Here is a 71,577-nt window from a genome sequence, read left to right on the forward strand (position 1 = left end):
TCAGAAATTAAAAAAGATCCCTAAAAATGTTGGGATCTAAAGTGCCATTTGGTTTGAGGTCCGGGGTGAGGTGGAGGGACTCTTAACTAAGAGGCAACCCAGGGGATCTGGGTGGGGACTGAGAGCGAGCTGCCCATTGTGAGAGGGGAATTGGTGAATGTAGAGGCGAGGCCTCCCTCGGCCCCCAGGGAATCACCCGAGCAAAGGACAAGTTATCCAGAGAGTCGTCGCTACCACTAGATAAGCCCATTTCTGCTACTGGAAATGGCATTTCCGCTGTCTCTGCTTTGCCAGCCACTGGTAAACAGCATCTCTAGGACACCTTCCCTAAATCTTATTTTGTTTTTAATGCCCACTTTTTGCTCCCACGTGGCATCTTTTGTAAGCCCAGAAGTGATTAAAGCTCAGACATAGCGATTATCTTTTGTCTTTCTCGTTCTTTGAATTTCAAGTACCTTGAAGGCAACCTTGGTGCCTGAAGTGTGAAAGGTCCTGGTATATTACGCCCCCCACCCCCCACTGGGGATTGAACTCAGCTTAACTATGAGCCACATCCCAGTCTCTTTTTTAGATAGTGTCTCAAAATTGCGGAGGCTGACCTTCAACTTGCAATCCTCCTGCCTCAGCCTCCCTAGCCGCTGGGATTATAAACACGCACCACCACATCTGGCATTTTTTTTTTTTTTGAGTGAATGAAAATTAGCATTTAAAGGGTACAATTCACTTCAAAATACACAGACCTTTAGTTTTCCAAATTTGTCATGCCAAAAATATAATAGCCTAGGGCAAACAAACTACATCTGTGTAGATCAATCCGTAGTCCGTGCTTTCTTCCTCTTTTCTGTAGGTGACTAATTCTGCAGTCACTGAACTCAGTGCAGAACCCCCAAGCATTGCTGGCTCCAGTGTGTCTAAGGGAGGGCTGCTCTCGCATGTTGGGCCTGGAGGGGGAGACCTTGGTTAGAGACCCATGGACCCCTCGGTGTTGTTTCACCTTAGTTCCTCTAACCGCTCTCAATGCCAAATCTGTCATTGTTATTGTTTCATTGTAACAAATGTAAGCGCGGGAAGCAGACCTCGAAGATTCAGAGCCTTTATTCCTTGGCGGACTCAGACGCTGTTGGGGCCCATTTTCCGGATGGGGAAAATGGCTGTCAGTTGCAGAGGGGGTTTTGGTTTTATAGGGTATAATGATGTAATCATTGGGAGCTGTCTTGATCGTCAGGGGTTAAATGAACAGGTTAAAACTCTAATTTAGGACGGTAGTTGTAAAAGGTTGAAACTCATTGTCGTTTGGGGAGATGAGAGTCCAGATCCCAGGGATGAGCACTCAAGTCTTGCCCACTGTATTTGCTGTGTTTCGGTTTAGGACTAATTAGCCATAGAGGTCAGGATTTAGGGCCCAGCATTCAGTATCCGTCCCTTTCCCCTGGGTCCCGTTGTTCCTTGGCTAGTTTCCCCTCCTCCTCCAGAGAGGCACCTCTCTCCATTTTTCTTTGGAGAGCTGCCTTTTAGGAATATTATTTTCCATAACCCTTCAACAACGACAGATTTTTCTTAAGTTTAGCTAATACATCAGCTAAACCTAAGATGGTATCTCATAGGTGTTTCAAAGGCAATAACTTTTTTTTTCTTTGTATCGGGGATTAACCCAGGGGCGCCTAACCACTGGGTCACATCCCCAGCCCTTTTAAAATTTTTCTATTTTTGAAGCAGGGTCTAGCTAAGTTGCTTAGAGACTCACTAATTTGCTGAGGCTGGTCTCAAACTTGAGATCCTCTTGTCTCAGCCTCCCAAGTCACTGGGATTATAGGTGTGCTCTATTGCGCCTGGCTTCAAATGCAGTAAATTTTATTTCAAATTGAAACTACACTTAAAACTATTTAATCAAGCAGACTTTGTTTATGATATTATTTTAAATTTACTATGTCTAAAATGACAGTCTTGTGGAAAACATATAACTTACTGTTTTATTTTAAAACTAAGACAGTTAACCAGGTATGGTGGCACATGCCTGTAATCTCAGCAACATGGGAGCCTGAGGCAGGAGGATTGCAAGTTCAAGGTCAGCCTGGGCAATTTAGGTAGACCCTCATCAATTTAGCAAGACCCTGCCTCAAAGTTTAAAAAGTGAAAAGGTCTGCAAATGTAGCTCAGTGGTACAGTGCCCCTGGGTTCAATCCCCAGTAGAAAACAAAATAAAACAAACCAAAACCCCCTGGTCTTGTAAGGATTCTGGGATTGGACGGCAGTGTGGTTTTGAAGGAGACTCCTTATATTGCTTCTACCAGGAGTTGTGTGATCTTGGACAAGTTACTCAACCTCTGTGGTCTGTTCCCTAATGTGAAAAATAATACTTTGCACATGGGAGTGTGAGGATTCAGTGAATAAGTTGAGCAATTATCTTATTGTGTTCATGTTATTATTGTTGTACTGGCACGAGATGCCCAAGTCTTCAGGGACAAAAGAATGGGTCATTGCAATGGTCATTTCTCTTGTCACTTTCTGTCATTTCTCTTTAGTTTTCATGTCTCACTTTTTCCTTCATGTTCCTGATAACCTTCCCTTTATCTTGCTTCCTGTGTCTGTGTGGTTTCCTACATATTCGCCCATTTTTCAGTCTTCTTCCTCTTCGTGCAGTGAGCCATGTGTGAAGGTATGGGAAGTTGGTCCAGACACATAGACTTGTGGGGACCATGTGTTTGAATCTGATGAGGATGAACAGCTCCGCATGGACTTGGACAAGAAGGAGACCATCTGGCATCTGCTGGAATTTATTCATGCCGTTGACTTTGATGCTTGGAGGGGTATTGCTGACATCATCACAGGAAGGAAGAACTTGAAAACCATGATTCAAAGATCCCAATATACACAGGCCACAAGTGCTACTGCCTACCCGTGCCTCTTCCTCTGCAGCCCATGGGAGAGGTGGGAGGGCCTCTCTGCCATATAGGCAACGGGGGACCCAGATGCTCATTCAAGAATAATCCCCTTCCCCATGAGCAAGCAGTATTTGGTCCAAATACTGATGGTCAAAGAGGAGGCCTTTTCTTATTCAAGAGAATAGCCCTGCCTAATGGTGCCAGGTCAGCAGCATGAGAAGCAGCAGGAGACCCTGACCTGGGGGCCCTGGTGGAGCAGAAGGATGGGCATCAGAGAGGTGGCCCTGAATCTTAAAAGTATAGGGTTTGGAGGGTGAAACCTCTAAGATTCAACCACAGGCAGTGGACTCACCAGGTCTTGTCTCCTCCCAGACCCTCCTGAGGTGACTGTGTTTCCCAAGGAGCCATGGAGTTGAGCCAGCCCAACATCCTTGTCTGCCACAGGGACAAGTTCTTCCCCTCAGTGCTCTATGTCACCTGGCTGCAGATGCAGGAGAGGTGCAGGAATCTGTCCAAGGTCACATGGGTTCAGGGTGCAGAGCTTGGATTTGAAGCAGGCACTGGGGCTCCTGAGATTGCAGTCTCAGCAGCATGTGGGTTATGTCACCTGCAGCCATTCTGTGTCCCCACAGTCTTGCAGCCTTGATTTTGTTCTGTTCTCACAGGGAGGTCCAGAGTCTGCACCTGTGTTGAACATCTGCAGTAATAAAGGGTCTCCTATCCTTTGGTGATCTCTAGGGGATGTGTCTACTTTTTTCACCTGTCAGACACGTGTGTTTGTTTATGATCTTAATCAAGGGATGAAAAAACAATCACATTGTATTTATACATTGAGTTGAATTCAGCTGAAATGAATATGATTTTCTTCTTTGGTCCACTGATAGGCTAATCACATTATGGATTTTCTGACCCTGAATCATCACTGTATTTTTAGAATAAACCTTATTTGATCAAAACAATTGTTTTTGTAATAACCGTTGGATTTGGTGACATGGATAAAATTAGTCCATCATTTTCATCCTTTTTTGGGGGAGAGGGGTACCAGGGATTGAACTCAGGGGCACTTGACCATTGAGCCACATCCCCAGCTCTATTTTGCATTTTATTTAGAGATAGGATCTCAATGAGTTGCTTAGCACTTCGCTTTTGCGGAGGCTGACTTTGAACTGGCGATCCTCCTGCCTCAGCCTCCTGAGCTGCTGGGATTACAGGTGTGGGCCACCATGCCTGGCCATCATTCTCATCTCTTGTACTTCCCTTAGCTGGTCCTGGAAATAAGAGTGCACACACTTCCTAAGATGATCTGAAAAGCTTCAATCTTCTCTGTGTTCCAGGCTGCATGTGTAGGAGAGGCATGATCTCTTCTTCAAGTGTGGTAGGACCTACCCAACTGCCGTGTTATCAGGACAGGCACCTCAGACCAGGGGTGAAACCGAAATGTTTCTTTGATGTTAATTATTCTACTCCAGTTTTCCATTTCTTCCTCTTGTTTTCATCTTTATATCTTTCTAAAAATGCATCACTCTTAATTTTCACATTGATAGGCATAAAGTTGATCACAAATTTTTTTCTTTTAAAATATCTGTATGGATAATCATTTCTCTTTTTGTTTTGAATCTTCCATCTTTTCCCTAGCAATCTTTCTTGAAATCTGGTGACCTCAATAAACTTTGAAATGACTCAGAATTGGATTTTGTTTATCTTCTCTATTTTTCCTTTTCATTGTATTTTGCTGTCCCCTTTATTACTTGCATAGTAGACAGGGGGAACTTTTTAAACCTTTTCAAACACTTAGCTCATTTGTTTTAACTTTTCTTTTTCCCTGATAAATTTGTTTAAAAACATCTATTTGTCATTCCGTGTACTATTTTCAACCAAATTATTTTATTTATTTATTTATTTATTTATTTATGCCGGGGTTGAACCCAGGGGTGTTTAAGCACTGAGCCACATCCCCAGCCCTCTTTTATGTTTTACTTGGAGACTGAGTCTTACTAAGTTGCTGAGGGCCTCACTAAATGGCTAAGGCTGGCCTCAGACTTCTGATCCTCCTACCTCAGTCTCTTGAACTGCTGAGATTACAGGCATGTACCACTGCACCCAGGTTGCTCATCTTTCCTTAAAGCTTAGAAATTCATTATTTTTTTTCCTGTGATTACCTCTCCTCCTACATTTCTTTACTTTCTGGGTATTTATTTACCCAGGTGTCTTTGTTTTTATACTTCATGTCTCTTAGCTTTTATATTTTCTATTATTTACTCTTTCATGCTGCCCTAGGGTGAGTTCCTCAGTCTGACTTTTTAATTTATTAGTTATTTTTAAAATTTTTAATTGGTTTTAATTAGTTATACATGACAGTAGAATGCACTTTGATACATCATATATAATGGCGTAGAATTTCTCATTCTTCTGGTTATGCATGATGTAGAATCCCACTGGTCATATAATTATACATGTACATAGGGTAGTAATGTCTGATTCATTATTAGTTATTCTTCATTTGCAAAAGTCCCACTTATTATATCATTTATTATGTTATGTTTTCCAACTATTATTAAAACCCAGTTTTTCTGCTAGATTCATTGGCTTTTGTTTTTGCTTCAAATTATCAATATCTTGCTTTGCTTCTTTCTAAACCCTTTTATTGAGAACTGGAGCACATTTTCAAGAAATACATAAAACAAAGTAAAGTACAGCCAATGATGATCAAGACAAACACCCATGTAACTAGTACCTGTGCCAGGAAATAGAGTATTGTCAGCATCCCTAAGCCCCTGAGGGCAGCAGGTAGTTTACAAACTTCTAGGAACCTAAGTTCCCCTTACCCAGGATGCCCAGCATAGCTCCTAGTACATGTACAGGTAGGTCCTCATGTATATTATTTATTTAATATGCAATTGTGAGTAAATGCTACTTTCAAGGATACCAAACTCATCTGCAGTTGGATGCCGTCATGTGATGGGGAACCCAAGAGGGAGAAATGACATCTCCTCAGGGTATCCCTTACTCTGTGACCATCACCTGGGGCAGCAACATCTGTCAGGTTGAGAAGACTACCTTCTCCTCAGAAGTGACAGAAAATTAGGAATGGAGGATATGACACTAAACCTGGAGTCCTAACCTGGTTGTTTGTCCTATTGTAGGTGGCAACTTTTCTGTGACAGAAGAGGACATGGGCAAGTCACCAGCTTCAAGTCTGTTTTAAAACTCCAGTCCCTGCTTTCCCTTGAATCTCTGTGCCCCTCAACACAGTCATTGGACTGATGTCCCCAAGGCCTGTCCTATTCCTGCCTCTTTTTGATCCTACTCAGGCTTAGCACCTAGTAAAGGGCCTAAAACACAAAATATCCAATAAGTGTTGTTGGAATTTGAAGTAAGGTAACAGGTGGCCCCCACACTGGGCGGTCTTCACACCTTTCTCCTTTGGGACTTCTCCCTACACTCATCCTTCCAGAAAAAAATTCCAGAGAGCAATAAATACCTGGTTATGTGAGAGCTGGGCATGCCCAATGCCTGTTTTCTGCAGCTGCGGGCCTTTCCCCATTTCCTTCACCCCAGTCCCCTGGAGGCACGTATCTTGGACCCATAATGTGCATGCAGAAACCACGGCTTCTGATCTTCCCAGGAGGTGGGTCCAGAGAATGCCTCTTCCACCCTGGTACTGCCCTAGCCTGTGGCATGTGGTGCAGTGGGTGAGGGTGGCTGGGGAAGATTCCACTGGGATATGTTTTGTAATATTCAGTGCCTGAAGACTCTGGGGAGGAATTTATGTATTCTGTGTCTAGGGATTTAATAGTGAGCTTGATTTGAAGACTTTAGAATGCTGTCTTTGAATGGCAGGTTTTAATCATATTTTTCTGCTGCATAGACTTCTCACGTGTTGGCTCTGAATCTAGAAAGGCAAACGAGAGAAAGGGTCCTCACTTTTCTGCTGTACACTCTCTCATCCCCTCATTAGTGACAGTGGAAATTACTACACAACACAAGGCAGCACTTGCTCCTGTATCAGTGATGCCCTAGTCTCCACCTTAAGCCCCAACCTCTCTTGGAAATGAAGGAGTCTGGTTCCCAGATTCAGGGCACAATCTGAGAGGAGACTGTGAGAGAAGAGTACTGTAGCTTATAGGAACTGACCAGAGACGGGTGTCCAGCGTAATCGCAAAAGGACAGGAAGCAGACCTCACTGGATTCAGAGAAGCCTTTATTCCTTCTCCGACTCTGGCAGCGTTGGGGTTCACTTTCTGGCTGGGTAAATGGCCATCAGTTATGGAGGGGATTTTGGTTTTACAGGGCACAATGAGGATGATGTAAACATTGGAAACCCTGCACATGCAGTTTTTTTTTTTTTTTGTAGTTGTGGGTGGACAACATGCCTTTATTTAGTTATTTTTTTATGTGGTGCTAAGGATTGAACCCAGTGCCTCACACATGCTAGGCAAGTGCTCTGCCACTGAGCTAAAGCCCCAGCCCCTGCACGTGCAGTTTTGACCGTCAGGGGCTAGTTGTACAGGTTAAAATCAGACCCCGAGGGATGAGTACTCAAATCTTGCCCATCATCATTTAGGACTAATTCGGCATGGGGGAAGGTCAAGGTTTAGGGTCTAGCATTCAGTATCCGCCCCTTTCTCCCAGGAAAGAATGCTCTGGGAGAGGTTTAATGTTTGGTCAATTTCCCCTCCCTCCTCCTGAGCCGCACCATCCTCCATTCTTCTTGGGGAGCTGTCTTATAGGAATATTATTTTCCATAACCCTTCATCCAGGAGTACATGGATCCAGAAACTGCTTCTGTGAAGCCAGGGAAAGGGAGGTGACCAACTTTGTGTGTCCAGTGCTGTAGAGCACTCAGTATGGGCACCTCCACAAAAAAAGTGCTAACCAGACCTGGTGGCTCACTCTTATAATCCCAGCAGCTTGGTAGGGTGATTCCAAGTTTGAGGCCAGCCTCAGCAACTTAGCGAGGCCCTAAGCAACTTAGTGAGACCCTGTCTCTAAATAAAAAATAAAAAGGGCTGGGATGTAGCTCAGTGGTAAAGTGACCCTGGGTTGAATCCTTAGTACCTTCCCCACAAAAGAAAAAGAAATGTTTAGTCCAAACATGTTCTCTATCTAGACTTAAAGATAACTTATTATGAAATATGAAACTCAGAATAATTTTCTGGATTGTTAAAAAAAAAGACCCATGTTTGAAAAAGTACTACACGTACTGCTTTGTCTTTCAATAATTGGGATGCATCTCCCACTGCCAATGATTAGGAGAAGAGGTCTGGGTAGGCTGAGGAATACAGATTTTGCAGATAAGTCTGTATCTTCTACTTGATACACTCAAAAGGTTAAGCCATATTGGGTTAAGCAGTATTTATTATGTATGCAATGAAAATGTTTAAAGTTTATTAGATCGTATTTATAACCCTTAATTCTTATTTTTATTTTATTTCTTAACCAATAATGGTAAAACATGCTCTTAATAAGCGTAATGGTTAATTTGAATTGTCAACTTGATTGGATTAATAGATGCTGATGATCAAGAGCTTCTGGGTGTGTCCGTGCATGAGGGCGTGTCTAGGAAAGACTGGAATGTGGGATAGTGAACTGAAGTGAAGCCCCTCCCTAGGCATGGTTAGCACTACCCAACAGGATAGAATAAAGCTGGAAGAACAAGGAAGCAGATGCAGTTGCAAGCTCGGCTCTTCTTGAATGAGTTCTTAATTGCTGCTTCCATCATCTGAGGATATTGGACTCTTGCTTCTTCACTCTTCCAAAATCGACTCTAGATCCAAGATGGCGGACTAGAGGGAGGCTGTGTTCTGTGTTGCTCCATAACTCCGGTTTCAAGCAGAGGATATCTGTTTCTTGGTGAGGCAGTTTTTGCTGCTTATCGATCCCCTGCTGTTTACCCCATTTGTCTGCTGTGACCACCTGCAGTCAGCCAGCATATCGACGCCCTTTTTTGAGTGCAGATTGCTCACTGTCACCTATCATCCGCCATTTGCCTGCCTCTCGCCTGTTCATCGCCTGCCTTACACCTATCCATCACCCAACACACGAGGTTCACCTCCCGATTGTCCGACAGCAGTCAGCAAACTGATTGCCAACTGCCAGTGGAGCTCCAAATGCCTGCTGTTGCCTGGAAGTTCACTGTTACAGTACCTGCAGGTTTGATCACACGTGACTGCCGCCATTTTGAGACAACAGCCAGGCCCCGTAGGACCCCTGGCCGGACTGACTGAGCCCTGTCTCCAGGATCCCTCAGTCCGACCGATCACTCCCTGCCTCTGGGGTCCTCACATCGACTGACTGCTCCCTGCCGCCAGGACCCCCAGACCAACTGACTGTGCCCTATCACCAGGACCCCAGACCCACTGATTGCAACGGCCTCCAGGATCCCACAACCACACCAAACACACCCGACCTCCAAGACCCCTGCCTGACCAACTGCACCCCGCCTCCAGGACCTCCAGCTGACCATGGCCACACCCTGAGCTGCAGCTCCCCATTTGCCAACACATTTGGAAGCCAGAGCGGCCATCTTGGGTTATCCTGGAAGCCGGAGCTCCGATCTTTAGGTGGGGCAAATCCCATCCTGAGACGCCTGCTGGAGACTAGAAGCTCAATGTCAGGTACCTCTCATGCATCAGACTACTAAAGACTGGGAGGTTTTATTACTTAATGACTGTTATACTGTAGATTTTCTTTTTTCTCCTTATTGTAAAATTTTAAGTTTTTATTTCTTTACTTTTCTTGCTCTCTTTTCCTTTTGTTTACCAAAATCGACTCTGCCAGTGATGCTTCAGGTAGTTTCCAGAAGCCCTGGTCTCGGACTAGGCTAGCACTGTTGATCTTTCTTGTCATGGGGCTTCTGCATCTAGGACTGTGCAGCTGCTGGTTCTGCCAGCTCTCCAGACAGCCACTGTGGACTATCCAGCTTCTGGCTGTGTAAGCCAATCTAATAAATCCCCTTTTTATAATCACACTTCTTGTCGATTCCATTCCTCTAGAGAACCCTGACTCATACAATAAGACGTGTTGAATTGGTGAATACAAGTCATATAACCATATTCATATGCAGAGTCGCTGCTCACCAATGAATAACTGAGAATCATGGTCCCAGACCTACACAGATGAACCGGGCAAACATGATTATGAGACAGCCCACAATATAAATATAGTAAGTGCAGAATTCCATGTCCAGTTGGCTACCTTATGCAACAGTTAGGATATCCCCATTTTCATGTTTTTCTTGCCTACTTGTAAAGGACAATGACCTTGTCCATTATCTCTGACTGTTTACAAAAACCCTCAGGCAAAAGCAATGGCAGAGATGACTCATTGCATATTCTTAAAAGAAAACAGACAACCATGTTGGATTTTGATTATTTATGGAGTTTAGGAGGAGGGAACTTGGTTGAAAGTCTCAAGAAACTGGGCACTGAGTCAAAGAGCAGAACTATAGATGCTGGTTTCAAAGCAATAACTTGGCAGCAATATCCTCTTGGGAAGTCAGGGGTCTGCCCACCCAAGAATCAGGTCAGGGACTTAAGAAATGCAGAAAAATTCTTGTTCCAAGGCACAGAGTCTTCTGATAAGATCAGGATCCCTGTGGGGGTGGAGAAAAGGTCATCCTAGGTGGTGAGCCCTCTTCCTCTGAGCCCCAGGACAAAAATTATGGTCTTATCTGACTGAGTCTTAGCCTGATAAAAGGCAGTTTATGTGAGCTTCCATCAGAGGAGTATTACCTGTTTATCAAGGTCCTCGTTGAGCTGGAATGAAAGGAGAAAGGGAATGCATTTAGCCATTACAGCCACCTTAGAAGGAGAGAAACTCTTACCCCACCTTCCAGTGCCCATCACAACGTGGACCCTGCGTGAACCCAAGCACCTGGAGACCTTGTCATCTGAGAATTCCTCACTCCCTACAGGTCATCTTTGCTTTTTTTTTTTTTTGGGTGCTGGGGATCGAACCCAGGGCCTTGTGCTTACAAGGCAAGCACTCTACCAACTGAGCTATCTCCCCAGCCCCTCATCTTTGCTTTGACAATCTTAATTTCATTGGCTTCCAGAACTCTCCAGCATGATTTTGCTGTCTCAATTCGTTATCATGCAGATGAGCAAGCCAGGAAAAGGCAAGAACCAGTCACCTCGCAGGCTTTCTTACCTTTCTTGCTTCTCATGTGCATGACGACGCCCACTGCAAGGAAGATGAGCCCCAGCACGAAGCCCCCTACCCCAGTCAGTGTCTTGTTCCGGGCAGAATCAGACTGTGCCTCTGGGAAGAACAGAACCCAGGATTAGTTTCATGGCCACCAGCTACATCCCTGCTTGGGTCTTGTCTGAGATCCTGGAGCTGGAGGTAGGATGTCAGCCCGAGGACAGTGAGAGGGATCCACTGAGGAGGAGTCAATTTAGAAAGGACCCCCTCTCGTTCTGGACTCAGGCTGGTGAATTCAACAAGAGGACAGATGCTGATTTTGCTGGCTGCTTTTCAAAATAACACAGACCAGTCTAAAAGGTTGAAGGAAAATGGTTCCCATGGGTGAGGGAAATTCAGGAAAATGTCTGATTGCCTAGATTTTCTAACAAGCAGGGAGATCTTGACCCCCAGGGACAGGCTAGTCTCCACTGCCTCGAGCTTATAACTACAAGTGGGTAGAGATGGTTCTGGTGTATACACACATAAGACAGGTGAGTGGACCCTGGAGCCAATGTGTTCCTGCTTCTCAGAATGTGGGGTCTAGAAGTGTCACTTGAAGGTAACTCACTCCACTCCACAGTGACAGGACTGTTTAGGCTGGTGTGCTCCACGTGGCAAGTGTAGACATCTCCCTGCTTGGGGATCATCTCCAGCATCACCAGGATCTGGAAGGTCCAGTCTCCATTTCGGATCAGGTTGGTGGAAACAACCCCAGTTATTTCCTCCTGTCCATTCAGGAACCATCGGACTTTAATGTTGCCTGGGTAGAAATCTGTCACGTGGCAGACAAGCAGGTTGTGGTGCTGCAGAGTCCCCTTCTTGAAGGGTGATACTTGTACTTTAGGCTGGACTAGGAGAAATAAATGGAATGATATTTGAGGTTATTATTTTTTAGGTGTTTTCATTAGGGAAGTACTTTTCATATGTTTAATATACAAATGTCATAATTGGGTTAGTGGAAGGATACCTGTCATACTGAAGAGATGCAGATAGACCTTCACAGGGAATATACATAGTTTTTAGTTATAAAATAAAGTTTGGGAAAATTAGGGGCAACACAAAAGCAGCACTTTGTGGCAATTTTAGTAGAAATTTTAACTATAAGCCATTGATTAAGTCTTTTGATAAATAATGCTTCTTCTGCTGTGAAACTACCTATCTTTTCAATCCTGTGTCTTAATTAAATAGATGCAAAATTGAGTTAGATAATTTCCTGAAGATACTATTGGCAATTACATTCTCTGGTTTCTAATTTAATAAGTCTATGTCACAAAAATTAAAAGTACATGAAACAAATTTGACAATGACTTATTTTTCAAATAGCCTATATATTTTATCCTCTCCCCTATCTATAAAACCCTCAGATCTTCATATTTACAGTATTATTTTGAAACCTAACATTCTGAGCCCCATCTGTTTGATTAGTAGGAATTTCAGTCTGTTCCCAAGTTTCTCCTCTGCAGTGTCTTTCTGGGTTACCTGATGCAGCCCTCAAATGTAAATGTTCTCTGTACCTCTGTATCTCTCTCATGTACCTTCCTTTCCTTGTTCCTCCCTCATCCATCTTTTCTGCCGCTCCTATGTCAATTTCCATCCTGCTGCCTACTTCCTGTCACCTCCTGACACCTCCTGATAGTTACTACTTCAGAAATCTAACACTTCAGAGGTTTTCCTGCTCTCCAGAGGCCAGAAAAGATCCATCTGCCTCTAGAGAAATCCTGTTCAGGGGAATTTCCCACATCAGAGCTTCTAGGTCCTTAGTTACTTAGTCCTTTCTTTTCTAATTTCTGTTTCCATGAGAAACAAATGTGCTGAGATGGAACAGGGTTAGGTAAAAGCATGTTCTTGAGCTATACCCAAACCTACTGTTTCCTTTAACAACTTACTTCCTGTTCAGACTGGTTCATACCACCAGCCTTCTTCCTCTTAAGGTGCTTTGTTTTCAGGGACACCTTTTATTTTGACCACTTTTATAAACTCAGTTCATTAGATGTTTGACTCCTATTTAAGTTGCAATTTGTGAATTAGGTTAAATCTCTCTCCCTTAAGACTCTTCTGGGCTGCGGTTGTAGCTTGGTGGTAGAGCACTTGCCTAGCATGTGTGAGGCACTGGGTGCGATTCTGAGACCACATAAAAATAAATAAAATAAAGGTCCATTGACAACTAAAAAAAAAAAAATTAAAAAAAAAAGACTCTTGGGCCTCATGCAAATCAGGGGCTATAACTGCATGACTCTTTTAAGGTCCAGAACATTCCATAAAGAACTTTGCCTGGAGTATACACCTGACATCGGGGGGCAATGGAGCTGGGTCTGTTGATAAATGGTCTAGTTTCTCTCCAGCTAAAAATATATTTCACAAAGGAAAAATGTTCCCATATATTCTAAGGTTGCCTTCTTCAATGCCCACAAAATACCTGCTCAGTTTCTTCTAAAACTTTGTTAGGCATCCACATTACAAATTCCACAGCCCTCATTCTCCCCTTCCTCTCTTTTCTTCCCCCTTATAATTTGTGCTCTATTACTGTCCCCTAGACAAAAACAACATTTTCTTATTCTATCTCTCTGATTCCCATCACTCCTCTTTCCAACCCATCTACCTCTCACTGAAAACAGAACTCTGACCTTGACATTTCCTACCTCAGAAACAAACCCAAACCCTTAGGGTCTGCAACACTTACCTAGTTACATGGGAATTACTGGGGAGCTAATGAAAAATATAGATTTCCTGACGTCATCACCTACTGCATGTGACTCTGAGCTGTGATTCTAGGGGAATCTGTGCTTTAAAGATCTCCAGGAGACTCTGCTGAGCGGAGCTAGGTAGGGACCTACTGACCAGGTGATTAACCCAGACTCCTCAGGCTGACAATAGGGCTCTCTGTGAACTGGTAATGAATTATGCCACATTAGTGTCCCTATCCACTAAAGGTCAGGCCCTATAATTATTGACAATCCAATTTTTGTCTTTGGATATTTTCTTACCCAATCACTTCAGCAACTTTTCTAAACTCACTTCACTCATAATTCTTACCATTGGTTCTCATCCTTACTCCTTACTCTTATCAGAAAACCTTGCTTTCTACTCTCAAAAAAAAAAAAAAAAAAAAAGGGATCAAAGGTGAGTGTTCCCACAGCCTCTCCCTTCTGCTATTCATCTTTTCCCTTTTCTATGTGACTAGTGTCCTTAAAAGCTCACCCTTCACCCCTCCATCCTATCCTACAAGCCACATGCTCTGGAAAAGTCCTGGAAAAGTCGTGGATCTAGACACAGTTCACCTCTCTTCTCCCCTGCACACTCAGGTTTTCTGAAGGAACAGCACACTCAGTGCAAACACTACTCAATAACAGCCCCAGGGAATCCTAGAGAAAATACCATCTTGAAGCTACTTCTCAGCAAAGGAAACAATCAGTAAGATGAAAAGAGAGACTACAGAGTGGGAGAAAATCTTTTCCACACACACTTCAGACAGAGCACTCATCTCCAAAATTTATAAAGAACTTAAAAAACTTTACATCAAATATACAAATAACCCAATGGGCTAAGGAACTGGGCAGCCACTTCACAGAAGAAGATATACAGGTGATCAACAAACATGAAAAAGTGCTCATCATCTTTAGTAATTAGAGAAATGCAAATTAAAACCACCCTAAGATTTCATCTAACTCCATTAGAATGGCTATTATCAAGAACACAAGCAATAATAAGTGTTGGTGTGGATGTGGGGAAAAAGGCACACTCATACATTGCTGGTGGAGTTGCAAATTTGGTGTAGCCACTCTGGAAAGCAGTATGGAGATTCCTCAGAAAACTTGGAATGGACCCACCATTTGACCCAGCTATCACACTCCTTGGCTTATACCCAAAGGACTTAAAATCAGCATACTACAGTGATGCAGCCACATCAATATTTATAGCATCTCAATTCACAATAGCTAGATTGTGGACCCAACCTAGATGTCCTTCAATTGACGAATGGATAAAGAAACTGTGGTATATATACATAATGGAATATTACTCAGCCCTAAAGAAGAATAAAATTATGGCATTTGCTGGTAAATGGATGGAGTTGGAAAATATGCTAAGTGAAGTAGGCCAAGCCCCCCAAAACAAAGACAGAATGTTTTCTCTAATAAGTGGATGAGGATACATATGGAGGGGGAGGGGAGGTGGAGGCGAGAGAAGAATGAAGGAACTGGATGGTGTAGAGGAAAATGGGGCAGGAGAGGGTGGGGGAAGGAAAGACAGTAGACTGAGACAGTGTTACCCTATGTACATGTATGATTACATGAATGGTGTGAATCTACATTGTGTACAACCACAGAAATGAAAAGTTGTACCCCATTTGTGTACAATGAATCAAAATGCAGTCTGTAAAAAAAAAAAAAAAAAAAAAAAGAAACACCATCTCCACCCCAGAGAGCTTATGCACCACTCTCAACCTCATCCCTGGCCTCTTACTTCTCAGTCACGTGGTTCAGTTCCAGCTCCCACGCTGTAATCTGCTCTCCCTGGTTTCCAAATCCACCTTTCAACCTCTCGTCTTCTGAAGTCGTTGGTGGCACTGCTGTCGCCCCCTACCTCAGCTTTTCTGACACTTCTCTGCCTTGGTTCTTCTAACCCCACTCCTGACTTCTTGTTCTGCTTCCCAGACTTTTGTCTCTGAGGCAGCATCTCAAATGCCCGCGTCCCTAGACTCAGCCCTTTTCTCTCTTCCCACGGGATTCCGCCTGCTAAATGATCCCGACGCTGCCCAGATCTCCCTTCCCGGAGGAAGTCGGGCGGGGGCAGGCGTCCCTCAAGCTCTGCACACCGACGTCTCCGCAGGGTGTTTCTTCTGGGCGCAGCATCTCGCTTTCCTTTTCCCACTACCCGCGCCCGGCTTCCTGTCGCCTCATTGCCCCTCACTCCCCGCGGGTGAGCGGCTCGGCCTAAGCTCGGGTCGGCTTCCTCCCGATGCCACCTCCCCTCGCTTCACGCCCGGCCCTTTGCGTCCTCGCCCTCGCCGCGCGCAAGCCCCGCCGAACCGGGCCGCGCCGTCCCGCTCCCGCCCCCGAGACGGCCCCGCGTCCCGACCCCGCCGCGGGCTCACCTCGGCGCTGCACCGTGAAGCGCTCGATGGTCTCGTAGTTGTGTCTGCAGGTGTCCACCTTGGCCCGCTCCTGCTCCAGGGCGTCCTCCTGGCTGTTCCAGTACTCGGCTTCCGGCCGCCCCAGCTCGGTCACCGCGCGGTACTCCCCCACGTCGCTGTCGAAGCGCACATACTCCTCCCGGTTGTAGACGTATCTCTCCACGAACCGATGCGTCCCGTTGACGAAGTAGCAGTCCTGCCGTGCCTGGTAGACGTAGTTCTCTGCGGGGAGCAGGGCGGCGCTCAGCCCCGCGCCCGACCCGCCCGCCACCCCGCGGCCCGCGCGACCCGCCTCTCTCGCCCCCTCGGAGCCGCGCACGGCCGCCGCCAGGTCCCGCGACCCCCGCCCGCTCGCCCCTCAGGTTGGGGTCGGTCCTGACGCCGCAGGGCCCAGTGCCGCCGAGCGGCCCCCGCGCTCCGTGGCCCCGGTGCGCACGGGACTGATGCTTCACCCACTCAGGGCTGGCTTTTACAATTCCACGTTTTCCCCCTAATAGCGAGTCCTGTGATCTCGGGTCACGGAAGCTACCTGGGCCTCCGTTTTCTCACCGTAACAGGAGAGGATCTACTGAGTGTACCGTGACCCACTGCTGAGGGGTGACTCAGGGACCTTTGGGAAGGTGAGGGCATCCTGAGAAGACGTCAGTTCTTCAGCAGCTGGAGGAGGGCGATATTTCACGTGTGGTCACAGGGAAGAACAGAGCCTCACTAGAGCAGGGAGTCCCCTAGGCAGAGAAACTGCAGGGACACGAGAGGATCTGGGAATGGAGAGTGGCGTTGCTCTCCCTAATCTGGATTTCCAGCCTGACGCTGCCACTGTAGACAGACTTGGCTCAAATGTCACCTCCTCCAGGAAGCCCTCCGTGCTTTCCTTCTCTCTTTCTCCGAGAAGTGTTCTCTCCTCTGTGCCAGTATCTTGACTATAACTCAATTTACTCTTGTTTTGCATGCTGGGACGGTAGAAAGAAATTTCCTAAAACTTTCTTAAAGCTCAGTATAAGGAAAGCCCGCATAGCCTGGAAGTTAAGATAGCTTTTCAAACATGACTATAGAAAGATTGTTCTCACAAGATGTGGAATGGATCTTAATGAAAACCACAACACCTGTGAGGGTGGTACTAGAGATTGAACCAGAGGCACTTAACCACTGAGCCACATTCCCCAGCCCCTCCTTTTTTTTTTTTTTTTTTTTTTTTTTTTTTTGAGTCAGGGACTTGCTAAATTGCTGAGGCTGGTTTCGAACTTGCAATGCTTCTACCTCAGCGTCTCAACCTGTTGGGATTAAGGCATGTGCCACCACAGACAGTTCGTTGATGCAATTTTTACCTAAAGAAACATGGTGGCCTTCCCTGGGGCTGGGCTTATGGCTCAATGGTAGAGCGCTGGCCTAGCACGTGTGAGGCACTGGTTCAATCCTCAGCAACACATAAAAATAAAGGAATTTAAATAAAGTTGTCCACCTACAACTAAAAAACAAACGAAAAGCAAAAAGCATGCTAGCCTTCCTCATGCTGGTCTTCAGTGTCTGGCAATCCTTTTGCTTCTGTCTCTTTGAACCTACTCTGTTCTTGTTACCATTGGGGAAATTAAGGTGGTGTGATGGTTTTGCATGTCTGATCCATCCTCTATAGATTAGCATTTCTTTTTATATATCCAACATCTAACCTAGCTCTCAATACACTTTTCCTTATCGGTGAATGAACCAACAGATAAAATGAATGTTATTCCTGGGCCACAAGAGGGAGCTCTAAGCCAGTGTATTAAGTATGTTTTCATAGGAGCAGCCTGTTACTTCATTAGAAAGGATATCAGAAGTTTAAATGCCAGATCTAATTGATCCCACAGCTTCTGAGACCACATTTAGTGTGCAAGCGTGGTGGGACTACAAAAACATGTTTAAACAGAATGCTCACCTGTTTTTCACCATGTCAGGGGGAGACTGAGAGGAACTAGGAGAGGGTAAAGTCAAAGACAAGAAACCCAAAGCCCTAGATGAAGCTGTGCTGCCTTCTTACTGGGGAGGCTTCCTGAGGGTAGAAGAAAATAGGCCTGGAGTTTCCAGGAGCAAGATGGGGTGATTGTGGGGGTGATGTGCTCATTCCTCCTGTCACACAGTGATGGCCAGAATAGCTTTGACTCTTCTAGTGAGTCCTGTCTTACCTCCAACTCAGAAGCTGCACAGTTAGGGGCAGAGAACAGAAAAGGGATGGGTGGGGCCAACCTCAAGGTCACCAACAAGCCATTAGTGGCTAAGGCAAGATCCCTGCTTGGCTTAGATATCCTGGCCTGCCCCTTTCCTGGTCTCTTTTGTCTCAGCTTCTGAGTTTCCTGATCCATTGCTCCTAATCCCCTCTGGTCCAGATTCTTTATCCCTCTTCTAACCACTTGCCTCTCCGTGTTCAAGATGCATTCTGAATGCGCATCTTGTAATTTTAATCTGTTAGTCCTTTTTCCCCCTCCTCATTTATCAATAATGGGTTCAGTCTAGAAAAATAATTTTAAAACTTTTCTCTGGCAAAATTTAATGTCTGTCTTCCTTCCTACCTTCCTTCCTTCCTTCCTTTACTGGGCATTGAACCCAGGGGCACTTCACCACTGAACTATATCCCCAGAGCTTTTTATTTTTTGAGACAGGGTCTCAGTGAGTTGCTTAGGGCCTTGCTAAGTTGTTGAGGCTGGCTTTCACCTGTGGTCCTTCTGCCTCAGCCTCCCCAGTTGCTGAGATTACAGGCATGTGCCACTGTACCCAGCTCAGGCATTTACCTTTTAAAAATAGAATTATAACCGTAAAGCAGACATAAGTCTTGTGAGGGTTTTAAAATGTAATTTGAAACCTTCATTTTTTTAAAATGAGAAGCCATACACGATAGGTAGAACTTTTGACAATTTAGTTACCCAGAGCACATTTTGAAAAGCACTGATGTAAGTGAATTAATGTCTCTTCCAGAACTACTAAAAAAATAATTGCGGGAGGATGTAATGGAGGCAATACAGTTGAAGAAAAAGAATACATTACAGGTATGAACAGATTTAAGTCCGTGTACTACAATGTATTACTGGGTGATCTTTGGCAAGAAACAGCCTCCTAAATCTTTGTTTCTTCATTTTTCTCTTTTCTTTTTCTTTCCGTTCTCTCTCCCTCCCTCCCTCTCTCTTTCTTTCTTTCTTTTCTTTTGTTTCTGTTCTTATTTTTGTTCACAGTGCTGGGGACCAAATTCAGAGCATTGCACATGCTAGGCAAGTGCTTTACCACTGAGCTACAGCCCCAGTGCTAAGTCTCCATTTCTTGAAATTTAAAATACACTCCTAACATCATTTACTGTGAAGAATTGCTGTGAGAATGAAGTAAGTCAACATATATAAACCATGTAGCTTTGTGTCTGGCATTGCTCAATACATGCTAGCTCCTTTCCCCTTTACTATGGTGTTCTGTTTTAATCTAGCGAAACATTAAAGGAACTCATAGGAAGGAGGAACCAATTCAGCTCACTGGCTCCTTGAAGATCTCCAGGAGAGCTGCCTTGTGGACCACACCTTCAAACATTTTTATTGGTTAGTTGCTGACTCTATTTTTTCCACCTCTCTTTTATCTTAGTGAGTTGTTTGTTTGTTTCTTTCTTTGTTTTGATACACCATCTTGCTCTGTTGCCCTGGCTGCTCTCAAACTCCTAAACTCAATTAATCCTCCCTCCTCAGCTTCTGGAGTAGCTGGGACTGCAGGTGTGTGTCACTGTGCCCAACTTATTGTACTGATTTTACTTGGGGGAAAAAGTGACATAAAAATAAGTTCAGAAAGACTCAGATCAGGGGCTGGGGATGTAACCCAGTGACAGAATGTTTTACTAGCACATGTGAGGTACTGGGTTTGATCCTTAGCACCACATAAAAGTAAACAAAAAAAATAAAGGCATGTTGTCCATCTACAACTACAAAATAAAAAAAAAAAATAGATTCAAATCATATTGACCTTCTGTGAAGGCCCAGTTTGTGGGACAGGGTCTTGGGAGTGTGGTCCTGAAACCCTGGGGTAGTGGGCAGGTGATGAGGGAGCTGGCTATGGAAAGCACATATTAAAAATCTGTCAGACAGCTGTCTGCTTCTACTGTTTCAGGGTTTGGCTCATACAGTCATCTCTCCAGTATCCTCAGGGGATTGGTTCCAGGACCTTCTGGGAGGGTAAAATCCACAAATGCTCAAGCCCCTTATATAACATAACATGGTGCTTGCATATAAACCATGCATATCTTCCTGTATACTTGAAACCTTTCCTATATTACTTACAATACCTAATACAATGTAAATGCTATGTAAATAGTTATTAGGCTGTGTTGCTCAGAGAATAAGGACTAGCAAAAATGTCTGTCCACGTTCAGCACAGATGCATTTTTTTCCCAAATATTTTCAATGAGTGATTTATTAAATCTATGGATAGAGAAAAAAAACAAAACAAAACAACAACAACAACAAAAAACAACCTGTCAGAGCCAAAAGCTTGTTGCTTCACAAGTCTGGTTTCTTGGAGCCCATCTGCTGCTCACCTCTTGCTCACTGAGGTGGTCTTGAGCAGCCTTTTTTTCTCCCACCCCACCTTGGCTTTGGCCTGTTCTCTCCTGCCTTTCTCTTCTGCCCTGCTTGCAGTTGGGGATCTGTGTGGAACTGGAAGAGCAGGAGGGGACCGTAGTCTGCCCTGCCCACTCTGCCTGCAGTCCCTCCAGGCTCTTGCAGCTTTTATCGATCATTTGCTTTGGGCAGGATACTCTGGTAACTAACCCTCAGTCTGTTCCGCACACTTACACAACCTCATCTCATTTCTTCTACAAATATCGGCTCACTTTTCACCCCCTCCCCCTCCTCCCACCATCACACTCACTTCCACCCACCTCTGTCATTCCCTTGGCGCCTCCCCACTGCCCGTTACCCCACGGAACAACTCTTCCTTTGGGATGCCGGCCCAGTCTCCCCTCGCCTCTGCCATCATTCAGTGTCATCCTGACACACCTCCAGGCTCCTTTCCCTGCAGCCACATCCCTCTCCAATTCTCAGGATTTCAAAGGCACAATTGCCACAGTTGAGCTGTCCTGCTAGTTGGTCTCAGCAACCCTCTGTGAGTCACAAGGGCACATTCTCCCTCCCTTGTCAGCAAGCAGCCCTGATGTGATAGGAGAGGGGCCCTGGAGCTTGAGGGACTGGACTCAGGAGACTCAAATCTGGTTACCCCAGGACAATGAGGAAGTAAAATGAGGACAATGTATTCTAGGACAGGGGTAAAGGGGTCTGAAAGAAGGTGGCTCCATGAAAGCAAGGTGGAAGTTAATAGAAAACTAAGACAGTTATTTTATAGCTCTTCCATTTGTGGTGTTGGGTATAAATTTGGGCCACAGAGTTAAGAAGCATTCTGAGAGATACAGTGGATCATAGAAGCCATAATGCACATTGGCCAGGGGAGGCAGCATGAGAAGTCTTAGTCTCTTCTTCCTTGGCTGCCTGGTGATCTACACTCAGCCCCTCTCCACACACCTATACATCCTCCTCTCATTCTTCCTACAAACCTCAATTCTCTCTAATACTCTGATGAAGTTCTGGGAAGATGAAAAGAGTAACTTCAACAAGAATGCTGCTGGGGTAGAACCATCACCTCCCCTACCTGCTTTCTTTCCATGGGGTCATCACCATCCAGGGGCTTGGGCTCCTGCCCCACTCTGGGAAGGGAAGTTACACTCCCTGAGCACTGAATCGTCAGGGTGACCTGAGTTCCCTCAAACTGCAATATAGATATGAGGATCGGGAGGTGGGCTTTGCTGACCTCTCTCTCTGGAAACATTGTCACCTAAAGTCATTCCAGACCTCTTGGCCCATTGTCTACAAGAAACAAGCATACCACCACCTTGGCACCTTTCTCCTGTTCACTGTGCCCATGTCCCTGGAAGAGAGAACAGGTTGGCTGGATAGTTACAAGGAAGTAACCTGACTCTCTAGCTGGGAAGGAAAGATATGGGGCTGTGGCAGGGCCCCTCCCTGCCGCCATGGTTTTTTCCAAGTCTGGCTCCCTAGGGTAAAGACCCACAGGAGTTGTTCCCTGAGCCAGCCCCTCCAGGAATAGCTGCTCTGCTCTTACCTGGAGTGGCCATACCCTGGACCACAGGGTTGAACAGTACCATCAGTAACACCATTAGAGCTGTTGTCCAGGAAGCCTCAGAGACCTGCAGGACCATCACGGAGCTAGAAAAGGCTGGTGAGATGAAGAAAGTAGCAGTCAGGGAAGGAAGGACTTGCTAAAGGGAGCTCCTGTGTGAAATATCAGAAACCATGAACCAAAGTAGTCTCCTATGACCCTGGGATTGGACAGACTCTGAGAAAAGGACCAATGAGCAAGTAGCTTTATGTGAGTCATCATTCACCGGGCAGATGGTTAGTGGGAGAGGTATGTAAGATGCACTTAAGATGATAGAGGGAGGACAGTAATACTCACTTTAACCAGGTGGATAAGTCTCGAGGTTTGGGGAGATTATGTGTTTTCTCTGAAGGCAAGCTCAGATATTCCATTGGCCCATCTATGGGGTTATCATTCCCCAACCCTGCCACCTCTTACACACTCACAGGATAGGAGATGGGATGAGTGCTATCTTAGTGTGTAAGTGATCATTCAGTGGTGTGATTTATGGAGAGATTAGAGTGCCTATCCCAGAACTCAAAATGAGTCCTGGAGTCCTTCTACATTATCTGTGCAATAGGATGTTTAAGATATTATATTTTCTTTCTCCTGTTAGTTCGGAGAGGTACAGGCGCTTCCACAGGAATGTCTTCAGGGTCAGCAGGGCTCAGTCTAAGGCCCATACCCCTGGGAGGATGTACAAGCTATTCTACCAAGCAAGTATGCAACTTGAAGGGCACTGGCTCTTTTGGACCTCAGTTCTTTGTCTTCTTTGAGGGGATGATATAACCTGCCTTTATAGCAATGCTTTTAGGTTCAAATGGTGTAAACAGAGCTGACATTGCTTTGGAAAGCTAATTCCATAGTGAATATAAACAGACTGGTAGCCAAAGAAGTAAATGAAAAAAATTCTTCACAGATCCTACCCACTCCAAAACATCTAATTCTCTTGTGTTTATTGCAAATATTTTTACAACCTTTCAAAGACCATTACTCTCTACTTTACAAACTTACAAATGTGATTCTGTTAGACCACAAATTCTAATAAAATGTCAAACTGGCATCATTTTTTAATACAAATATTAAAATATACATAAATGCTTGCATGTAAAATGCAAGAGAAGTAAATATTTATAATATTGTAAATAAATATTTATATAAAATTGTTATAAATAATCATAATTATGTCATGTTATTATTAAGGTGCCTATTAAGAAGGAGGATTCAGTATAGACTTGTGGAATAAAAGTTCTGATTCTTCAATGAAAGTGCCTTAGTTGACCCCTAAGTGTCATTTATCTGCTTAGATGATTAGACAAATACTTAAATTCTCAATAGTTTAGGTAATTTATTTTTAGAATGGACATAAATAATGCAGGTTTGATGTGAGGATTAAATGAGATAGTTGTAAAATACTAAAAATAGCATGTCCCTTTAATAATCTGTTAATAACTATTATTTATACAAGGCAAGGCTACCACAAAACAAGAAAAATATTGATAAAATATACTTCATTTTTACATTAAATATTATTTGCTTTGTAATTTTACCTAAAAATATCAAACAAATACTTTGAAATAAAAATCTCTAAAATAAGACCAGAAAAGCAATTCCTTAAATATGGTAAATAAAATATAAAAAAAAAAAAAAAGAACAATACCCATAATAGAAAAGCATTAGAGAAATCCCTCTTAAAAACAAGATCAGTCAGTGGTCCCAGATACTTGGAAGGCTGAGGGAGGAGGGTTGCTTGTGCCCAGGAGTTAAGGCCAGCTTGGGCAGCATGGCAGGCTTTTTCTGAAAGAAAAAAAGAAAAAAGAAAAAAAGCAAACAAGATAAAAATAAGGATGCCCATTGTTGCCATGTGTAATGCTGCATTGGATATTCTTATATGAAAAGGAAATAAAGTTAATAGTAATTTAAAGAAGAAAAAGCATTTCAGATTGTTTACACACCAGAAAAAACAAACAAACAAAAAAGAAACATGAATAAAAAGTGACAAAGGTAAGCAAGAATGGAAAATATTTAAAGATCAACTTTATTCAAGTTAAATATAAGTTAAAACTTATAAACTTATAACTACATAAAAATCAGAAGGAAAGCTATCTCAGACAGATGCTCTGAAAGATTATTTTTATTTGATAGTGTTATTTATCCCCAAAGGACGGCAGATCAAAAAAAAAAAAAAGAACTGCAGAACTTTTTTTGTAAACTTGATGAAATTGCTTTAAAAATCATTTAGGAAAAAAAAAGTGGACAACATATCAAAGATAATCTGAATGTTTGGGACGGGGTTTGGGTAGGAAAATGCAGAAGACTAATCTTATTATACAACAATATAATATAAAACATTTGTCACCCGAGGAATTTACTTCTTTTCTTTTCACATCTAACTCTGAAAATCAACTCTGACTTGGCGCTCCTTTGGCCTTGCTGGCTCCTGGAAATCCTCCATCTCCTCCTCAGCCCCTCGCAGCCTTCTCTTTACCTGGCAACAGGACTGTCAGCTCTGTTACTTCTCTGATTGGTTAAGCCCAGCCAGGCTGACTCCTCTCCACCCTTTTGGGCTGTTTTCAGTCTATAGAAGCCCACAGATTCAGAGCCCTTGTCTGTCCCTATTCTACCTCAGTTCCTCTTCACTGTTCCTGTGCTCAGGGCTGTCAGCTGTGGACCCCACAAGGTGTGCTCTGAAAAGAAAATGTTCCAGATCCAAACCATGCTCCTGAGAGCCCTCTCCCTGGCTTTCCTGCTGAGTCTTCAAGGAGCTGGGGCCATCGAGGGTGAGTGCTCAGGAAGACCCAAAAGGTTCTGGTGGGGACAGGCAGCTAGCTTGTGGCTTTAGGAATTAGAGATTTTAGGGACTTATTGTCTATTTTCCTCTATGTCCCTTTTCTCTCTTTTCCCCCCTCATGTGAATTTTGCTCTTGTTCCCTCTTGCTCCAATGATCATAATAGCGATCGCAGCCACAACTTAATAGGTGTTTTTTTTTTTTTTTCTCCATCTTTACATCTCACAGGAACCATTGATGGAGATATTATCATCTCCATTTTGGAGATGAAAAAAATGAAGCTCAAAAATATTAATACATTTTCCAAGGTTATATACACCAAGTCAAAGAGCCAAGGTTTACATCCAGACCCAATACTGGTGATTGTACTCTGCATTTCTAGACTTCTGCACAAAGTGACTTTCTAACTAAACCCTACTGGAACCCTGGATTCCTCTTATTTCTCCTGCATCCTCAATTTCTGCTTTGTGTATCTCAGAGTTATTTACTCTGTGTGTTGGAACTTCGGAGTAGTCTTGTATTCCTTACTCTTTCCCAAGATCCTAGGACTCTTCCAAGACCTTTGAGGGTAGTTCTGCCTTATTTCAAGATAATAGAGGTTCCTTTTTTATTATTAACCTTGTGATTCAGGTCCTGAGTGACCTGAGGACTGTTGCTACATTGAGAGGTCTAGATCTTGGATGGCTAGATGTTGGAGGACTCAGTCAGGGATAATAAATTAAGATGTTCTTCCTGCTGCTGACACCAGGGAGCATCAAGCCTATGCATAAAATTGTCATCCAAAAATGTAGTGATGTGGATTCAAATTCATAACTTAAAAGAGGTACCCCAGCCCTCAAACAGTTTAATTTTAGGACAAAGGGGTCCAGAGATAGATAGAAGTGAAGAGGTGAGACTGTGGAGAAACAGAAGTATCTGTTGCCCTGTTAATGGTCACTTGGGCTATTTTCAGTGTTGACTTATAGTAAGCACCAAGATGTCTTCACACAGACATGAAGACATTTTAGGATTCTCGATGGACACTACTATTTAACTTAGCGCTGTCTTTATTGCTTCCCTCCCACCGTTTCCTTCTCTCTCAACATGTAAACCTGTTCTTTACCTTAGAAACACAAATATGAACCAACAAATAATAAGCAACCTTGCTTTCACTCAGTACTCTACCTAGAGACACTGAGTCCTTACCTTCCTAGCTAAGCTTTTGACTTGTCTCTAATACATCCCAAAGATGCTCTCGACATGACTGTTAGTAACCTCTATATATGTCCAAATCCAGAGGACACTTTTCAGTGTCACTCTGACTTGAGTTCTTGGTAACATTTTCACTGTAATCCACTTCTTTTTGCTTTGTTACTGGAACTTTGCTTTAGATCCTCCTTTAGTGTACTCCCTCTTAATTGTTTTCCTGTATCTCTGGATCTTCCTTTTCCTCCTTGAAATAACTTCTTAACTATCATGTTACCAGATCTGTTTCCTCAGATCTCTGCAATTTTCATTTTATGCACTTTGCCTAAGAAAAATCTCATCTAACCCCTCAGTCCTCTGGCTCAAACCTGTTCCCTGCAGTCAGCCATCTTGTACGACTGCTCATGTGTCATTTCTACTCAGATGACTTTTAGATATTCTAAGTGCTCGTGCCCCACTCTGGACTCAAAGTCTTCTCCCATTTCAACTGTCTTCCTTTATTTTAAACTAGTGGAATCAAAATTGCACTGGGTATGGGAGATGTTGATCAAAGGATACAAAATTTTAGTTTGCGAGGACGAATAAGTCTAAGAGATCTACAGGATAGTAAGTGGAATTGATAACAATGCATTGTATTCTTTAAAATTGCTAAGAGAATGGATTTTAAGTGCTCTCACGCGTACACAAAAAGACAAATATATGACATAATGTTTATGCTAATTAGCTTGTCTGGCCATTCCACAATGTATATATGTTTCAAAACAACATATTGTACACAATATAGACAATTTTTATTTAATTAAAAATAATTTTTAAAACAATAAAAGAAAAACGGTTACATTGGTCAGCCTGAGAATAAGAGAGTCATCTGGGAATTTTCTACTTCCCATCTCACTCACCGATTCTTGTAGAATATAATCTCTTAGCAGCAATCACATTTATCAATTTAATGCTTTATCATCACATTGTTTTGTTTGTTTGTTTTTCCCTCCTGGGGATTGAACCCAGGGCCTCATACATACTGGGCAAACTATTATTGAGCTCCATACCCAGCCCCCAGTCCTTCTTCATCTTGAGGGTTTCGTTTCTTTTTGTTTTGCCCTCTTTTCTGAAGATGAGTCTTCTCAACTGAGAAGGAACCTAAAAATGCTTGTGAAAGAGTGTTCTTTGCTGTCACTGTCCAAGTACAGATGGGGTCTCCACTTGTTGGGATTGCAAACTCAGAGAAATTTGTGAGTTAGGAGGTTGGATCAGATAAGTCCTGAAGTCCTTTTCACTCTTGCTCTGTCATTTGAAGCTGGGAAACTCAGATATCCAGTGCTTTACTTATTGATGATAGTTTTTTGTTTTTTTTGCTATTTCTTAGAAACTAATAAAGACTAAGAAACAACAAAATATAAATCCCATTGTTCTATTAAACTCAGCAACAATTGAGGCCCATTGAAAACAAAATTAAAAACAAAAATTGAAAAAGTTTGAAACTCATGCCAGAATAACTACACTAAACCTTTGGATTTAATATGCCTAAAGTGAAAAATATTGTGAACAAATTGGAAAGACAGAATAATGACTTATATTATGAATGGGTTAAAATGGAGTTGGAAGGCAAAAAATATTTTGACTAAAGCTATACACGCTATTTATGAACACAAAACATGTTTGAACATGTTCAAAACAGAAACTCAAAGACTGTAAAGAGCACTAAAATGTGAGGGATAATTTATTTTCTGTCTCAATTTTCTGCTTTTTCTCTGTGTTCTGTAATAAGAAAAACAATATTTCTGCTCATCTACCTCCATGATTCTAAAAACACTTTAACATCTGTGGTCCTAGAAGGATCAAGAACTTATAGGGAAAGAAACATTTCTCTACTAGTTACACATGGCTGTGTGATCTGAAGTAAGTTGCTTAGCTTCTCTGCCTTTCCTTATTTTAAAAGTAGTACTTTGTGTATCTGATTCATAGGGTTATTGTGACATTTAAACAGTATAATACATATTTAGAACAATACCTGGCACACAGTAAGTGCTCATTAAATGTTACTTGTCACTGTTATTGATATTTCTGTAGGGCCTGGATGCTCAGACTTTCAATGACCAGGAAGCACCTAGACTTTTCATTGATCGTCTCCTAGTTTTGATCCTCCCTCAGATCCTTTTGTAACTGCTCTACATCATTGTCTTTTTGATATTACTCCTTCTTTTCCCATTATCTTTCCTCTGACCTCTTTCTTTCTGCCTTTTTGTATTAATAAATCTTTTTATTCTTGTGTGCCCACCACTCACATAATCGTTCTTATTTTTATAATGATTTTTCTCTATTTTCCTTATACAGTGGACCATGTGTCAACTTTTGCCATGTTTGCACAGACCAATGCACCAACGGGGGAGTTTATGTTTGAGTTTGATGAGGATGAGATGCTCTACGTGGATCGGGACAAGAAGGAGACAATCTGGCAACTGTCTGAGTTTGGCCGAGGACTTTCCTTTGATTTTCAGGGCGGGCTGACTAATATTGCTATAGTAAAGTCAAACTTGGATATCATGATAGAGCGCTCCAATCGCACCCAGGCCGCCAATGGTACTGCCTGTCTTTGTTCATTCACCCAGGGAAGGGATGGAAGGGCCCTCTGCTGCACACCAAATGGGAGACCCAGATGTCCACTGCTGAGTGACCCTTCCCTGAGTGTCCGTGGGCTCAGTCCAGTATAGTCGAGGGCTGCATCACCCCTTCCCTCTCCAGGGGAAGGTGGAGCTGAGTGAGGCTGGTCAGTGGAGTGAGATTCCTGGCTCTGATTCCAGAACCCAGGAAGATCAGAGCCTGAGGTTGATGACACCCCCAGAACAGGGCACTAACCAGGGTCTGTCTCCTCCCAGAACCTCCCGAGGTGGTTGTGTTTCCCAAGGAGCCGGTGGAGCTGGGCCAGCCCAACACCCTCATCTGCCACGTGGACAGATTCTTCCCTCCAGTGCTCCATGTCACATGGCTGCGCAACGGGCAGCCTGTCACAGAAGGTGTTTCCGAGAGCATCTTCCTGCCACGCACAGATTACACGTTCCACAAGTTCCACTACCTGACCTTCCTTCCTACGGCCGAGGACTTCTATGACTGCAAGGTGGAGCACTGGGGCCTGCAGGAGCCCAGCCTCAATCACTGGGGTACGGAGCCTTTCTTCCCCTCCAAACCCTCCAGGCACCCTGTACCCCCAGGACCTGGTGTTCTCTGCACCAGTTCCCCCAGTCTCCTACCCTAAGGCTCCATGGAATGGTCTGGAACCTTCTGTCTCCACACACAACCCAGGCCAGCCCCAACCTTCACCACACCTTCTGACTTATCTCTTCATTTTCTCCCAGAGGCCCAGGAGCCGGTCCAGGTGACAGAGGCGACGGAGACTGTGGTCTGTGCCCTGGGCCTGGTGGTGGGCCTGGTGGGCATCATCACGGGCACCCTGCTTATCACCAGGGCTCTGCGCTCCAGTCGTGACCCCCGGGCCAGGGGACCCCTGTGAGTTACTGTGTTGGTAGGGAATCTTAGGATACGTTCAGAAAAAAAGAGGAAGGACCCTGGTATTTGTTGTATATAAAGAAAGAAGGAACAATTCAGTATGCTGAAATGTACATTGAGCTCCTAAGGGGTTAAAAGCACAGAGCTCACAACGGTGACAACCGTGATTATTTATTGAGTACTTAACATGATCAGGCATGTTCTAAGCATTTATTTCTTAGCTCACTTTATCCTCATAAATATCCCATGAATTAGGCACTATTATTGTTACCATTTTACACATGAGAGATACTTATATCTTCTTATGTGCACAGGGGTGTTAAGCAACTTGACCAAGGTCACTCAGCTTGAATCTGACTTTCAAACCCAGGAAGTCTGGATCCAAAACTGTTGGCTTAATCACTGTCCTATACTCCCTATTTTATGAAGAAAGAGACCAATTCTCCACAAATTCATAGTCTAGTATTAGAACAAGATCAATTGAATTGCATAATCACAGAATCACAGTGCAGTGTGACAAGTTCCCAATAAACTATTTGCTTTCTGTTTGGACTCACCAAATGGCAAAGCTCACACAAAAATGCCCCTCTGGATTCCATGGTTTTCTATCATAACACTTGCTGTGTTTCATATATTGTGTTCTTGTAATTCTCTTCCCATTTGATAGTGATCTTTCCATGATAATGACCACATCCAACTCATCATTATTATCACTATTAGTATTATTCCTGCTGGACCTCAGGTATGAAGAGTTAAGTCAACCATACTACTCAGTTCATGCATACTATCATCATGGATAACTCCAAGTTTTGTCTCTTGGTTTATTTGTTCCCTTCTAACTTCAGTCCTTAGTCCCATATCTAATCTCTTAACTCCACCACATAGATCAATATTCTAATGAACTTCATGAGTTTTATTTTATTGCCTATATCCTGGTATATATTAACATTTAGTGTATATGCACTTTTGAGATTCCTTCCTTCCTTCCTTCCTTCCTTCCTTCCTTCCTTCCTTCCTTCCTTCCTTTCTTTTTCTTGTACTAGAGATTTCACCCAGGAGTGCTTAACCACTGAACCACACCCCCAGCCCTTTCTGTATTTTATTTTGAGATAGAGTCTCACTAAGACGCTTAGATCCTTGCTAAGTTGCTGAGGCTGGCCTTGAACTTGCAATCCTCCTGCCTCCCCAGTCACTGGGAATACAATTGTGCACCACCACACTCGGCTTGAAATGTGTATTCTTATTTTAATGAAATATCTTTAAAAATCAAAATTAGTGTAAAAATGCATGATTTACAAAATATCAAAAGACAAATATTTGAAGAAAATGGGAAAAAATAGGGGCAGAAGAATGAAGAAAAGGTTATCAATGAAGTAAAGAATTTCAGGAAGGAGGAAGTATAGAGTAGTTTCAGATATTCCACAGAGGTCATAAGGGCAAATATACTTTGATTTTGAAATTCTCACAAAGAGCAGTTTTACACAGTGTGAGCAATGATCCTACCTTCATTGCCCTTATTTCAGAGTTGAGTTTCTCTGGACTCAGTAATGTGGCTCTTCTCCTTCTTGGGATATTTTGGTGACTTGAAGCATGTGGGATGCCACCAGACTCAGCTGGGGCTTGGGATGAAATTCAGTTACCTGAGAGTACTCCTTGACTCCCAACTGCTGCTCACCTGGAGGACCAGGGCATGTGCAGGGACAACCACCTTCTCCCTGGGACCAGAACAGGGTAGAGAAATGGGGTGTGGGGATTAGGTGTAAAGGGAATGGGGAAGTTGGGTCTGAGCTTAGAGTCCTGAACCCAGGGATGTCAGTAACTGTGTGTGTCTTGCTGCAGGTGAAAAAATTCCTGAAAAGAAGACTTAGGAGAGATCTGAATTCCTGCTGCCCTATGGATGCTAGTCTCAGTTTTCCTTCTCAATTCCTGTGCTTTCTGCCCTCTGACCAACTTTCTTGCTGACGCTTCAAGTCCTTATTTGCAACCTTCAAGTCCTTAGCCCTTGGTAAATTTCCCAAAAAATGGAATGTAGTAAATAAATGTTGATATTTTTTGTGGCACTGGCATGGAGATAATCCCTTCAGTAGACTTCATGTCTTCTGGTCTCCTTTGGAAAACCCTTCACTGTCTGCTTCCTGAGAATATCCTGAGATCAATAAACTCTTCAATGTTTCAGTGATGGGATACTTTGAGTTCTTCTTACTGAAGTCCTTGGAGCAGGCTACATATGTCTAATATTTTGTGAAAGTGTGGTTTTGAGTTGGGTTATGGATGCAGTAGTTACAGAAGGTCTAACCTCACCTGGGTGGAAGGGTCTGAAAATACTGATTTAGCCCTAGGTAATTCCCTACTACAGGATAGGGTGTGGTGGAGAAAGTGTTTTGGGGGAAATTTTACTTGGATGAAGGTTTGTTTGGATACAGTTGAAAACTGTAGAATTGCCATCTCCAAGGGAAGAGATTTGGTCAGTCTGGATCAGGACTTCAGGCAGATCTGAATTGCACCCACACAACCCCTGAGCTTCTTTCCCATGACTAGGTTGTAACTATAGTGATGTCCCATGGAGAAAGTTTAGTATGATAAACTAAGAGAGAAGAAATAAAATGAGGAAGCACCCTTGTTCATTCCAATTCCCACCTACTATAGTCACTCCATGAGCGACAGCTTAGATTATAATGAGGAGAGTTTGCAAATAAAGATTTGAGAAGAATAGTGCTGATTATGAAGAAAAGTATCTGATGTGAGCAAGAATTTTGTTTTCTTAGAGAATGTTTTCTAAATTTCAATGTGGTAGAGAATGAAATGGTAAAAGCTCAGATAAATATAAAATGTGTTTTCTTTTTTCTTACCTTAAAAAATTTGAAAAAGCTTCTCCATTCTTCTCTCACCCCACACCCCACGACCCCCATTATATATCAGCATCCACTTATCAGGGAAAACATTCAGCCTTTGGTTTTTTGGGCTTGGCTTATTTCACTTAGCATGATAGTCTCCAATTCCATTCATTTATCTGCAAATGCCATAATATTATTCTTCTTTATGGTTGAATAATATTCCATTGTGTATATATACCACAGTTTCTTTATCCATTCTGTACCCCATTTGTGTACAATGAATCAAAATGCAGTCTGTACAAATAAAACAATCAAAAATAAAAAAAATTGAAAAAGTAAAACTTATAACAATGCATTTTGGGGTTTATAATATACATCGAAGTAAAATGTATGACAATAACAGCACAAAGAATAAGGGGGAAATGGAAGGACCGTGTTGTAAGGATATTGAATATGTGAAGTGGCACACCATTATTTGAAGGTAGAATGTATTAAGTTAAAAATGAATATTTTAATACCACAGAAACTACTAAAAAAAGAGGTATAACTAACCATCCAATGGAGAAAATAAAATGGAATAGTATTTAATCCAAAAAAAAAATAAGTAAAAGAGGGAAAACATGACAGAGAGAAAATGTAAGACAGTTCAGTTAAATATAACCATAGTCTTAATTGAATTAAATGTGCAAAATCTGAACACTATTTAAATGACAAAGATGGTCAGAATGCACACACACAAAAAAATAGGTCAACTATGTGCTGTCTACATGTCTACTTCAAATATGAAGACAGGTTAAAAAAGTACAGAATGTGAAAATAATGCTAACCATGAGAATGTTGGTGGCTATATTAATGTCAGAAATATAGAACTTCAGAATAGGGAATATCACATGGATAAAGAAGAACAATTCATGATGATAAAAGGGTAAATTCATCCAGAATGTATAATAATCCTAAATTTGTATATACCCAATATAAAAGCTTCAAAGCTCATGACACATAAATGATAAAATGAGAGCAGAAGTAAGAAAATCCACAGCTATATTTTAATGTTCTAACATTATTCTCTCAATAAATCATGGAAAAATTAAACAAAATTTGGAAGAATATGAAAGATTTTGTCTTTGGTACAGAGTTGCTTTACCAACTGAGCCACATCTGTAACCTCCCTGCCACCTGCCTCTTTTTAAAAAAATTTTTTTTTGGAGACAGGGTCTTGCTAAGGTGCTCAGCTAAGTTGCTGAGCTTGGCCTTGAACTTGCAGTTCTCCTGCCTCAGCCTCCTGAGTTGCTGCAATTACAGGTGTGCGCCACTGTACTTGGTAGGATATGGAAGATTTGAACACCATCAACCCACCAATGTGTTCTAATTGACATCTATAGATTATTCCACAAAAGAGCAGCAGAATACACATTATTTTCAAGTTACATAGGACATTCCATATTTTAGGCCATATACTGGATCATAAAAAAGTCAGTAAGTCTAAAATCCCAGCAACTCAGGGGGAGAGAGGCAGGAAGATCTCAAGTTTGAGGTCAGTCTGGGCAAAATAGAGAGAACTTTAGCAACTTAGCAAAATACTATCTCAAGATAAAAAAGATAAAAAGGACTGGGGGTATAGCTCAGTGGTAAAGAGCCCCTGGGTTCAATCCCCAGTACAAAAAAAAAGTCAATAAACAGAAATGTTGAAATCATAGAATATATTCTCTGACCACACAGAATTAAATTAGAAACCAATAACAGAAAAATATCTGGAAAATCCCAAAAGTTTGGAAATTTAGAAAGCACACTTTCAAATAGTGCCTGTGTTAAAGAAGAGTCAGGAGGAAAATGAGAAAATATTTTTAAACTGAGTGAATATGAAAATACACTATGTAATATAGTAATTAGAGGATAATTTGTAGCTTTATGCAATTAGAAAAGAGGATAATTCTAAACATCAAGGATCTAGGTTCCATTCTTAAGAAATTAGAAGAAGAGCAAATAAATCCCATGTATTTGTTTTCTGTGGCTATAACAAAATACCTGAGACTGGGTACTTTATAAAGAGATTTATTTAGCTTGCAATTTTGGAGGCTGAAAGTTCAAGGTTGTCAACTCATCTGTTCTTCCTCTAGTGAGGGCTCCCTTGGCCATATCAAAACATGGTGGAGAAATGGAAAGGGAACTGACTGTGTGCAAAGGGATGACATGATGAGACAAAGGAAGGGCTAGCCTTACTTTTTAAAATAACAATCCATCCTCACAAGAGCTTACTCCTTAAGACCAGCAACAATCTCTCCAGAAGGCAATGGTCTCAATGAACTCACCACTTCCTACTAGGTCCAAACTCTTTGAAGGTTACATCACCTTTTTTATTTTCTTTAATGACTTAAATTTAAATTTAATTTAATTTAACTGAATAAATAAAAAGTGTTAATAAATACAGAAAAGGGCATTTTCTCATTCATGATAAGAATAATTTATGAAACTGGAAAAAAATCCCAAGGATTGCAGAGAAAAAAAAAAAAGTTCCTTAAGAAACAACTAGGGGCAAATGTTGGAACATCTAGATGGATGAACTCAGCACACAACCTAAAGTGAAGTTGGAGTCTGTGGGCTAGAGAGTTTTCTGAGGCACAATGGTTGAGGTAGAGAATATGTGAGATCTGCAGGAGAAAAATGAGCAGAGGACTGATCGTTGTTCAACTCATATGTCTCCACTTAAAGATAGGAAAAAGAGAAGCACAAAAGAAGAATACATTTTTTCTGCCTTGGCATTTGGGAGTAAGTAGGGAAGAAAGAAAAGGAAATGGAGAGAAAATAACCTTATGAACTATGGGTTTGCCTATCAATTGGATAAGAGCCAGTAGTTGAAGTGCTTGCCTAAGAACATACTAATATAAGCAATAGATCTGCAATAAGGAAGGTGACAGATCTCCTCCCATACTCTGCTTGGTTCCTAGCTGAAGCCTTACATATTCAGACACAGATTTTTAAGAAAAATGCCATACCACCTGGATTGTGGTATAAAAGAAAATGGAAAACAACAGTAAAAGTAATTCAAATGCTTGTCATTTGGGAACCTTCTATAGTTTGGACCTTGAGCGTCCCTCAAAGGCCTGTGTGTTAAAAACTTGGTCCCCAGGGAGGTGCTGTTGAGAGGTCATGGAGCCTCTAGGAGGTACAGTCTTGTGGGAGGTCTTTAGGTCACTGGGGATGTGCCATTGAAGGGCATAGTGAACCTTGAGCCCCTTCCTATTCCTCTCTTTTGCTTCCAGGCCATGAGGTGAGTAGTTTTGCTCTGCAGTGTGCTCCCACCATGAGGTGCTGTCTCCCTACCAGTCCAGAACAACAGGGCCAATCACTCATGGATCAAAACTTCCAAAACTGAGAGCCAAAATAAAACTTTCCTCTTATTAAGTTGCCTATTATCTCAGGCATTTTGTTATAGTGATGGAGAGCTGACTAACAGAGACATTAAAGTATCTGGGCAAGTTTGGCCTGGAGAAAAGAAAAAGGGAGAACCAGGGTTGATTTCATGATCTCTGACTCCAAATATCTGTACCTCAATTTTGGAGGTCCTTAGAATATAGGCAGGGACATTTTGCTTTATTTATGAGAAAAGTGAACTTACATATCTTTAAATATATGATACATTATTGAATTTATGTTTTAAGTAGGATGATCTGGTATATAAAGTATAGATGGAGCACATGTAAGGCCTAATCACTTGTGTATGAGAGAGGAGAAGGTTCTTCATAAGGGTGAGAGAACTTCAGGCAAGAAGAGCATTCCAACCCGTCCCCATTTTGCTTGTCTTTCTGTGTTTCTGCTGTCATAAAAAACCTTTTAAGGTACTGCAGCTCAATAACTCTTATTAAGGGAAAATCAGAAGTGGCACATGAGCCCCATCACAATCGTCTGCTTCTTTTCTTCACTTCCTCTCTGGAAATGCAGCACTGCGCCCTTCCCCGGCCCCCTTTCCTGTATTTTTTTTCTCTCTCTCACCAAGGGCTCCATTGCTTGGGTTATCATACATGGTCAACTGAAAAATCTGTCCCAAGAGAGGGTCTGCTGGACACCAAACTGTCTGGTAATTGTTGAAGCAGGACTCAGAGTGAGAGGGAAAGACTGATGGAAAGGGTCTGGGGAAAATTGGATGATAAGGATGTTGTTATTTCTGTGCAGTGACTTTACCTCCAGCCAATGAGAAGGGGCATGAGGCACTGTCATTTGATTCCAGCTAACAGAGGTGCTGTGATTGCTCTGAGCTGAGTTGTGGAGAAGGAAGAGGTGTTTTAACAGAGACACTCTGAATTCTGAAAAGAGAAGTGGCATGGTGTCATGAGAGTTCCATTTGGAAATGGAATCAGAGGTGTGTGGACAGAAGGGTGAGAGAACTGAGGAGCTAAGTAGGTTCTTGGGGAAGATGTGTTGAGATCAAAGTGGCTGCCAAGAGGGTTAGAACTGCTGCCTTAGAGGGGGAGAAGTCAGTACAGCCACAGTTACAGCTGGGGTTCTTTCAGTTTTGAAGGACTGAGAAACAGGTTTCCATCAGAGGTGAGAAAAATCATGGAAGGGAAAACTAAGGAGGAAAGATGGAAATAGTTCATGGAAAAGCAGCCAGTAAAGAAGAAAGCAGCTTATGCAAAGCCTGATGATGTTCCTTCTAAAGTCATTTCATTCTGACTAAAATGGGCAAGTAAGATTGTCCTTACCCTGTCTTCTAGAGTCCAGTCTCCCAAATCAAATCCATCCCAAATACTGGTAGCCCGTTACTTTTATTAAATTGTTGATCCGTGGCACTTCTTTGCTCATAAACTTTGAATGACTCCAAAGTGCTACTGAGTAAAATCCAAAATGCTGAACTTGGCCCCACCATCTAGACTCTGTCCAAATATCCAGCCTGCTCTCCTTCTACATCTACGCACAAACATAGCAATCCCATCCTTTGCATTTCTTTCTATCATCCTGAAGCTTCTTTCACGTAGAAATCTTCTTCATGTCACTTACTCTACAGAGCATGCTTCTCTAAAATACCCTGGACCTCACAGCTCTCAGGTTTGGGATAGGAAAAAAGAAGCCAGTGATTATATTAGCATCAACTTTCTGCCTTCCTTGACTGTGGCCCATAGAGTTTTCCTTCCAACACGTTCAGAGTCAGTGGCAATTATCATCATCTCTTATAATTGTCTTAAACTCCATGGGAATGAATACCCAACCCAGGTGTGGTGAGTCTTGCTGATGACACAACTGTGGTAGGTAACTTCTAAGATGGCGCCCAGTGATCCCCACCTCCTGGTGTTCTGTAGTCCCCACTCAGAGTGTACCAGCATGCATCTGTGTGGTCAGCAGAATACATCAGAATGATAGAATGCCACCATCAATGTCAGATTGTAAATGACACTGCAGTGTCTGTCTTGAATCCCTTGGTCTGGAGGAAATGAGCTGCTGTGTTGAGTGTCCACATAGGATTTGAAGATGACATCCAACCATGTGAGTGAGCTCAGAAGCAGATTCCCTAGCACCCAGTCAAGCCTTCAGATGATTTTGAAGACAAAGCCTAATGGAATCTTCACTTATATATTTTAAATGTTCAGAACTGAGAATATAGAATTTTATTAATAAACAAAATTACCAAATTATTACAGTAAGTGTTCTCCATTTCTTAAGTACAACAATTTTGCAAATTGTGGGGGAGAGGTGTGTAGAAGGAATGATAAGAAAGGGAAGTTGGGAGAGGGTAAAGGAGAGAGAGAGAGAGAGAGAGAGAGAGAGAGAGAGAGAGAGAGAGAGGAGAGAAATTTAAAAAAGGAGAGAGTATGTAGATGAAATGGTTTTGATGCAAAGGTTGATCTACCATTAAGCTAAAGAAACTTAAAATTTAGGGCCCTACTTGTAGGAGTCCTTCTACACAATTGTATATGTCATAAAATTTGCACAAAATATGATCATTGAATTGCAGATAGTAATGGCTGCTGCCTGTCTCTGCTCTGACTTCATCCCCCACACATCATAGACATTTTGGGGAATCAGACAAGGGGAAGTTGAGTTAGGGATCCACATGAGGTAGAGAAATATATTTATGGTTTGACACTCACTTCATGTGTAGTTAAGTTATTGTTAGAGACATTTCTTGGACCTGGTCAGGGGCCAGGTAGATTTTTTCTTTTTTGTACTGGGGATTGAATCCAGGGGCACTTTGCCACTGAGCTACTTCCCCAGTCCTTTTTATTTTTTTATTTTGATACAGGTTTTGCTGAATTGCTGAGGCTGACCTCAGATTTGTTATCCTCCTGCCTGAGTCTCCTGAGTTGCTGGGATTACAGGCATGTGCCACTGCACCTGGCATGGTACAGAGAGATTTAAAATTTACCTGATTCTAATACTAACGATTTTAGTACTCTCAACAGTGTCTTTTATGTACTTATTGGTAACCACTGGGCCTTGATGCCTCAACTTAAAGTCATTACAATCTATTATCACTGCCAATGGTAGATACCTCCCCTCTCACTTCATCTAATTTTTTGTAGTCATTTACTCTGTCACCCTAGTGTGTATTACACTGTAATCATATTGAACTTCTTACCTTTACTAGACCAAATACTTGCTCATTTTTTTTCTCAACCTGAAATGGACGTGCCCAGGCACATCTACAGAGGTCAATATTAATTTCTTACTTGAGATACTGACGTTGGTGACAATGGTTCCTTATTCCTAATTCACCACTAAAATAGTGACTTTTCATTAATTCTAAGATTATCTAAGATTAATGACTACAATACAGTAACCAAAGAAAAATAAAATAATTCTACTCTGGTCCCAGACACATGGGCACATAACCTTTGGTGGACTAACTGTATGCTCCCACCAAGGAGTAGCTGTGGTTTGCTGTTCAGAATAGAGTGGAAGGTTATGACAGTCATAACCTATCCTTTAATTATCTCCCCAGACCCTTGGAAGGGAATGTAATACATACTAGTCCCTCAGAATTCCGGTCCATTCTTTGTCCATGCCCATAAAGATGTCTGTCTGCTAGGACTATCACCCTTTGCTCTGTCCTAAAAGTGAAAACATTCCTTTAGCAATAAAGAAGCAGCAAAATGTCAGCTCTCCGCTCTTGCTCTCTTCCTTGCATGATCCTGTCTCCTCAAGAGATGAGACTTATTCATTCTCTCTTTCCTTGTCTCTCTCCCTCCCTCTCCAGTATGATTCTGAGCACACACAGGCCCAAGGCTTCATCTTAGGATGTAATTATATTCCAGGAACCTAAAGAGAGGGTGAAACCATGATGTCTCATGAAACAAGCAGTCAAAATTTGTTCATATTAGGAAAAACTTTGGGGTCCACAAAAATGTCTGAATTTCTTTTAAAATTATAAGAAAATTAACATATTCCAGCCCAGATTACATTCTGCCTTCTTTCCAAATGTTCTTTAACAGACAACTTAATTCAAATCAAGGATCATTTCCCATGATGAAGAACCTTTATAACATCAGGATGGGTGTGAGCCTTGCATTTTAGGATGGAAGGAAAAATGCTAGAAATGATAGGAAAAATATTTTTAAAAATCTTATATGCACTTGAAATTTTAGGCAGAAAATAATCACTGAAAGAGGATAGGAAGAATCAAATCTAAGAGGAAAACCTAAGCCAGGCAAACTCTGGAAAGTATTACTGAGAAGGTGAGAGCACAAACTGTGTGCTCGACTGAGGTGGTTTATGCTGCGAGCAGCAGGGGCCTTGGACTCAACTGGCAAGGTTACTAGAGGAGGCTGCAAATCAGGAACAGCCAAACGGGCCAGTTCTTGCTCTTCCCTACACTCTCTCTCTCAACTAGTGGACAGCTCTTGGGAAGTCTGTTCCAACGTGAGAGCATAGAGTGTGAAGGTCAAGGGTCAAGAATGTGAACAGTGCATGCAGGATCAGAAGAGTAATGACCAGGATACCTGCCAAGCAGTCACGAAGTCCCTTCTCCGCTTTCACTGAAAACAGGCTGGAGTGCAAATGCCCATCAGTGCCCCTCCTGTCCCCTAAGTGATCTGTGCACACAGGTACAGCAGACCTGTGAGCACATAGGGGATTCCAAATAAATGGCCAAGCCTGCAGTCAACAATCACAAGCAACAGAAAAAAAACCAACCCCAGGAAACACAACAAATTGAGTAAATAATAGAAGTTGGATGTTCCCTTGTTTGATTATCCAGTGGCCACTTATTCATTAGGCACAACAAGCAAAGTACTTAGGGCCTATGTTTCAGTGGTCCACAAAACATCTGAATTTCTTTTTCTTTTTATTTCTTTTTATTTTATTTTATTTTTTTGGTGCTGGCGATCAAACCCAGGGCCTTGTGCTTGCAAGGCAAGCACTCTATCGACTGAGCTATCTCCCCAGCCCTGAATTTCTTTTTAAATTATAAGAATAATCCAGCCTGGATTACATTTATCTTTATTCCAGTGCAGTTATAAAACTTTTTTGTTTGTTTGTCTTGTTTTTGGTGCTGAGGATCAAACCTAGGGCCTTGTGTATGCTAAGCATATGCTCTGCCACTGAGCTACAATCTTAGCCCTGAAATACATTTTTAAATTTTTACTTTTATGAAAGAAAAAGTCCACAAAAGCAAAGATACCTACAGTATGCAGTCATAAATGTGGCTCTGGTTATTTTTGGTTTAATTTTTATAAGGCAAAAACTAAATACTCATTTATTGGTGACTCCGGGTATTCTTTAGTTATCTACCACAAGAGTTTATATATTCTCTTTCAAGTGAGGGAATTAAGCATAACATTTTAATTGCTTTGTATTTCTACCTCCCTACTGAACTGTCAGTGTTGATAGAATAAGTTTGCTGTACTCATTGTAGAAGCCTCAGATTTTGCAGTCATGTATTTATAGTGCAAGAGTAGGGTTATAGCATGGTAGGAGTATACTATAGTAGAAATTTATATGTAAATTGCTAGGAGAACACAGAAAAGCATTGGTTGTGAGTATAGGGAAAACAGGCAAAACTGAATTAATCCTTGAGTGCGAGGAAGGACTTGTAAAGCATTCCACTGACTCTGCAAATGAACAGAGGAACACCTGCTTACCAAATGCACTGATACAGTGAACTAGACTTGTGATGAAGAGTCCTTAGCTGGAAATTCATTCAGTAGTGGATGTTCTGGAGGGAATTGCTAAAGATTTAATAGAACTGAAGTTAGTAAAAAATAAAAATGAATGATGAGAAATAGGAAATAAATAGTACTTAAACTAGGTAGCAGAGAGACTAGCTAACCATTGTCAATTTGGGGGAGGTGTTCTCTAGTACATGAATAAAACAATAGGAGTTTGGGTGATGTTGAGACCGTCACATGAATGCTCCTGCTGGCCAGTGGGAATGAGACCAGGAGGGAGTGCTGGACACTGAGGGTTTGGAGGTGGCTAGTGTAGATGTGAAGGATGCCACAGGCAGTGAAAGAGCAGAGCAGTGAAAGAGAAGAGCAGGAGACTGATGCCTTAGCCATAGGGGTAAATTTTAGGGCTAAGGAAGGGGGCAGCTTTCAATTCCTGCTGTGATACTTAGGTGAGTTTGAAGGTCTGTGGAAGGAAAATGTCCCCCTTCCACAGCTCTGTCCTTGTTCCTCCTCACTTCAGAGATTCCAGCCATCATGACATTCTTCTGTGATGGGACAGATGGAAGGGGACTTCAGGCTTTTGATCAGGGTTGGGGGCAGAAGGAGGGAGGGGAAATATCAAAGGAAAGAATGTATTTCAATGCATGTAGAGGCTTTGAAGAAGCTCTGTTCCTATGAAATTCTGATAGACATTTCTCTCTATCCAATAAAATGTGGGTGAAAGGCAACGTCACTTGTTTCCGGCAGACTAAACCTCTGAGAAGGTCCATCTGCTAAGACGTGTATAAAGAAGTTGTGTACGGGGTGCTTGGGATCTGTGCTTGAGTGGTGAGGATAAGAGGAACTAGAGGGTTTCATAGCGTCAAGTGCAGAGGTGTTCATGGGGAAATCCCCAGGCACAGATCCAGCGTTTCTCTGTGCATACCTGGGAAGTCCCTGGCTGGCTCCAAAGCGCCGAGTGTGGCTAGACTGTAGAATCTGTTGTCAGATTATGAGAATTGACAAGGAAGCTCATCTTAAGGCTTTTTGTCAGTTTTCGTCAGTTATGAGATAACGGAGGGTTAAAGAAACACAGGAAGAGGAAGAGATTCTAAGCCTAACCTCTTAACTCCACACCCCTCTAAATTTCCAGGTGGAGGGAGGGAGGGTTATGCACCTCCATATTCATTGCTTTTTTTTTTAATGCTGGAGGTTGAACCCAGGGCCTTGTGCAATCTGAGCACCTGCTCTGCACTGAGCTCCATCTGCAATGCCTGCATGCACTCTTGATTGATTGGGAGGGAAGATTTATATATATATAAATATATATTTTACATTATACATATTCACTTATGCTTCCATATCTACTGAACAGCAGTAGCCTTGACTATTCTTAAATCTCCTATCTTTGGCATCCAGAGGACAGACACCTGCCTCAGAGTGGATGGAAATGTTACCAGGGTAGGCTTTGGTGGAGAAGAGGACCCATGTTATCCTTTCTATTGGAGTGAGACTTTAAGGAATAGAAGGATTAGGAGGAGGAACAGAGACATTATTCTTATTGCTATGGATCAATATTATATGCAAATATATACATAACATTTATTTTTATACATGCTATGTGTAAATTTTATATATACAGTATGACATACATATATAGATGGGGGAAGGAGAGAGAAAGAATGAATTAATTAATCAGTGGAGGTTTGGCTGACCACTCTATGGATTATTTCAGGCCCTGAAACTTGTGAGTGATGTTGAGCAGGGTCTGGACCAGGAATGGACTTCAGGAGCTAGACACTTGCATCGGGCATTAGAGACAGCTAGCAGGTCCTTGCGGTCCGCCTTTCATTGCCTCCTCTTGGAACAAGTCTCTAGTTCTCTTTCCTCCCTCTCATTGCCACTTTCCTCACTATAACTAAATGAAAGATTGTGAAAAGTTCTTGAGAAAAAAAGAAGTTCATTGTCTGCATCAGAAATCCCCCATCGCTCCCAGCCCCGACTGACTTATGCTCCCCCATATCAGTTGAATTGCAGCAGCCCTTGACCTCCTACCCTTGGCCTCAGGGGGACAGAAAACTGCCTCAGAGCAGGTAGAAATGTCACCAGGGGAGTTTTGGGTGGAGAGAGGACTCCATGTTACCCTTCCTATTGGAGCAAGGCTCTATACAAGGAATAGAAGGACCAGGAGAAGGAACAGAAACATTTTTCTCCTTATTTCTGTGGATCAATGACATAATCTGGGAAGAACGGGCTGCTTTGAAGGAAGGGTCAGGGGGTTATGAAGTAGACCTTATCATTGATGAATTTGAGTGTGTGTGAGTGCAATGGAAATATAGTGAAGGCAGAATCCTTGATGAATCAATGCTCGGTGTAAAGAAAGAGGAAGAGAGAGACAAGGTAAGATGAAGATCCAAGGCCTGGGAGACATAGAAAGCCAACAGGGGAGCTCAGGGAAGAGTATATGATATTACTGACATCTCCCTGTTGATCCAGTGACAGCATTTGTGGTCAGGGAGATGAGAAGTGAAAGGGAAACCCACGCTCAGAGGGATCACATTTCCTAAAAATAATAGAAGGAATAAAGCACGGCAGACAGTCTTAGAGAAAAAGTCATCACATGATTTGAGGGCGTTGGAAAGTCCCTGCATTTTTAGCCACTTTCATTTTATCTTTGTGTTCCAAAGTACTTTAACAGGGAGTCACTCCTTTGGGTCAATCTTGAAGTGCAATATCTCTTCCCTAGATTCAAGGCATGTGACTTGAGTCTCATGTAAATACAGGACTAAGGGCACAGAAATGAACAACTACGTGAAGAGTTACAGGAGCTAAGATGAAGTGTGAATCATTGAAAAATGGAGGATTTTAAGTTCTCCAGAGGGATATTCACTTCCCATTCTGGCACTAAGTACTCAATTAAGTCTAGTTAAGTGGGTAAATGAATGGACAGAAGGAGTGAATGAATAAGTATGGGTTTTGTCTTAAGGGATAGAAAGGAATTGCAAAGTCAGAGTTATAAGGTATAAGAAAGGCTCTTTCTAAAACTATACCCCGAACACTCTTACTCCTTGGTTTTACCCTTCTACTTCCTCCTGAACTTAGGGTGGAATGATTCATATTTACAGTTTCTCATTTTCTTTTCCCACTTTATGCAAACACATACTTCTTGTAAGATTTTAAAAGATTTTATGTCTCAAGACTTCGGGTGGAGAGATAGGGGAATTAGCAAAAGAAAATGTGCACGTTTCAAAAATAGGAAAACCATCCTAAAGCTTCGTATGGAATCTCAAGGAAACCTGAGTGGCAAAAGAAAAAAATGTTTAGGAACTCACACTTTTTCATTTCAAACATATTACAAAGCTGCATTAATCAAAACTGTGGTACTGGAATAAAAATGTATAGCTAAACCAATGGGACAGAATAGAGGGCCCATAAATGAACCCTTAATTATGTGGCTAGGAATACACAATGGGGAAAGGACAGTCTCTTCAACAGACGGTGCTGGGAAAATTAGATATCCACATGCAAAATAATGAAGTTGTGTTCTCACCTCATGCCATATACAAAACATTAACTTAAAATAGAAGAGCTAAATGTAAGACCTAAAAGTATGAAACTCCTAGAAGAAAACAGAAGAAACGCTTCATGGCATTGAATTTCTTGGATATGACACCAAGAACCCAGGCAACAAATGAAAACATAGACAAGGCCAACTTCATAAAACTTAAACACTGTGCTTATCAATGAAAAAATCAATAGAATGAAAGATAGCCTATAGCTTGGGAGAAAATATTTGCAAATTATCTTTCCAGGTAAGATGTTAATATCCAGAATTATAAAAGCAGTTTTTACAACTCAACAACAAAACAAATAATCTGAACAAAATTCTCAACAAAATACCATGAGCTGAATTCAATAGCACACGGATGAGTCAACATATCCAAATCTATACATGTGACCACATTAGCAGAATGTAGGACCAGAACCACATGATCATCTCAATAGGTGAAGAACATCCTTTCATGATTAAAAAACTCTCAATAAATAGGACATAGAAGGCATTTAGTGCAACATGATAAAGGCCATATATGACAAATCCACAGCTAATGTCATACTCAGTGGTGAAAGGTTGTTCCTATAAGATTACGAACAAGACAAGGATGCCCACTCCCATCACTTCTGTTCAACATAGTAATGGAAGTTCTAGCCACAGTGATTTAACAAGAGAAAGAAATAGAAGGCATTCAAGTTGGAAAGAAAGAAGTTAGGTTGTCCCTGCTTGCAGATAATGTGATCTTATAGAAAACTCTAAAGACACCATGAAAATAATTGTAAACTAATAAAGTAATTTGATAAAGTTGCAGGACACAAAATCAGAATACAAAAACCAGTAGCACTGGGTGTGGTGGCACATTCCTGTAGTCCCAGCAACTCAGGAAACTGAGGCAGAAGGATTGCAAGTTCAAAGCCAGCCTCAGTCATTTAGCAAGGCCCTAAGCAACTTAGTGAGTCTCAAAATAAAAAAATAAAAGAGGGCTGGAATGTAGCTCAGTGGTAAGCTCCTTGGGTTCAATCCCTGGTACAAAAAGAAAAAAATCAATAGCATTTCTATATACTATATTCATAATAATGAATTACCTTTGAAAAAGGAAACAAATGATTGAGGTGTACCTCAGTGGTAGACCACTTGCCTAGTGTGCAAGAGGCTCTGGGTTTGCTTACCTACACTACCAAAAAAAAAAAAAAAAAAATCAAGAAAACAAGAAAACAATCCCACTTACAGTTGTTAAAAATAAATAAATAAGTCTATTAGGCTTATTCACCTTAAAGAACTGAAAGATGTACACACTAAAATCTATAAAATATTAATAAAGAAATTGAACATGTTCCAAATAAATGGAAAGACATCCCATGTTCATAAATTGGAAGAATGAAAATTGTTAAAATGTCCATAGTACCCAAATTAATCAACAAATTCAATGCAATCTCTATCAAAATCTCATCGACAATTTTTGAAGAACAGAAAAAAAAAAAAACCTAAAATTTCTGTGGAACCACCAAAGACCCCAATAGTCAAAACAATCTTGAGCAAGAACAGAGATGAAAATATAACACCATCTGACTTCAAAGTATACCATAAAACTAGAGTAAAAACAGTATAGTACTGGTGAAAAATAGACACATTGACCAATAAAACAGAATAGAAAGCCTGGAAACAAATCCATTCAGCTTCAGTCAATTGATTTTCAACACTTACCAAGAACAAATTATGAAGAAAAGATAATTTCTTCCGTAAATAGCGCTGGGAACGAAATTAGATCCTCATCTCACACTATATAAACACAAAGTGGATAAAAGACTTACACTTGAGACCCGAAACTGTAAAACTACTGGAAGAAAATGCAAGGTAAAACCTCCATGACATTGGTCTGGGCAATATTTTGAATATGACACCAAAGCAGAGACAACAAAAGCAAAAATAGATGAATGAGATTACATCAAACTAAAATGCTCCGCACAACCAAGGAAACAATCAACAGAGTGAAGAGACAATCTATGTAAGGGGAAAAATATTTGCAAACCATACATCTGAGAAGGGGTTAATATCAAAAATATACAAGGAACTCAAGCCAACAACCAGCAAAACAACAAATAACCTGCTTTCAAAATTGGCAAAGGATATGAATAGACATTTCTCAAAAGATGAAATACAAATGGCCAACAGGTATATGAAAGAATCCTCAGTGTCACTAATCATCAGAAATTGAAATTTAAAGTATAATGAGATATTGCTTCACACCTGTTAGGACCCTACTATAAAAAAGATAGCAAGTGTTAGCAAGAGTATGAAGAAAAGGGAACCCTTTTACATTGTTGATATAGCATTATGGAGAACAGTATGAAGGTTCCTTGAAGTATTAAAAATAAACTACCATGTGATCCAGTGGTGTTACTACTTTTTAATATATATATGCAAAAAATATGACAGCAGCACTTCATAGAGATGTTTATTTTTACATGTGCATTACAGTATTAGTCATAATAATCAAGATATGGAAACATCCTAAATGTCCATCAAAGGATGATTGGATAAAGAAAATGTGGTACTTACCATGGACTACTTGAAAAAGGTCTTGAAATGGTCTTGAGAAAGGAGATCCTGTCATTTACAGCAACATGGTTGAACCTAGAGGACATATTCAGTGAGACACAGCAAGACAAATACCATGTAATTTCTCTTAATATGCAGAACCTAAAATTTTTTTTTTTTAACTCAGTGAAACAAAGAGTAGAATAACTAGGTGGTGACCAGAGGCTGGGTGTTTGTTGGTGATTGAAGAGATGTTGGTCAATGGATACAAAAAATTCTGATGAGATCATAAGAATAGGTTCAAGAGATCTACTGTACAGTGCAGTGACTATAATCAAGGACAATGCATTGTATTTTTTTTTTCTTCTCTGAAGCTACAGGGATTTGAACCGCGGCCCTTGTGCATGCTAGGCGAGCACCCTCCAAAAGGAGCTATTTCTTCAGCTCCAATGCATTGTATTTTTGAAAATTGCAAAGACAGTAGATTTTAAGTGCTCTCACTACAAAAAATGATAAATATGTAAGGTAGCGCATGTTAATTAGCTCAACTTAGCCATTCCACAAGGTACACAAATGTCAAAACATCATGTTGTACAAAATAAAAGTGTTTTTGTCAGTTGAAAAAAAATTAACCTATTTTTGTTAATTAAAAAATCAAATTAAACTGGCTAAAAAATACAGATGAAGACTGAGTAGACAATTTTTCAAAGAAGATTAACAAATTGTCAACAAGCATATGCAAAGATGTTCTACACATCACTCATTATGAGATGTCACCTTACACCTACCACCATTACAAAACAAAACAAAACAAGATAATCTGGCCCTCCAAGTAGCAAGTATGGTGAGGATGTGGAGAAATTGGAACACTGGCACGCTAAGTGTTGAAATGCAAAATGTTGTAGCCACTATGGAAAACAGTATGGAAGTGCCAAAAAGAAAAAAAAAAAGGAAGAAAAAGGAAAGGAAAAGAAGGAAGGAAGGAAGGGAGGGAGGGAGGAAAGAAGGAAGGAAGGAAGGAAGGAAGGAAGGAAGGAAGGAAGGAAGGAAGGAAGGAAGGAAGGAAATTGCCATATGATTTAGCAATTCCATTATTTCTGGGGCAGGGCAGAGTTCCAGAGAGAAGAAAGGTATGTTAAAATGAAGCAACAACAAAAGAATTCTTTGGGGTGAGTGGCACATACCTCTAGTCACGGTTTCTCAGGAGGTTGAGGCAGGAAACTTGCTTGAGCCAAGGAGTTGAAAGCCAGTCTTAGCAATATAGTGAGATCTTGTCTAAAAGAGAAAGGAAGGGAAGAAGGAAGGAAGGAAGGAAGGAAGGAAGGAAGGAAGGAAGGAAGGAAGGAAGGAAGGAAGAAGGAAGGAAGGAAGGAAGGAAAGTTCTGGAATCAGTATAGTAGTCCTTTTAGTCATTGCTGAATACCAAGGAGCACAGGTATTGGGTAAAATCTAGGCAGAGACTGACCAGGGAGAGGTAAAAAAGAACAATTCCCAAAAGTCACACACAGGCTATGAGGCATTTGAGTACTGATCAGCTGAAGTAAAAGGTTCTCACTGATCATTTAGGACTAAAATATTCCTTAGAGTAGAGGTCACTCTAGACTCTTCTGACAAAGTTTAAAACAAAGCCCAAGAGTCCAACACTCATTAAAGAAAGATAACAAAATCCAGGTATTCAACATACATATAAGAGAGTATCATTCAGTCATGTTGCAACCTAGAATCTTTTTTTATTTCTTTTTTTTCCATAGTTTAATTGAGGTAAAATTGAAGTACAATAAAGTGCACATATTTGAAGTATACATTTTGATCAGTTTTGACATGTTTGACATGTATGTAACCAATCAATACAACCAATATAAAAAGTATTTCCACATACTTTTTTAAAAAATTTGAGATCATGGAGACTGTGTTTCCTGCACGATTTATTGCAGTAGAAATCAATCACCTTATGATATGTAGAACCTCAGTCCCACATGTCAACTACTTCAGAATTAAGTTGCACTTATAAATATCTCACAGATCAAGGAAGAAAGCACAAAAAAGTAAATTAAAAAGCTTTGAACTAAGCAATAATAAAAGCTTAAAATATCAGAATCTCTAGGATGAAACAGTACTCAGATGAACATTTATAACTTAAAGTACTTGTGTCAGAAAGAAGCTAGATTAACAATCAAATTATTTTCAAAGTAGGTAGTAGGAAGGAAAAAATAATAGTAGGAGTAGAAATATATGAAATAGAGAAGAATTAATAGAGCTAAAAGTTGATAAAAGTCAAACAAGTCTAATCAAGAAAAAAGCAAGAATACAAAAATTAATATCAATGGAAAGGGAGCTATCAAAATAACCCTATAGATGCTAAAATATATTAAGGTAGTATTAAAATTGCATGCCAACATATGTGACAGCTTACATAACATGGTCTATTTTAGAGAAGGATCTGTGTGCCACTAAGAAGAAAGTGCATTCAGTCACTGATGGATGAAATATTCTATATATGTCTGTAAAGTCTAAATTATCGATTGCATTTTTTAGTTCTATAGCTTAGTTCTATAGTTTTTGGCTGAGGATCTATACAGTGGTAACAGAGGCATGTTAAAGTTACCCAGTATTATTGTACAACACAGAATCTTAAAAACACCATGTCAGTTGAAAGAAGTCAGTAACAAAATAACACATATTATATTATTAAATTCATATGAAATATTCAGAATAGGGAATTATATAGAGACAGAAAATAGATTGCTTGGGGTGGTGAGGATGGGATAATCAGGGGTGATGATGGGGTTTTTGGGGGGTGACAAAAATGTTCTAAAATTGAATGTGGGATGGTTGCATGTATCTGTGAATATACTAAAAAACAGTGAATTCTACACTTTAATTGAATGAATTGTAAGGTATGTGAATTATATCTCAATGAAACTTTTAAAAAGAATTGTAAAGTTGCCAAGTTACAGAAACTTCAAGATTTTTACACAGGGATTGCTTGAGTTTGCTGTGATATAAATAGAGGCTATTTGATTTATTTTACTCCACCCTCACCCTTTACTAGCCTTTTAAAAAATTTCTGGTCCATACGTTCATCTGATCCTTGACAAAGCTGCCAAAAACATACCTTGGAGAAAAGACAACCTTTTGAACAAATGGTGCTGGGAAAGCTGGCTATCCTTATGTTGAAGGATAAGACTGGACCCTTGTCTCTCACCCTGCACAAAAATCTACTCAAAATGGATCAAAGACCTAGGAATTAAATCAGAAACTATGAACTCCTGGAAGAAAATGCAGCGTCCAGCATAGAGGCACGGGCAACGACTTTCTCAGTAAGATCCCTAAGGCTGAGGAAATAATGCCAAGAGTTAATTAATGGGATGGCATCAAATTAAAAGACTTGTGCACAGCAAAGGAGACAATTAAGAATGTGAAGAGAGAACCTACAGAATGGGAGAAAGTCTTTGCTGGTCACTCTTCTGACAGAGGATTAATGTCTAGACTATATAAAGAACTCAAAAAATTCAACACCAAAAACCAAATAACCCAGTTAATAAATGGGCAAATGAATTAAGCAGATACTTCTCAAAATAAGAAATTCAAATGACCAACAAATATATGAAAAAACGTTCAACACCATTAAGAACTAGGAGAAAGCAAATCAAAACTGTACTGAGATTTCATATTGCACCGTCAGAATGGCAGTCATCAAGAATGCAAACAATAATAAATTCTGGAGAAGATATGGAGAAAAAGGAATATTCCACCCTGTCAGTGAGTTTATAAATTAGCACAGTCACTATAGAAAGCAGTATGAAGTTTCTCAAAAAATCAGATATGACCCACTCCTTGGTATTTATCCTAAAGAATTAAAGTCATCATAGTGTAGTGATACATGTGTACCCTTGTTTATAGCATGTGTATAGCAGTACAATTCACTGTAGCCAGACTATGGAACCAGTCTAGGTGCCCATCAATGGATGAGTGGATAAGAAAAATGTGATATATATGCACAGTGGAGTTTTATTCAGCCATAAGGAAAAATTAAATTAGGTCATTTGCAGGAAAATGGATGGAACTTGAGAATATTATGTTAAGTGAAATAAGCGAACCTCAGAAGGTCAAGGATCTTATGTTTTCTCTCACATGTGGAAGCTAGAGAGGTAAAAGGAAAAGACAGATGAGGGAAATTTCATGAAAATTGAAGGGAAATCAATAGAATAGAGGAAAGGGACTTTGGGAGGGAGGAGGGAAGAAAAAGCAGAAATACTTGGAATGATGTTGTTAAATTATATTGTTATTTTGTGTGCATGCATGAATATGTAACAACAAATCCCATTATGTACAACTACAATGCACACACACACGCAAAATGTGGGACCTGGTGCAGTGGTGCACACCTTCTGTAATCCCAGCAACTCAGGAGGCTGAGGCAGGAGGATCCGGAGTTCAAAGCCAACCTCAGCAACTTAGCAAGGCCCTGTCTCAAAATAAAAAATTAAAAGGGCTGGGGATGTGGCTCAGTGGTTAAGTGCCCCTGGGTTCAATTCCTGGTAGCTCTCCCCCAAAAAAAGTGGGAAATGAAAGTTCTGATCCAGTTGCAACTGGGTATGATGGTGCACACCCGTAATTCTAGCTACTCAGTAAGCCAAGGCAGAAAGATTGCAAGCTAAAGGCCAGCCTGGACAACTTAGTGAGCCCTGTCCCAAAATAAAAAATAAAAAGGGCTGGGGATGTAGTTTAGTGGTAAAGCACCCTGAGATCAATTCCCAGTGTGCAAAATTTTAAAATAATAAAATAATAAAAATCTGAATTCAATGATCTCTTGCTCATCTAGTTCTCAACCCAATGCTGCCAACCGGGTTGCATTTATTGGAGTCAGAGCTCAACCTCTCTGTGATGGGCAATCAAAGCTGGCATTAGGGAAGTGTGGACATCTGTTTCCTTCAACCCAACTACTAGTCCCACGATTGCTTATCTGGCTCCAATTCCCCAAATCCTTTCCTCTGGGTTCCTTCCTTCAAGGTAGGATCATGTAGCCAACAGACAGCCCTGTTCCTGGGAAAAGAGGTAGAACAGAAAAGACAAGACAGGACTTGGGAGTAGGGGGGTTAAAGGAGGAGATGTTGAGCAGAGCCTTGTTTCCCTCTTTAGACAGCTTTCTCTTCAGCCAATGGGAAGTGACAAAGCAGCATCACTTGTTTCCAGCAGATAGACATTCTGTACGTAGATGGTCATGGCCCTGGGTTTCAGTAAGCAGAAGAGAGAGGAAGAAGGATGGAAGAGTAAGCCAAACCCCTTTTGTTTTTCATGTTTACTTTTTATTTCCTCTTTCATCCATCCATATTTATTTTCTGAACCATTTGCATATAAACTAAAACCCCTGGTTCTTGAAGAAGAGTGATCTATTTCTGAGAGTCTCTTGGATTTGGAGAAGTGGAATCTGCAGTCATGGAGAGCTAGGGTCTTTTTCACGTGTACATAGAGCTGGGGAAAGCTGAGCACCTGATTAGTGTTCTGGGAAGGTCCCTGAATGGGCCTGATGGGAAGGACGTGGCTTCCACAGTTGGGGAAAGTGAGGGTAGAGTCAGACTCAGAGCCGCCGTGTCACATCAGGGAGCAGTCAGTAGAGCCACCCGTGGGAGCAGAGATTCCAGAAACATCACCACACACCATCAGCTAAAAACAAAACACAGCAAAGTAAACCCACAGCCACAGCCCCTGGAGGGGTGTGTGTCAGTACCTAGATTTCAATGGAAACTTAGGGAGTGAGGAGGTGTGGGAAGGAAAGCGAGGCGGGTGCTAGCCTGCCGGAGCCACCAGGACAAGCACCACAGGCTGGGTGGCTTGAACAGCAGAAATGTGTTTTCTCATAGTTCTGGGGGCTACCAGTCTAAGATCCAGGTCCAGGCAAGGCGGATTTCATTCTGAGGCCCCTGCCTGGGACCTGAGAAGGTGGCTTCGTCACTGTCCTCATGTGGACGCCCCTCTGTGCTCTCCTGCTCTTGGTACAACTTTCTCTTGTAAGGACACCAGTCCCATTGGCTAGGGTCCCACCTTTACGACCTCATTTAACTTTAATTACCTATTTAAAGGCCCTATCTCCAAATACAGTCATGTTGGGGGTTAAGGTTAAAACACTGTACGAAGTTGGGAGGGTGTGGGGGGGCACGATTGTGTTCATAGCAGAGGGAGAGCTCCTGGAATAACTGAATTTGCAAATAATAATGACTGCACTTTGCAGAAGCTTGACCTAACACTATGGTTTCCTAACCATGGAACTATTCATATTTGGGACTGAATAATTGCGTGTAGTGGGGGCTGTCCCGTGCGTTGTGGGATGTGTAGCAGTGTCCTGGCTTCTACCCAGTAGATCCCAGTAGTACTCCCTTCCTCCCAGTGTGACAACCAAAAATGTTTGCTGACATTGCCAAACATCCCCTCTCGAGAAAAATCACGCCCTTAGAGATTTTGCTCTAAGCACAGGGTTTCTTTAAGCAAAAACAAAACAGAAGGACAGATTTCTCCACGGTAACTCTACAAGTTGAACCCCGTGTGAGCTTTTGGAATTGTTCTGCTTGCCTCTCCCTGGTCACTCTGCCTGGAGTCACATGATTTTATTCCACGCATGGACACCTGGCCTGTTTCTTTCTGGGACCCATTCAGGTTGTTGGTAGCAATGTTTCCTTCTCAGTTGCCAGGACTGGCCTGACCCTTAGACAAAGAGTTTGAGATTCTCTAGGGACCTCTTGGCCTGAATGGCCTCCTGGGAGCCTGCCTGGTCCACACTGTGCTGCAAACGGTGAGAGGGAAGATATGCAGCTCAATGTGATGAAAGAAATTGCTTTGTTTATGAAATCCCCTACACAGGACTCTCCTTTGAGTCTGAAGTTCAGCTCAGGGTCAAACTTCTTTTGCAGAGGACTAGCAATGGATTGCCATGGAATTTAATCAGCAATCAAACCCTCCTGGGCAGCTTTAACTTTTTCTGTGGTCTTTGATTTTTCACAAGCTTATAACTTTCTAGCTCCCCCAAACCCCAACACAGTTAGGTTGTCTTTTAGAATGAAAGCTACATAAATGAAAGAAGTTTAGAAACTCAGAAACAACAACAGAGATCATTTCCACCAAGAAAGGAGGAGAACAGTTTGCTCACAAAACTTTCCAGGGAGCAAGACACAGCCTGCTGAGAAAGTGTGGAAGTGGTTTCAGGGAGGGGCTGCTGCTTTCTGGGGTAGTTTGCATGTGACAGGAAATTGAAAGCAGAACCTGGGCAACTTCGTGAAGGAGGTTTCTAGGGGGGGCTCTTACTTCTCCACTGACGACTTTCTCTATTCCCTAGCGAACCAATGGGCAGTGTGGATCTGGAAATGTCATTTGTGTCCGGCAGACTGAGTTCCCAGGAAGGGCCTGCAGCTGACAGACTGGGGAATCGGCTTGAGGGGAAGGAGATGGGTTTTATTCTTATAAACTGCTTATTATCATCAAGGAAGCACCACATATAGGTAAAAACCAATATAAAATGAACAAATATTTTGCTTTTGGGAAAGATCAAATATGTAAAACATTTGTGATTCCACAATAAATCTGCACAACTAAGAATATAAATATTTTATAATAGATTAGCTACCACACAAAGCTATTGAAATATCTTTTGATTTTTAATTGGATCAGGTGAAAATTGTGATCGCAGAAAAGCGATTGTATGGAGATGGAAAGAATAGCCAAGATAAATATTAGAGAAAGAAGAGATACCTAGAAAAATTAAATTTTGGCCCTGAGGAGTGGAAATTGTTTGATTTTACTCCCTATAAATGGTTTGAAGGCCAGGTTACTGGATTAAAAGAGTCTGTATTGTATCTTAGTCCATTTTCTGTTGCTGTAACAGAATAACTGAGACCTGGTAATTTATAAAGGAAAAGCTTTTTTGGCTCCTGGTTCTGGAGGCTGGAAAGTTCAAGGACACAGTGTTGGGAAGAGCCTTGTGTTATTTCAACTCATTGCAGAAAATGGAAGGGCAAGCGTGTACATGAGGAAGAAGCCAGCAGAAGAGCAGCCTTGCTTGGAACAATCTGCTATGGTTAGTAACTAATCCAGACTATGAGAGTGAGAACTCACTCCCACAAGCGTGTCACTAATCTCTCTTAATGATATAATCATTATTTTTTATTTTAATTTTTAAAATTGTTTTTATTTTAATTTTTCCTTTTTTTCTAGAACTGGGATTGAACCCAGAGCCTCATGCTTGCTACATTCCCAGTCCTTTTTAATTTTATCTTAAGACAGGATCTTGATAACTCGCTGTGGCTTACTTTGATCCTCCCGCCTCAGCCTTCCGAGTAGTTGGGACTACAGGTGTGCACCATTGTGCCTGGATGGCTTTTTGTGATGACTGAAATACTCAAAGCCAGTAGAGAGGGGTAGAATTTCACGTGTCTCTGTGAAGCATATGGACATGTGTTTATAAAAATATTAATTTGCTAAAGGTCTTGATTTTTCCCTTTCACACATCTTTGAATACTGCCTTATACCTATTCACCCAGAAATAGTCATTGTCTTTAGGGAAATTAGGATTTTTATCACAGAATTCCAAGGAGAAACAGTATTCCAAAACAGAGTATCGACAGCTGTGGCAAAGTTACAGTCCTGGAAGTCAGACATTGGCAAGAGAGGGGGGCTTCTGAAATCCTAGAAGGCTTGCTTCCTACAGCTCCTTGGTGAGGAGTCATTCGAGACTGAGGCCAGCTTCTCTCTGGGTGGCCATTCATCGGCCGTTCCTGTGTCCTGAGATCTCAAAACACCAGAGCTTTCCTTTTCACCCCTCTGTACCTCCACATAGCGGTCGAACCCACAGGCTCCTGTGGGATGCTTTAAACCTGGTTGGGCAAAGGTGGGCATTTTCCTTTGCTATCCCAACTGCACCCTCCATTTTTGTGAGACATTTGGGGAGATTAAAAAACTACCACCACTACCAATCTTCTCCTTGCAATCCTAACATCTGACAGACTGACTCTTCCTTTAAAAGCTACCATGAAGACAAAAGGAAAACTAATTTATTAAAAATTGTCATAAATCTCCAAAAACTATAAAACCAACATAAATATAAAATGACAGATACTTTAAAGTGTCAAATTTCTGATAAATTGATAAAATTGGAAAACTGATCATCTGGTGAATTCATTTCTGATTAGTTGGTCCTTTAGTGGACTGATTTTTAGTGAGTTTGTCTTTAGTAAATAAACTTCCAGGGTGACCGTGGAGAGGGGCAGTAGGGTCACTGCCCTGATTGTTGGGCAAGGATCAGGCCACAGTCCCAGCAAGACCTAAGGGCTACACAGCAAGAACCCAGCCACACAGGGGTCTACGGGCAGGGTGAAGTGGCTGGGCTTCCCTGCCCTTGCAGGGAGAATTGATCACAAATTGGACCAGCCGCAGAAGCTCTGGTGATTGAGCAAGAGACGGCTGAGGCCAGTGACCAGGGTGGCACTGGAAGAAGAGAACCATCAGAAAATGCCAGCCAGGGACAGTGTCCCAGAGCCATCGCATTCTGTAAGTTTACCCTCTGTCCCACCCAGACATCGTTCCAAAAGGAGAAAAAGACAAGAAACCTGAAAGACTCTGCCTTTTCCAAGAATAAGATAAATTTTTTTAGAAATACTTCTTTAAATGGGAAGAGCTACATCTAGACCTAAATGTATAATCTAATATTTTAAAAAATGACCAAATGATCAGTGTAGCAGTATAGGGGTTTTCTTATCATCACCGTTGCTCTCTGTGGTTTAATGAGAATATATATATAAATATTCTCATTATATATATATATATATATATATATATATATATATATCAAATAGGAACTTTTTCACAGATTAAGTTTTAGTTTAGTTTAGTTTAGTTTTGTTCTTTTTGGTACTGGAGATTTAACACGAGGGTGCTTTACCACTGAGTCACATCCCTAACTCTTTTTGCTTTTTACTTTGAGACAGGATCTTTGCTAAGTTGCTGAGGCTGACTTTGAACGTGAGGTCCCCCTGCCTCAGCCTTCTGAGCTGCTGGGATTACAGGTGGGCCACCGCTCCCTGCAGTGCGTAGATGAATTTTAATGTGCAGATTTGAGATGATCTACAAATGAATAGAAATAGTATTTTTAGCTTAGAATTTTCGGTTTCTTCCTGGGAAGAAGAGATTGGGGGTCTGGAATTTAGAGAAGTGAGAAGATGGGAAGGGAAAGTTCCACGGGAAGTGAGCTTCTCCCAGCAGCACAGCGCAAGTCCGGAGCCTGCAAAGTGATGATGACAAAGAACAAAACTACTGTCGTAAGAACTTCCTCAAAATGACCACAATGGCGGACCCGGCGTAGGAGGCTGGAGCAGGTGAGACGTCGACTACCTGGCACAGGTAAGCAGGCACGCTCTTCTCTGTCCAGGAGTTCAGAAATTTGGGGAAAGTACTGGACCACTTGACTTCCTGCAGTTATGCGGGTTGGACACTAGAGATACTTAGTTACTATGGAAAGGATGACCTTAGGAAATTGAAGACATAAGAACATGTATATTTTACATATACATAACGGGCTTTGTTCCTTTCACATCATATTTAGTTCTGTGTACAGATTTCCATGATAGGTTGAAATATCCGTGATGATAGGAACCATAATGGTTGTCTCAGAGACTAGCAGAGTCCTTAAAGCAAAATAAAATAGATACATATGTGCACATACCAAATAGTTGGGTCTAAGCTGGAGGATTGAACCATTGTGTGGTAAGATCGCCCTCTAATGGAATCTCTAGGTAACAACAGGAAAGTACCCCCAAACCTGGCAAGTTGGCAAGAATTGAAGAAGGAAAAAATAGGAGTGGTCAGTTTGTAGCCAACCAGGAGCAACACTGTTCAATAGAAATAAAATGGTAGCCACATAATTCCTTTTCAAAATTTCTAGTAGCCCCATTAAAAAGTAATAAGAAACAGATCAAATTAATTTAATATATATTTCAAACCCCATAGATCCAAGATACTGTCAAACATTAATCAATGTACAAATTATTAATGAGATTTTACACACACACACACACACACACATATCTTCAAATTCCAGTGTGTTATGCTTGTTGAACATCTTGACAACCACATGGCGAGTGTTCAGGAGTCACACATGGCTGGTGGCTACTGTATTGGACAGTTTAGCCCTAGAGGAAAGGGTTCTTCTGCTCCTCTCTGCATCCCCAGTGCAAGACACAGTGACCAAGACATAGTAGGTGTTCAATAAATATTGATCCAATGACTAATACACCTCCTAACATTAGCTCAACTTGTCATGCTCCAGAGAACATGATAGATCCAACTTCACCTTGAAGTCAGCATTTGAGACAATTTAGAGTAACTGAGTTTGTATATTTTCAGAAAGTAGACGCATTAGTTGGCCATCTGTTGAATCTGTTTGCCCCACAATTGGAAAGTCTCTCCACAGACTCAAAGGTGTTCACTTTTTATTTTAAACTGCATTAATCTATTTTGTTTATTTGATAAAAAATTATTAATTATCTTCTTAGCATTTAAGGTGGGGAGGGGGGATTGCGCAGCACATATGTAATAAACCATGGCACCTTCTCACAAGGGCTCTCTCTTGAGAAGGGAACACAGGTCATATACTAAGACTCAAGAAAATACTGGAGACCTGCTTTCTGTCGGGATAAACTGGCATTCGTTTTTTGGTTCCCAGTTCTATAAAGCAATCTCAGAGAAACCACAGAGAGAAAACAGTAGGACCCCAAGGGAGACTGAGAGGTGTTTTCCACTGATGGACAGGTGGGCGGCTGTGAGTCGGTAAAGATTCACTAGAGGCCCCTCCCAGTACTGGCCTTGGCAAGCATTGCTTCTTTCAGGCTGCAAAAGCAATGAGAAGATCCTGGTTGCTTGTACAGCTTGGATGGATGGGGAGAAAAGCAGGGCTGAAATCCTCGCTGGAGGAGGGAGGAGAAGGGCACAGCCAGTCACAACTGCCTGCTGTAGTCACTCACTTCTACACTGTCCCAGCTACCAGCTCTGGGGCTGGGGGCTAAGATAACAACAACCGCCCCTCCCAGTGCTCCTTATCCTGAAGTGCTGACCTGGAGCATCACATGGTGAAGTGCCACCAAAAGGGTGGTAATCGTGGTTTTGTGCTGGCCTAGGACTCCAGCCAGGCCTTCCTTTTCTTTAAACACATGACACTGACAGAGATGGGCCCTCAGGGGTCAAAATCACAAGACCTTTAGAGAATACCAACACTGGAAAAGAAAACCACCAAACAGGCCCATGTGTCCTCAAAAGAAGTGTTAGAAAATATAGACCTGCTATTTAAAATGGGCATAAAAAACCAAGAGAAGCTATTGTACAACGAAAAAACACAGGACAACATAGGAAGAACAACATAGAAGTTCTAGGTGTGAAAAATATAATAGTCAAAATAAAAACCACATCAGTGGAATAAGTAGTGAGAGAGAGAAACTGAAAAGCAAATGTGTAAATTGGAGAACTACACCAAAGAATTGTCCCAAATAGAAGAAGGAAGAAAAAAAGAAATTGAAAATAAAGAAAGGGCTGGGGTTATGGCTCAGTGGTAGAGCACTTGCCCAGCATGCATAAGGCACTGGGTTCAATTCTCAGCACCACATATAAATAAAATAAAGGTCCACTGACAACTAAAAAAAAAAAAATATATATATATATATATATATATTTTTTTTTTTTTTAGTTTACCGTACTGGGGATCGAACTCAGGGTCTTATGCTTGCAAGGCAAGCACTCTACCAGCTGAGCTATCTCCCCAGCCCCTAAAAAAATATTTAAAAAATAAAATAAAGGTCAAGAGAGATGACTGGAGACATATACAAATGTGAGTGAGTTCCAAAACCAAAAAAAAAAAAAAAAAAATACAGAAGAAAATAGAGAAAAGGGATCAGTTTCTTGTGTTAACAAATACAGAGGACTCACCCTACACACAGAGAAGGAAAACCCCACTTTATATACAATGTAGCAAAATTTTAAATTGTCAAAGACTATGAGAAAATTCTAAAAGATTGCAGCATGAAATGCAGATTTCCTAACTGCAATACTGGATGTGGAAAAAAAAAATGTTGGACTGACAATACTAAAATAGTAAAGAGAGCCAGATGTGGTGTGCAGGCCTGTATCCCAGCTATTCTGGAGGCTGAGGCAGGAGGATTGAAAGTCTGAGTCCAGCCTAGGCAATTTAATGAGACCTTGTCTCAAAATAAAAAATTAAAAGGACCGGGGGTATAACTCAGTGGTAGAACATCCCTGGATTAAATCCCAAGTACTACAAATGAATAAATAAGTTTAAATTTAAACTTATATTTTTAAATATAAGTTTAAATATAATATTTAATATACGGGGATGTAACTCACTGGTAAAGCATCCTTGAGTTCAATCCCCAGTACTAGGTGGATGGGGAGAATTAAAGGAAAAAAACTTCAAACTTAGAATTTAATATACAATTAAACTTTTAACCTAATTTGATCATAATGCTTTGTGTACATACATTGAATTATCACACACTGCACCCAATAAATATGTACAATTATTATGTGTCAATTAAAAATTTCTTAAAATGATAGTATAAAAAAATTCTCAAGTATACAAGGTTTCATAAGTTTCCCATACAAATGCCCATATTTAAAATATGTTTGGAAGCAATATTATAATCAAAGAAAATTTTCAGGAGTAAAATTGATTAAACACTTTACTGAAGAAGAGAGAAAGTATGTAAATGAATTTGAGAGCATACTAAATTTCCTATCTGGTTAGACAGAAGATTGGGAAGGTATGGATAATAGAACAGCAACAAACTAAAAAGAAAACTTAAAATACAGAAGTATCAAAGTATTAGAAACAACTCCAAAAACGTCAATAATCACAATAAATATCATTGATGCGGGAAAGGCAGTGCCATGAGTTCACCAAACCATTATACCCAACTGATATGCATGCTTCCAGCCCCTGTGAACCTTGGTGGGGTCATTGTTCACTTCTTGACAGAATACAACAAAATGTGAGCAGAGATAGCATGTAACTTCTGATCCAAAGCCTCAGGAATAGCTATGCCTTCCCTGGCCCCTCTCTTTTACCTGCAAGGCTAGAAGCAAAGTTCTTGCAGATCCTGGAGGTGCAAGCTGGACTAGCCTGGGTGCATGAGGCACTTAGTGGAGGGGAGCTATAGAGCTACAATCTACCCTGAAGTGCACACAGGTTAAAAGTATAAACCTCAGTTTTGTTAAACCACTGAAACTTCAGGGTTTGTTTCAGAAGCAAGTTGACTCACTTTGACTGGTATATGGGTTGATCGAATCCCCAGCACAAGACAGAGATTATCAGAGTGAATTTAATTGTTTAACTATCAGTTTGAAAATGATCTCACTGATAAGCGGATGATGACACATATAGGGGGTGGGAAGGGGGGAAGAATGGAGGAAGGAGGGACTCTATAGAGGGATAAGAGGGGTGGGAGGGGTGGGGGGGAGAAAAAACATAACAGAATGAATCAAAAACTATTACCCTAGGTAAATGTATGATTACACAAATAGTATGCCTCTACTTCATGTACAAACAGAAACAAGATTTGTTATTTGTTTGCAATAAAAATGAATTAAAAATAAATAAATAAATAAATAATGTTGTTCCCATATTTAAAAAAAAATATCAGTTTGATTACAGGTACTTGCCTGTGATCCCAGCTACTCCAGGGGCTGAGGCAGGAGGATCATGAGTTCAGAGCCAACCTCCAAAAACTTAGCAAGGCCCTAGATAACTTAGCAAGACCCTGTCCTAAAATAAAAAACAAAAAGGACTGGGGATGTGGCCCAGTGTTTAAGCACCGCTGGGTTAAATTCCCTGTACCAAGTCACAAATAACTAAATAAAAACAAAATCTGCCTTTTTAATATTTACAAGGGCTACATTTAAAGCTTAAGTGTGCAGAAAAAATAAAAACAAAAGGATAGAAAAAGATAAAGCAAACAAAAACTAACCCAAGAAAGCTATATAGCTATATTATTATCAGACAAGACAGACTTTAAGATAGAATGACTGTCAGGACAAATTAGGAAGACTCAGTTCGCCAAGACTGTAATAATTCCCAAAAGGAAGCACCTCGACACCTAACCTCATAACCTCATTTTCCTAGAGGGAAAATTTGATTTTAAAAATAGAAACAAATTGAAAAGTTAGAAATTTAAAATACAGCACTCTTAGTTACTTATAAGCCTGTCCCAAGAGAAGGAAAGATATGATAGATTTGAAGGACAAAATCAACATGTGCAATAAACATGCACATGTATAAAATTCTGCACCCTATTAATTAAAGCAGATGTGAAACCTTTAAAAAAATTGATCACATGTTCAATTGTTGGGGGTTTTCAGCCACGTCCCACGTGGATGAGAAAAGGGTTAACTGCCGGAGGACGATGTTGGCTGTAAATCAATCAATTACCCATAAACTTATCTAATCAATAAACACACAAGAGCCAGTACTCTTATTAAATGAGAAGGAGTGTGACCGGTCTGGCCATACCAGATCTGGCCTCTAACAAGATGGAGTAGCCACCACTCCTTTATTTACAGTCACACAGGTAAAGGGGGGCATGACCGGGAGGGCCTCCTCCGTGATGAACAGGATGGGGTGGAGTTAGGGGAGACATTTTCTCAGGAAACTATCATATAACCAGACCCAGACAGTGAACCACTCCCACACAGGGCCACATACCCCCTGGCAATCTGGGACAGTCCTCCATGGCTGCCAGTTCCTGGGAGTCAGGTCTCAGTGTCCCATGGCTCAACCAAGTCTGGTTCTGTGTAGATAAGGATGGCTTCCCCACACCTAGCCATAAAGCTAGCATCAATAAACATCAAAGAAGATGCATTTTAAGGACAAGGTTCTGGGATTATCCTGTGGTTAAGTTTTAAGTTAGTAACAAAAAATTACACTTTAGAAATCTCCATATATTCTGAAATAAGAACACCCAACATCCAATAGTTACTAAGCAAAGCAACCACAGTCATGATTTTTCCATGACTTACCCATCTATTGTCCCATTGTCCCAGGGCTCCAGCTCCTGCCCTACTGGAGAGGAGACAAAGGTTTGTAGGGATCTAACCAGGATAGAACTGAAGCAGTGAGGAGATTCATTCATTCATCCACGCACAAATATCTACTGAGTGCCCGCTGTGTGCTGGGTATTATTCCAGACATTCAGGAATGGAAACAAAAAGAACTAGGTTAGGATCCCCATAAACTGTGCCCCCCACGCCAGTCCAGTAGTAGCTGTACTTTGGTTAATTTGGAGTCAGAATCGGTGGTTTGCTCTCCTCATGAGGAATCCCTTATACCTGGAGGAAAGGGCATTGGGCAGTTTGAATCAGAAGGTGGGCCACAGGCTGCCTGGGAATCCCCAGTGAGCACGCTGAGAACAGAGGCCCCTGGCTCCACCCTTGCAGAGGCTATTCTCATTCACGATGGAACCCAGGAACCTGTACTTTTTTGAATAGCAGATAAACTTGAAGTAAGGTGTGGATTTTAATTCTTTTAATTAACACTTAATAATTATACATATTTATGAGGCAAGGTCTGATATTTTGATACATGTATGTAATGCATAATGATCAAGTCAGGATGGTTAGCAGTCCATCACCTCAAACATTCATCATTTCTTTGTGTTGTAAACATTCATAATCTTCACTGCTAGCTATTTTGAAATATGTACTTAATCATTGTCAGCCATAGTTATCTATTGTGTTATAGAACATTAAAAGTTATCTCTGGAGACCGAGTGGAGCGGGTGAGCCCAGTGGTTGTGTGATCGCGTCTTGGAAACCACTTGGAAGCGCTTGCAGCATGGCTGACCAACTGACTGAAGAGCAGAGTGCAGAATTCAGAGAAGCCTTTTATTTTCTTTCTTTAATATGTTTAGTTGTTAGAGGGACACAATAGCTTTATTTTGTTTATTTAGTTTTTTTTTTTTTTTTAAATGTGGTGCTGGGGATCGAACCCATTGCCTTGAGTGTTCTGGATAAGCACTCTACCACTGAGCCACAATCCCAGCCCCCAGAGAAGCTTTTTCACTATTTGACAAGGATGGTGATGGAACTATAACAATAAAGGAATTGGGAACTGTAATGAGGTCTCTTGGGCAGAATCCCACAGAACATGTATTACGGGCCATGATTGATGAAGTAGATGTTGATGGTAATGGTACAATTGACTTCCCTGAATTTCTCACAATGATGGCAAAAAACATCAAAGACACAGACAGTGCAGAAGAAATTAGAGAAGCATCCATGTGTCTGATGAGGATGGCAATGGCTGTGTTAGGGCAGCAGAGCTTCGCCATGTGATGACAATCCTTGGAGAGAAGTTAACAGATGAAGGGGTTGATGAAATGATCAGAGAAGCAGATACTGATGGTGATGGTCAAGTAAACTGTGAAGAGTTTGTGCGAGGCAAGGTGAAGACGGCAAGGTGAAAACATTGTGCAGAATGTGTTAAATTGCTTGTATAAAATCGTTTATTTGTCTTTTCTTTGTAACTTATCTGTAAAAGGTTTCCCCCCTGATGTCAAAAAAAAATGTGCGTATGGTAATTAGGACTTCATTCCCCCATGTTTTCTTCCTTATCTTACTGTCATTGTCCTGAATCCTTATTTCAGATAATTGATCAAGTAACATGTTGCATGTTGCTACTCTGGATGTATCTAAGTCCTTCTGCACATCCAAACTTTAGATGGAGTTGGTCAAATGAGGGAACCGCTGGGTTATGCCTTTTTTAAAAGTAGTTTTCTTTAGGAATGTCAGCACGTTGTTGTTGAAGTGTGGGGTTGTAACTCTGCATGGACCGTGTCAACAATATGTACTTAAAAGTTGCACTATTGCAAAACGGGTGTATTACCCAGGTACTCGTACACATTTTCTTGTACTGCTGGTCTTGTACCACAAACATTTTCTTTTATTGTTTCTTGCTTTTTAAACTTTGTTTAGCCACTTAAAGAAAATCTGCTTATGGCACAATCTGACTCAAATCCATTCCAAGTTGTATATTTGTTTTCCAATAAAAAAAATTAATTTTTAAAAGGTTATTTCTGTTATTCAACTGTAGCCCTGAATGATTAATACAACCATCCCTCTCCTTTCCCTCCCCCACCCTTCCCAGCCTCTGGGAACATCCATTCCACTCTCTACTTCTATGAGATTAGCCCTTTTGGCTTCCACATATGAGTGAGTGCATGTGGCATTTGTCTTTCTGTGCCTGACTTATTTCACTTAACATAATATCCTCTAGGTTCATCCCTGTTGCCTCAAATGACAGGATTCTATCTTTTTATGATTGAAAAATATTCCATTGTACATATACCACATTTTTTTTTATCCATCCATTGTTTTATCCAGTGTTGATGGACACTGAAGTTGATCAGGGATCTGTATTTTTAAACTCCCCAGGTGACTCTCATATGTAGCCAGGTTTGGAACTACAGACTCAGGTGATTTCTCTGATCCCTCCAGGTTAAAAATCATTTACTGCAGAATCTTTGACAGAATCTTTGGCCTTTGGAGATTTGGTTAGATTTCTTCACCTGGGTAGACAGGTAGTTCTATATTTTTATTATTGCACTAAGTCTTACAAATGCCTCCCACTGGCAGAGAGAGCCCAGCTAGGAAGCAAAGGCCAGGTGGATGCAGCCCACATGGCTCAGCATCTGGGCAGTGTGGAGGGTGCTAAGGGACCAAGAGGGACAAGTGGAGATCACCAGTACCCTCTGCCCTCCTCACAACAATCTGTAGATGTTTCTGGCTTTGCTTTAGATGAAGCCATTACACATTCTTTCTTGAAGGAGTTAGTGGGTCCAGGCCTCTCATCCTCTCAAGCAGAAACTTCCTCTCAACTCCCCTGTGGACCTAGCCTCCGGCACAGGGGCCCAGTGACTTCCTCTACCTTCTCTACCAGGCTTTTCACTTCTTTACCCAGCAACAGCTACATGACCTCAGATAACTGCTCTGATTGGCTGCATATAGTAAGGGTCTCCCGCTAACTAGATTCTGTTTTATTTGCCTCCGTTTCGTTCCTTTATGCCCCACAGATCGAGGCTTACTTGGTTAAAGCCCCAGAGGGCAATGGCCCTCCGTGCTGGGCTGGTCCTGGGACTGCACACCCTGCTGACCCTCCTCTGTCCCCAGAAAGCAGGGGCCATCAAGGGTGAGTGCTGAGGGCCCCAGGGTGCAGAGGAGATTTAGGGAGAAAACATAGAGGATGAGTGTTCCTGTCACTCTCTGGTTTGTGGGCAACTTCCTCCACCTAGAAATCCCCAACCCTCCAGCCCAAGTCCCTCTCACCTCTATGGCACCATTGTAGACCTAGAAAAGGTGCAGCTCAGTCTGCTGAGCAAGGCCTCCTTTGGGCTTTTTTTTTCATTCAGATTCTTCCCCATTCCTTCCTCCTTTCTGAGACCCACCCGACTGCTGTCCAGCACCCTGGCTCTCTACCACTCCCTGGCTTGGAACATGTCCACGCTAGGCCAGCTCTGTTGCAGCACTTAACACTCACTGTGTCCAGACATGGCTTTCCTTTGTCTTTATTTCCTTGGCCTGGCTTTGTGCTGGGCACACAGTACTCCCTCAGTGTTCAACAAATAACTGTAGAGTTCTAAGGACTCTTACCTATTAAGGCCTGTCCCCTAATTTACAGGAAACTGCACTTAGTTATGGGACAAGACGTGTCCACCATGTTTCTCTGAGATGGAAAAGTTGGGACCTCAACCTTGAGCTCCTGTCCAGTGCTCCTTGCAATGCCTCGCGCTCTTCATTGATCCCCCTAGTCTCTGTGTCACGGATCTTAATTCTTGCTCCTGCCAGTCAGTGCCCATTTCCCTGACCCTCACCTACACGACACCCCTGTAGTGAAGGCCCCACTTCTGCTCTTGTCCTTAACCATTGCTGCCCCAACTCACCATCTCACACCCAGGACCTGACAGCATAACCAGAGCAAACGACTGGCTAAGATTTAACTTTAGAAAATCTAAGCACCATCTTGGGCAGCTTCTCCTCTTCCTAGTCTGTTCTGCCGGAATGTACCCATGGAGTGCTGGGCATGAGCATGTTGTCTCTCTTCTTTCCTTCTGCAGTCCTTCCATTCCCCAAGGGCCAGCTCACTGTCAGAATAAGACTCTGTCCCCACATGACCCAGGATGGGGCTCAGGCTGAGACTCCACACATCATGTATCATGGATGAGGCTGATACCTTTTCTCCTTTCTCCTGGCCCTGTCCTCACCCAATACAGCTGACCACATGGGCTCCTATGGACCAGCCTTCTTCCAGTCTTATGATTCCTCAGGCCAGTTCACCCATGAATTCGATGGGGACCAACTGTTCTCTGTGGACCTGAAGAATGGGGAGGTTGTGTGGCGACTGCCTGAATTTGGCGATTTCGCGCACTTTGACCCACAGAATGGACTGGCCAGCATCGCCATGATCAGAGCCCATCTGGATGTCCTGGTGGAACGTTCCAATCACACCAGAGCCACCAGTGGTACCTGCCCTGCCCCCATCCAGCGAAGCAGGAAATAGAGAAGCTTCTCCCCCTTCCCTGGCCTCCCTCACTCTGGCACAAGTTCTCAGCCAGCCCCCTCCTTTCCCTGGAAGCTCTAGGTCTTCCAGACCCCTCAGTCAGCATCCTCCCCCTCCCCAGCCTCCCCTTACCCCGGTTTTCCTCCCCTCTGGCCTAGTGGCTATCATCCCAGGGCACCCCCTGCCTGCAGATGTCTAAGTGGGAAGAAGTGTCCCTTAATCCTAGTTCTAATAAGGCCCAGCTGTAAGGGATGAGCCTTTGAGATTCAGAGCTTCGTTCCTCTTAGTGTCTCCAAGGGTGACTGTGCTCCCCAAGTCTCGAGTGGAGCTGGGCGAGCCCAACATCCTCATCTGCATCGTGGACAACATCTTCCCTCCCGTGATCAACGTCACCTGGCTGCGCAATGGTCGAACCGTCACTGAGGGAGCAGCCCAGACCAGCTTCTACTCCCAGCCTGACCACTTGTTCCGCAAGTTCTCTTACCTGACCTTTGTGCCTTCAGCAGATGATGTCTACGACTGCAAGGTGGAGCACTGGGGCCTGGAGGAGCCGCTCCTCACACACTGGGGTACGGAGCCCCCCTCCAGCCCCCTGCTCAGGCCTGTTTCCTTCCCTCCAGAATCACTGTGCTATGCCCCCTGACCCTTCCTTTCTCTCCCAGAGCCCCAGGTGCCAATCCCACCACCAGATACCACAGAGACCCTAATCTGTGCCCTGGGTCTGGCCACTGGCCTGATGGGCTTCCTCATGGGCACCATCTTCATCATCACAGGGACATGCAAGTCCAGTGCTCCCAGGTGCAGAAACATTGGAGTCTGGGGATGGGGGCAGGACAGTTGGGGAGTGGGGACAGGAAATGAGATCTCGGTTGGGAGGGAATAGAACAGCAGGAGTGGGGTGAGGGAGTTTGGGGGAGGTGGGCACCCAAATATAGGAACCTAGAATGATGAGCTTGAACAGTCTTGGTCACATGGCGTTTGCTACTTCAGGTAACAACCCTTCTGAGAAAGACAGACTGTGGGGGACGCCGTATGGATTCCTCGCAGATTTCTTACAGCTTTTGCTTCCTTGGCGCCACAGTCTACGAAGCACATTCCCCTGTGCTGACTCTGAATGGCATCAACCTCTGTCTTAGAGGTCACCTCCTTTCTGACCTCAGCACTTATGCCTGTGGGGCACAGCCAGCTCCCCTTCCTACCCCAGCACAAACACATATTCTTGCTCTGCCCAAAGCTCTGACAGGCAGCACTAAATTCTCCAATGGTGTTTGCTCTGTGTTCTCTTTAGTTCTTGACCAATGCTCCCAGGGTGTGAGGGATGCTGGGACCTGAAGAGGGAGTCTGAGTGACAACATATTGGTGGGAGTCATCCTCAGTCTGGTCCAGCTGTGTCCTGCTCCCTTTGGGCATTTCACAAGGGCTTCATGAAATTTGCCTCCTGAATTCAGATTTCCCTGAGTGGGATACAGAGTATCCTATGCATTGCAAGTGCCTTAAAAAGTGACAGTTCTGAAGGGCACGGGGAGAGGAAAGGTTCCTGGGGATTCTGCCTATCTGGGAGTCCTCTGTATGAAGAGGAGTGCACCTATGATCTACAATGTCATGTCCTTTTTCTACAATCCCTATGATCCCAGGCATGACAAAGAAGCACGTAAGACTTAGATTAGAAGGCCACTTCCCTCCATGGGGTCAGTCATATTTGGTAGTGGGGTAGCAGAGTAGATCTGCAACACATCTGGTAAGAGGGGAGGGGCACTTCCAAACCTGAGCACTGCTAAACATGTGCCTGGGAGAGGTTAGTTAACTGTGAATGAAATTAGAAACATAAAGAGATAAATAGCCATATAAGGTAGTTTGTGTCAAGGACCAAATAAGTGACACAGATTAGTGGTTTTCAAACTAGAATGCACTAAAGAAGGAGTCTTTAAAAAGTACAGGTAGATTAGCACCTACTGGATTAGCATCTCAGGGGTGGAGGAGCAGTGATAATGACTCTTTAATTTTTAACACGCTACAGATGGTTCTCATGCAGCCATCCTGGACTGGGCTGTGGGCCGTACATGGGACCCCTTGATAGTCCATGCTACTGGGAGTCAGTGGAGGGAGATCCTGAGGTCTGAGTTGGGCCAGGAAGGCTTTCTGGAGAACCTGGGTCTGTTAGGGTATCATAGTTGATCAAGTGAAAAGGCAAGATGGGGGTTTGAATTGTGAATATTTGGTCCTAGAAAAGAAAGACTCTAAGTGCTGATGGGGACATGACGGAGTTCTTAAAGGAGAAGAAGTTGGGGGAAATCAATGACCGGAAGACTCTAATGGAAGTGTCTTAGTCAAGGATTTTGTTTGCCAGTAACAGAGACCCTCTTAAAGTGACCACATGCAATTAGAGAATACTTACCTTAAGGACACAGGGGTGGCACACAGAACCCAAGGGTCGGTTTAGCCAGGTCTCATGGGAACAGAACTCAGAATCGAAAAGCCAGCAGAACCCGGAGCAGCCCATTTCATGCTCTCACTGATCCATATGTTCTGCATGTGAGTCCCATTCTCTCTGTGGGCTGACGGTCCCTTTCAGCTGACACATTCACACTATAGCTCCTGGGTTTATCATCTCAGCCCTCACCACCCACAGAGATGTGTCTCCCTGTCACTATTGCAAATTCTTGGAAAAGTAAATGACTGGCCAAACTTGGGGTAGATGTACATCCCAGTCCAATGTGTTTAGAGTAAGGGACAAAAATCCTGCTGTACAAATGTGCCCGTTGAGCCCCACATCAGAGATGACGGGTGTCCTCAGAGAAAGATTTGGCTGGTTCTCAGAAGACACCAGATTCTCTCCCAGCATTCCCTGATCTCTGCTGATCTTTTGCTTGAAAGTTCATGCATCGTTGGAGGTTGTTCTCTCATATGCCCTAATGCTTAATAAATTCATTAAAATACCTTTTGAATCAAAAGGAGTATGATTTTTTTCACTATACACATATTACCCAGAACAATTCAAAAAATTTTTGAACAATTCAAAATTTCTAGAAATAATTAAAAGTTTTTTAGGGAGGATGTCCACAGGAGGCGAAGGGAGGCGGGAGAGGCGTGTATATCTGGAAATCCTGTCAGAAGTCACTGTGGACCCAGCAGGGAAGCAGGGCCATTGGGC

At 42.0% G+C, this 71,577-nt stretch overlaps 3 protein-coding genes and 1 pseudogene across 3 annotated transcripts; 3 read left to right on the top strand and 1 right to left on the bottom strand.

The window, feature by feature from the left end:
- Positions 1-10,974: 10,974 nt before the first annotated feature.
- LOC124989317 (HLA class II histocompatibility antigen, DP beta 1 chain-like) lies at positions 10,975-22,435 on the bottom strand. Its single transcript, XM_047559218.1, has 4 exons — positions 22,315-22,435; positions 16,162-16,422; positions 11,638-11,919; positions 10,975-11,144 (listed from the first exon to the last, which is right to left on the bottom strand). Exons 1-4 carry the CDS (start codon positions 22,409-22,411, stop codon positions 10,975-10,977), a joined length of 810 nt encoding a protein of 269 aa, XP_047415174.1. The 5' UTR covers positions 22,412-22,435.
- A 2,592-nt stretch (positions 22,436-25,027) lies between these two features.
- Positions 25,028-29,832, top strand: LOC124988738 (HLA class II histocompatibility antigen, DP alpha 1 chain). Its single transcript, XM_047558462.1, has 4 exons — positions 25,028-25,130; positions 28,659-28,904; positions 29,201-29,482; positions 29,678-29,832. Exons 1-4 carry the CDS (start codon positions 25,049-25,051, stop codon positions 29,830-29,832), a joined length of 765 nt encoding a protein of 254 aa, XP_047414418.1. The 5' UTR covers positions 25,028-25,048.
- Positions 29,833-64,899: 35,067 nt separating this feature from the next.
- On the top strand, positions 64,900-65,888 carry LOC124988582 (calmodulin-like; annotated as a pseudogene).
- Positions 65,889-66,928: 1,040 nt separating this feature from the next.
- LOC124988700 (HLA class II histocompatibility antigen, DO alpha chain) lies at positions 66,929-71,370 on the top strand. The gene is made up of 5 exons (XM_047558402.1): positions 66,929-67,058; positions 68,140-68,388; positions 68,714-68,995; positions 69,089-69,224; positions 69,417-71,370. Exons 1-5 carry the CDS (start codon positions 66,932-66,934, stop codon positions 69,418-69,420), a joined length of 798 nt encoding a protein of 265 aa, XP_047414358.1. The 5' UTR covers positions 66,929-66,931; the 3' UTR covers positions 69,421-71,370.
- Positions 71,371-71,577: the final 207 nt, after the last annotated feature.

Source organism: Sciurus carolinensis, chromosome 7 (assembly GCF_902686445.1).
Source record: "Sciurus carolinensis chromosome 7, mSciCar1.2, whole genome shotgun sequence".
NCBI classification, from domain to species: domain Eukaryota; kingdom Metazoa; phylum Chordata; class Mammalia; order Rodentia; family Sciuridae; genus Sciurus; species Sciurus carolinensis.

Coding starts and splice junctions, on each gene's coding strand:
- LOC124989317 (XM_047559218.1), bottom strand. CDS start 22,411: ATGGTCCTGCAGGTCTCTGAGGCTTCCTGGACAACAGCTCTAATGGTG. Junction 16,423..22,314: donor CCAGGGTATGGCCACTCCAG/GTAAGAGCAGAG, acceptor TGCTCCCCGCAG/AGAACTACGTCTACCAGGCA. Junction 11,920..16,161: donor CTTCACGGTGCAGCGCCGAG/GTGAGCCCGCGG, acceptor TATTTCTCCTAG/TCCAGCCTAAAGTACAAGTA.
- LOC124988738 (XM_047558462.1), top strand. CDS start 25,049: ATGTTCCAGATCCAAACCATGCTCCTGAGAGCCCTCTCCCTGGCTTTC. Junction 25,131..28,658: donor AGGAGCTGGGGCCATCGAGG/GTGAGTGCTCAG, acceptor TTCCTTATACAG/TGGACCATGTGTCAACTTTT. Junction 28,905..29,200: donor TCGCACCCAGGCCGCCAATG/GTACTGCCTGTC, acceptor GTCTCCTCCCAG/AACCTCCCGAGGTGGTTGTG.
- LOC124988700 (XM_047558402.1), top strand. CDS start 66,932: ATGCCCCACAGATCGAGGCTTACTTGGTTAAAGCCCCAGAGGGCAATG. Junction 68,389..68,713: donor TCACACCAGAGCCACCAGTG/GTACCTGCCCTG, acceptor CGTTCCTCTTAG/TGTCTCCAAGGGTGACTGTG. Junction 68,996..69,088: donor GCCGCTCCTCACACACTGGG/GTACGGAGCCCC, acceptor TTTCTCTCCCAG/AGCCCCAGGTGCCAATCCCA.